General features: G+C 41.2%; 3 protein-coding genes across 3 annotated transcripts in view; 1 reads left to right on the forward strand and 2 right to left on the reverse strand.

Moving 5' to 3' along the window:
- The first annotated feature begins 8,308 nt into the window (after positions 1-8,308).
- On the forward strand, positions 8,309-38,290 carry FAM3C (FAM3 metabolism regulating signaling molecule C). The gene is made up of 10 exons (XM_042872925.1): positions 8,309-8,394; positions 22,381-22,446; positions 25,032-25,136; positions 26,186-26,215; positions 26,392-26,515; positions 31,567-31,625; positions 32,962-33,012; positions 33,408-33,492; positions 35,283-35,409; positions 36,393-38,290. The coding sequence occupies exons 2-10, from the start codon at positions 22,434-22,436 to the stop codon at positions 36,480-36,482; spliced, it is 684 nt and encodes a 227-aa protein (XP_042728859.1). The 5' UTR covers positions 8,309-8,394; positions 22,381-22,433; the 3' UTR covers positions 36,483-38,290.
- A 4,755-nt stretch (positions 38,291-43,045) lies between these two features.
- WNT16 (Wnt family member 16) lies at positions 43,046-54,908 on the reverse strand. The gene is made up of 3 exons (XM_042872744.1): positions 54,602-54,908; positions 52,658-52,944; positions 43,046-45,635 (listed from the first exon to the last, which is right to left on the reverse strand). Exons 1-3 carry the CDS (start codon positions 54,906-54,908, stop codon positions 45,171-45,173), a joined length of 1,059 nt encoding a protein of 352 aa, XP_042728678.1. The 3' UTR covers positions 43,046-45,170.
- Positions 54,909-70,447: 15,539 nt separating this feature from the next.
- The window catches only part of CPED1 (cadherin like and PC-esterase domain containing 1), a 144,513-nt gene continuing 143,381 nt past the window's right edge, over positions 70,448-71,579 (reverse strand). The window contains exon 24 of the mRNA XM_042872373.1: positions 70,448-71,579. This exon is cut by the window's right edge and continues 2,806 nt beyond it. The gene's annotated coding sequence lies outside the window, so the exon portion shown is untranslated.

The following is a 71,579-nucleotide window of genomic DNA, read 5'->3' on the forward strand; positions in this document are numbered from 1 at the left end:
AGAGAGCTGTGGCCAGGTTTGGGCACTGTGTTTCAGAGAAATTGAAAAAACAACAACAACAAAAAACAACCAGAGAATGAAAGTCTGAAAGACATGCCTACAAACAAGTGTTTAAGCTGAGACATGAATACAAGCCCAACAAATTGTTGAAGAGTTGGAAAACCCTTGACATCAAAGGGTAACTTTTCTCAGTTTCTCAGAAGCTGAATCTTCCTGCTTCTCATGAGTTCTTTCTTTCCTATGAACACTTCGAAACTGAGATAAGTATTCTCCCAATGTCATTATTTGAACTAAAATTATCTGCAGTTGCCATCATTTGGAAATATAAATTTTTACAAATTTACTGAAATGTATATTGTTGTTTTTTTGTGTGTGTGTGTCAGAAAATCAGTAGCATTGGGTTTTTTTGCAGCAGCATGAGAAACAATTAAAAGTTCTGATGTACGAAGAGTGAGTGCCCTGGTGCAAAAACAAGGTGTTGGTTCTGACAGGATACCTTGCTTAATGAGATGGTTGTTGAAATGGACTGCACCTCATACCGTATCACTTTGACTATTGAGGTAAGCCTCCTTCAAAAACATTTGAGTTTCATAGACTCACAGAATCCTTAGAGCTGGAAGAGACCTTTAAAGGCCATCTAGTCCAACTCCCCTGCAATGAACAAAGACACCACAGCTAGATCAGGTTGCCCAGGGCCTGATCCAGTCTCACCTTGAAAGTCTCCAGGGACAGGGCATCAACCACGTCTGCAGGCATGCTGATCTAGTGCCTCACCACCCTCACTGTAAAGGAGTTTTTCCTTATATCTAACCTAAATCTCCCCTGTATAAACTTGAAACCATTTTCCCTTGTTTTATCACAACAGATATTAGTAAAAGAGTCTGTCCCCTTCTTTCCTGTAGCTCCCCTTCAAATATTGGAAGGTTGCTACCAGGTCACCTCAGAGCCTTCTCTAGTCCATGCTGAACAGCCCAAGCTCTTTCAGCCTGTGTTTCAGCTCTCTAGTAGGAGGAAGTACTCAGTGAGACAAGTTTTTTTTTTTTTCCTTCAGAGCTCAGAAATCCCCAGTGATTATCACCAGATGAACAGAAACTCACTGCTACATTTGTTTTACTGTTTAGCAAGGCTAAACTTCTGCCCCAGCTGGACTCAGAAGAACTTCTGACGTAGGAGTTTTCTAGCTCCAGCAGAGCCAGAGCCTTATGGCTTTCACTGTTAATGTCGCTGTGCGACTTTGAGACTCTCAGCAGTTGCAGTGAGATTTGTAGAGGCATAATATGAGCAGGAAGATGACAAGTGAAGAGTATCAGAGGGCGTAGGGATTAACCGAGGAGGTGACAATCCAAGTAATCTCATAGCTTCTCACAGTTCTGGTTCTTTCTGATTCTAGGCTGAGAAATGTTTAATCTGGTCTCTGGATAAATCAGCCTGGCCTGAAGCCAGCTGCATTTGGATCTGCTTCAGTAAAAACAAACCATGTTTGCTACGCAAGTTGTATTTTTCACTTTCAAAGCCACTCAGATACCTCTGTTACTAGTTCAGTAACAATCTGTGGTTAGAGCTAGATTGTCAGGCCTTTTTCAGGGATATGCCTGTCAATATACAGTGAAGGATGCAATTTCTTTTCTGTGGTTTAGTGAAACACGACAGCAGGGTTGGAGTGATCACCAGTGTCTCCCCTTTTTTTCTTTTACTCATCATTTGAGGCTTAGAAAGATGGGATCCAGCCATTCCATGCTGGTGACATGTGTATGTGAGCTGGCAGAATCCATAATTATAGAGGCTGCTTTCTATTTCTGGATGAAGTGTAATGTTTTTTATTATAGTACCTCATGAGGGCCCAACACTGTACAAGCTCTACCCTGTAGGCTGAGCTTCCTTGTCTTTTTTTCCTATCACATGGAGGTTTCTTGACAAGATAGGATTCTCTTCTTTCCTCTAGAAATGCATACACATGACAATTAGTGATGGTTGCTCATGGCTGGTAACACAAGAAGAGCTGTTTTCTAGACTAAGCATTGAGGGGTGGGTGATGATGGACAAATTGTCCATCACAGTGCACATTTCTTGTGGAGTTTCACAAGTGGAGAAAAATAAAATGATAATGGAGGCTAGAGGCATGTGACCTTTGACAACCTGAAGACAGCTCATTTTCCACCTGCAAATCTGCATCTGTAAAGTAGATTTAGTGCCCCGGTGCACTTAGTGCCCTTAGTGCTGGGAGGCTGGGGGCTCCATCCAGCAAAGCAGAGCACCAACCAAGTCTGACCTCCCAGCACCACTTGGGGAAGAAGCAAGCCTTAGTAGGGGTAAACTTCCTGCAGTGGAGAAGGAGGTCTCAACTTGTGACTAGCTGGCTAAGGGAGGTTGTTTCTTGATGGGGCTTGAATCTGAGGTACTGGTGACTGTTAAGGCTTGTTGGACCCTTGGACTTTCATGCTCTGCTGCTCTTCCATATGACCAGCAATGATATTGGCTAGGGAAAGCATTGAGCATGTCAAGAATAATTACATTACTGGTTTTGATGGTCAAAGCCCTGAGACAGTTTCCTCCTTGATCCTGCTATGCAAGAGAAAGGGTTTGAGGGGATGCTGATAGATGCTGCAGATCATTGGCTGGATGAGCAACTGGCATCAACAGTTTGTTTTGTTTTGTTTTTGACTATGGGGCTCTCTGAGTGTCAGTAATAGCTAGGAAGAGACAGGATTCACCTGTCAAAGTAGGGCACAAGTCACACTGCCATCTGGCTGGGCAACCAGTGGTAAGTAGATCTTTAAAGTGGAAATGACAAGATGATGACCCACAATCAACCAAGGAAGTGGTGGACCACTTTGGCAAGCAAATTGCATAGGATAATGTGGACAAGATACTTTGTAATCAACAGAACAAGGTGAAAGGGCCCCAGTTAAGCAAATGCGCATAAATAAGCAAGTACTAATATCACAACATTATGGAGAAAGCTCTCATTTCTTTTCAGGAGAATCAGTGTGACTTGGTGCCCATCTGAAGTACTTGCACATCCATGCATGCAGCAGGGATAACCAACAGGGGGAATGAGAGATTGCAGGAGGAATTAGAAAAGTTGTGACAAGCAATAGAAGTTCATCTGGAGACCAGTATCCCAGACTTACTAGTGTACACTTGAGACTGATACTAAATCCAGCACTGTTCAACTTCTTTATTAGTGACCCAGATAGTGATACACAGTGCACCTTCAGCAAGTTTGCAGATGATACGAAATTGGGAGGAGTTGTTGACAGAATGAAATAGAGGAAATTTTATTTAAACATTAAAAAAAACACACACAAAAAAAAACATTTTTGCTATAAAACGGAACACACTGCCCTGGGACTGTGGAGTTTCCATCTCTGGAAATAATCAGAACTTGACTTGAGAAAGGTCTGAGCAGAGTGGCCTTTTCAACATTACGTGTTTTGTGATACTGTGCCAAAGCAGGTTAACTGAAGAATAGAAAAGTTACAATTAGCAGGGAATACTGTTATTAAACTTCAAATGGAGGTTTTAAAAGCTTTCAATTCTCTCACAATAGGAAACATGACAAAATAAGTGCTTGTGTCATTTACCAGCTTTTGGAATGCACCGGTAAAGCATATTATTAACTAAGCAGCACTCATTTTTATTAATGATTCCCATCAAATAAAAAACCATTGCTGTACAATTATCAAATTTCAATAAAGGAGCAGATATATTTAAATATAGTGCCTGCAAGGAAAAGAAATGAAACAGTATTTAAAAAAAAAATAAACGGAAATAACATCTTGCGGAAACAAAGCATTAATAAACATGAACACAAGCTGTATATGCTCCCTGTGAGAAAGTATGGTACTTGGACAAGTTTCATGGTGTGGAAAATCATGTTATTGCAGGACACTGAACATGAATGCTCACCTCTCAGAGTGTGATTTGTGAATACACACAGTACTGTATCTCTGTCAGTACAGCTACAGCTTCCACCTGGTGATGCTTGTTCTTGATCTGAATGAGTATGATCTCAGTCTTAAGTGTTGTTCAGAATCTACTCATCTAAAATTTTAAGATTTTAAGGACTTCTAAAGCTCTTCAGGAAACTGCCTAGATTCAGTGCTATTGTAGGAGCCACAAGATCTCCACATCTGCAGTCTGGAGGTGTTGCATGTGGTTGCCATTTTGCTCTTCATTACTGCAGGCATATTTCATATGGTTCTCCAGCTCACTGCAATTTCTTGTAAGCCCTCAAGCCACCAATATTTCACTGTGTCTGCACTAATAACTGTGTACCAGATGCTGAGACAAATATTCATTGGTCCAATGTGGTAAAAAGAAAAAAAAATTACTAACTTCCACTTCTGTCTAAATGGCAGAACGTCCTTTCTTCATTGACACCAAACACAAGAACATTACATTTCATAAAAAGTTAATGTCACCACATAAAAGGAATAGCTTTTCTAATGTTCAACTTTAACAAACAGCATAGGAGGTTCCCCCTGTCCTGCATTTACAGAGGACTTTGTTCTATACCATAGTCAAAATAGATGAATTAAATAAGAAACCTTGTAGTGTAAATGTGGCTTTAAATACTTGCAATTATATTAATGCCAGTGGAATTTTGCCCACTTGTATACATAACTCCTTTCATAATCAGATGCCTTGAGCTTGAAACAAAGATGGGTATAAATAAATAAAGGGAGGAGATTTGAAACTTTTGATATGATCGCACCTGGAGTTTATTTTGATTTACTTTAGAAATAATGGAGGATATGAAATATCAGTCATGATAAGTGCATCAATGGCAAAAGAAAAAAAAGCTTTTAGAGGTGTTCAAATCCATCCTTTGGACTCAGAGTTTCTACAGAAAACTTGATGATGCCAGGAAGAAAGCTTTGAAATTTCTAAGGAAGAATTTTCTATACATGTTCTTGCCTGTTTGAAAGAGAAGGAAAAGGGGAGAGGAGTGAGCTTCAAGTTGTGTTTATACATTTTCATTTATATTTATATTTAAGTGACTCGCAAGTCAGTGAAAATCAGAATTTTCAAGTGCTGCAATGTAAATTGCCTGGAGCATTTCTAAGTAATTTCTGCTTTGTTTACTATTATTATTATTATTATTCTTTATTGTATTTTCCCTTCTTCACTTTTTTTTCTTTTTTCTTTTTTAAAGGTCACCTAGGAGCTGTGTCTTACTCATTTAAGACAGCACGGTTGTACTGATCCTATCAGATGTCAAGATAAGTGTTTCCTATGACAGCGCTACTATGTTAAGAAAACTAACTCTCATAACACAGATCTTCCAAGCTTCAGAGAGTGAGGTCTCTGCCAGCACTCTGAGACTGGCTCATTCAAAACTGCACAGAAAGATCAGCTAAGGCACAAGCATCAGTTTACAGTGCATAAATGTAAAGTTTATGCTTACACTAAAACGTAGTTTTAAAAAGCCATCAGGAATTGCTTTCATGCCAAAACAGAGAATCAATACTGGTTACTGATTAGCAGAATTAAATATTGCCAGGAGCAATAATCAACAGCCTGAAGATAAAGTATCTGAAAAGGCTCATGGTCATACTTTATCTTGTTTCCATTTATACCCCTCAGCATTGGGGTGCTAAATAAGGCATGTGGAATTACATAATTCTGCATTACTTATCTTTTGTGCAATTACTTGAAGGAAATGCTTTCATTTTCTTAAAACAAGCATCACGCAGTGCTGTAATTTCATTCAGTAAAAATTAACAGCTATGAGAGATGCCAGAAAGTAAATTCAAGACATGCTATAGACACTAGCAAATAAACTCATCTGAGATGTGATTTTCAGATTAGGCCAACAAATTTATTTTTGTTCAGATTCTGCGTACCTGAATGCTTAAGACTCTTTGGAGTCCGACATTTGAAAATTAAATATCTACAATACTGGTAGTTTTTTGTTTGTTGTTGTTTTTGGTTTTTTTTGTTGTTTGTTTGTTTGTTTGTTTTCCTTAGAGGTTAACTGGTAAATTATATGAAGGTTGCTCCGAAAGTATTGCCTCCTATTAATCGACATGAAAACTACAACAAATTCTTTTGGGGGCATTACTTTCAGAGCAGCTCTTGTACAAGAGAGGCTTGCTTAGATGAGCAGTGTAATTAATACACATTAGCAAACTTCTGTCAGCTTGATTCATAAAAGAAAGTCACTATTGCTCAATGCTGTCTCAAGTTCTCTAATTTTCATGCAGGAGCTCTTCTGACATGTAGCAACAGCATCTTTGTGACAGTGGTGCTTATACATGCCCAGATCATTGCACACTGCAGTCAGTTCTTTGTCATGTGATATTTTAAAAACACCCCCTAATGCCAGTGTTTGTGATAACAACTGGAACATAGGAGCACTTCACTATGGGGCCACAAATGACAAAGAGCATTTGTGCAAAGGTTGCATTTGTAATGCCACTGTGTTCCGCTGATCATCTGATTTACCAAAGAGTGATTGTGATTCTTTGGTAATGAGTCGTTAATAGCAGCCTACCTTCAGTTCCTCACAGCACTGTGCATAGCAGACTCACACACAGGCACCTGGACTCAGGGCCTTCCTCAGCCACCTTGGGTCTGGAGTAATGCCTCTTCTTTGGGGTCCTGCCAGCTAGCTGCTGTATTTCCATGGAACACCAGAACCATGACTTGTCACACTGTGTGAATTATTAGTGCCTATTCAGTCACATAAATGATTGCTGTTATTTAATCACGGCCATTCTCAAGTCTTACTTACCTAACAACTCAGAGACAGATATATTCTGAGGTATTGGTTACTGCACAGATAATATTATTTCCTCTTTTAATAATTTGATACTTCTATTATCTTTTTAAAATGGTTATTCCAACTGCAAACATTTCCTTATCAAAGACCCAACCTCCTTATACCACACTGACCTTATGAGTCAGCTGTGCAGTGTCACCTGGTACGCAATCAGGAGAACACAGCAATAATGTCAAATAAAGATATACCCATAGCAAACATTTAGAATAAAGAGCTATGAAATCCTTCTTTTATATTTCTTTGCTCCTTACAACATTACTGTATGACTGAAACTTGAATGGATTTAGGAGCACTTGCTGAGGAAATTACTCGGCTGCCATTCAAACATCCTGCAGCCAGGAGCAGCTGGGATCAAAATGTGTTATTTTAAACCTGTCAAAAGATGTGTTGACCAGAGGTGGTTAAAGTAAGACATGGAAACTTCCTTTTGTCAGCCTGGCTTTGATGATGAGTGATATGCCCTATATTTTGGGTGTGACTCTGTTCCCTACAAAGAAGCGAAGCACCACACTGATTTTGCAAAAATGCTCTCTTTGTGGTTTGACAGCAACGTAATTGAGTCTGGCTGTCTGCTGCGTGAGCACTTTCTATGCACACCACAGCAACAGCCCAGCTGAGGGAGCTGCATCAACACAACCTTTATTCCACAAAGCACAACGGTGGGTGCCCTGCCAGTCTGCCTGCCTGCCTGCACCAACTCGTGGTGGAGTTAGATGGAAACCAGCACAGAAAAAGGAGAAGAGAATAAGAAAAATCAGCAGCCACAAAACAACACTAAGGGAAACGGATTACCTATTATTATTATTATTATTTTTAATAACTCAGATCAGCTCTGTCTGAAGAGTTTAAAAAAAAAAAAAAGAAGAAATAAAGATTTTTTTATTTTAAAGCAGAAATTTTTCTGGTCTATAGTGGAAAACAAATTTGGCTACATAATAATTTTCCAGAAAGATGTTTTTGAAGCCGACAGAATAGCAGAAGACTTTTAAGAAATCCTGTAGGGACAGGACATTGGTTTTAAACTGAAAGAGGGCAAATGGTTTAGAATGGCTGTAAGGAGAAAGTTCTTCGCTCAGAGAGCAGTGAGGTCCTGGCACAGCTGCCCAGAGAAGTTGTGGATGCCCCATCCCTGCAGGTACAGGAGACCAGGTTGGGTGGGGCCCTGGGCAGCCTGAGCTGGAGGGGTGACAACCTGCCCACAGCACGGGTTGGGAGTAGATGGGCATTGAAGTCCCTTCCAACCCGAACCATTCTGTTGTTCTATGATTGCCAGGTGCGCGCAGCCCCACGCTGTTATCTTTTGAACTCATCGTTACGGAAGTACAAACACAAGCAGAGCAGCCCCACGACGCACTGCCAGGACGACCCTCCCCGGCCCGCAAGGCCGCGCCTGTGGACGGGGTGCGGCTGTGGGCGGAGCCGCCGCCGCGGGCCCGGTCCGCCACCGGCAGAGGGCGGGCACGCCGTTGCGCGCCTTCCTCTGCCCGTGCAGCGGCGGCAGCGCTCCGCTTCCTTCTCGGTCGCCGGCGGGCGGGCCGGGGCAGGCTGCGCGGCAGTTGAGCGGAACGGAGGCGCTGCGCGACGTGGCCGTCGCCGCCCATCAGCAGGTAGGGGTCCGCGTCCTCTGCACGACGCCCGCGCTCCGCTCCTGGGGCGGGAATTCCTGCCTCGGTGGCAGCGCCTCGGCTCCCCTGCCCGGGCGGCCGGTCCGATGCTGGCCGCGTGCCCCCGCGCCCGACTTTCCCCGGAGATACAACTTTCCGCACTCCCTGCCCCCTTCCTCTCCGCCCTGCCGGCAGCCGCGGCCGGCTCTCCGTCCCTCCCTCCCGGATCCTCCCGTGGGCTCTCCGCCGTGGAACAGCCGCGGCGCTGCGCGGGGGCGGCTCTGGGAGCCCCCCCGACCGTAACGGGGCGACTCTCCGCCCTCTATAGGGACAGGGGGAGGCGGGGAGTTGAGTGTCCCGCTTCCCCCATAGACAGCGTTTTATTGCTGAAATAAGGCGGCTGGGCGCAAAGGTCTGCCTTTTCTGCGGTCTCTGCCTTCTCTTGAGCGGTGGGGTCGTGTTACGGCGTACCTGTCCGAGCCGCGTGTTTCCCTTTGCGTTTCTGAGGTTTTAAAGTAAGGGAAAGCACGGTTTTGTGATGCGTGCCTCCAGCTGTGCTGAACGCCTGAGCCGTTGGCAGGCTGTGTAACTTGGTCCTCTCTGTTTTCTCACTTTTAAAAGTGTGATTGTGTGGTTTAAGTGATAGTTGTGACTCCTGACCTCTGTAAAATATTTGCGTTTCGCTGTCTATCCGTGTATGTAATGGATATGGAGTAGCTTTATAATACTGCATGCCCTGTCATGCTGTGCACACCTGGAACCCACAGTGTTCTTCGCAGGTGCGCACAGCTGGCAGCTCCTTTCCATCTAACAAAGTATGTACTTGATCCTGGGATCCTGATAGGAGAATAGTACGGGAAGAAACCAAATCCGCAGCAGGAACAGCTGGTTAATGTGTGTACACAATTGTATTTTAAAGCCTGTGAGGTAGGCAAGGTGTGACTGGAGACCATCAGCAGCCCCCTCCGGCCCAGCCAGAGGGCAGTCCTGTTCAGCAGCACTTGCGGGTCTGTAGGTTGTCTCCGTGCAAAACAGGTTTTGTAACTTGCTTTGGGGCCGATGCAGGCTCTTCCCACGTTAACAGCTTGGTGTGTTGTGTGGTAATGTCTCATGGCCTAAGCATGGAGGAGGTGCCTGCTCTGTGGCAGGCCGTTCTTCTAACTGTGACCGTGTCACAGTGAGTGCGGAGTGAATAGCTAAATAGCAGAGTTGCCTCGCAGTGCCCACAAATTGCTGTCTAGCCTCTCTAGATGCAGTCCGAGTCAGTCTGGGGTGTGCAGGCTCTACTTACAAGGAGAATGCTTTCAGCACTGCTAGAAAAGAGTCGTAACGTAGAAAGAGTTTGAGAACTTAATGGAATTTTAGTGAGCTGTTGTTTAAAATGTGAGCTGGTCCTGCTGGATATTTTGTTTCTGGCTTTGGCCAGAGCATATAGGAGAGGGACTTTTTATGTAAGACCACAAGATGGATTGTACTGTGGAAGTTGCAAAAATACCACTTTGATTATAGGTTATTTTGTAGTGTAAAATTAGGTGTCTGTAAGATGAATGTCTGGCAGACATTGGGAATTTGCTGCTTAAGATTCAAATTATTCACAGAAGAAGTGATAATGTAAGTTCAGTTTTGAGGTTTTTCACAAAAGTCTGTTGAGGAGGTTGAAGATTTAAGGTATAATTACTGTAGACATGCATGTTTGCTCAGCCAGTGGCCTGCTGCGTAAGCCTGTGACAATCACTTTGCTATCAACAGCACTGGAATTACTGTGATTGTTTTATGGCTTAGAATGCTTTCCCTTTCCCTGGGCTGTTAATAAATCATTTTACTTCAAGACAAATGTCGTCAGCAATGGCGTCAGGAATCTTACCCTCTTACGTGAGGCTTCATGCAATGTCTGGGCAAATCTAACAACCTGCTCCTGCTGCGCTCTGCTCCCTGCCGCTCCAGAAGGTTGCCTGGTCACTGGCAGATGAATATTCATTAATTCCTTTTTGGTTAGCTTTCTTTATCAGGGAGCAAAATCCCGGGACATATGCTGGAAGACAGGTGGGCCCAGCCTAACTCATGAAGTTCACATTTTGTAGTTTTATCCAGGCCTGATGCCTGGTGATGTAATAGAGGTGAGGAGAAAACTCGCTGCTTGAACTTCTCTTTTTATACACCATAATTCTCAATTTGGACATTAAAACATTTATAAACAATATCTAGGGGATCTGGCTCCCAGCTTGATCTTCTGAAGGACCATGTCTAACTATGAATCTAAGTAGAGCCTTGTCTTGTTTTTCCTAATGGTCCCGAGAGGGCTTAGACTTCTTTTTCTTAAAAGAAAGAAATCTTTTTCTGTGTAAGTTATGTCTCTAATTCTGCCCTTTATTAGTTAAGGTGCCTTTTCAATAATTTGTATCTTCATTTGCAAACAGAGCAACTTAACTTTATCTAGTTCATGTTGGAGCTCAGTACCAAGAGCATACGGATGAGATTTTGTGGAAGAGGGAAGCAGCTTTGGAAGACTATTGGGGTAGAGAGAGCTGCTGGAGTGAACTGTCCCTTGTATTTCTTTGGCAGAGCTGTTGAATCAGTTTTAATGGCAAAAGTTTACATTGTGTTTATATGCGCAAAACAACAATAGTTCTCTGAGAATGTCTTGAGAGTCCAGTTAAAATAGCCATTAACATCAAAATAGGTGACATTTACAGGCTCCCTTCTCTTCAGGAAACTTGCCCCCTTGGTGTGGCTGATTGACTTTCCTACCTTCTCCTGCCTTTTCAACAACAGCAGGAGAGACCTTTTTCTTAATCTGCGGTGATATCACCAGATAGTTGAGTCAGCATTTCACAAACATTTAAGATGGTGAAAGCTTCTACTACTGCCAGCTTCTGACCTGCTCCTAGCCACTTATTTTGGCTCATAGATCACTGCTAGAGAAAGCACATGTACTTTGTCAACATATTAGTAACAGTTAGTATATGCAGAATAAAGATGCTTCATGATCTTACTTAAAAGCCAGTTTGTCACTGTAGGAGAAAATGTCTGTCTTCCTAAAAATAAGAGATATGCTTAAAAGTAATGTAGAAAGGGTGATGGTCATTCAGTCGAAGGCGCTGCAGCCCATAGATTTCTTTCAAGCCTTTATGTGAGGTCCAGAAAGGAACTTTAGTACTGGTTTCTGAAAGGGATGAATTTTCTCCTAATAAAAGCCCAAATAGCAAGTGAAGATCTCAGCTAGGTGAACTTGGGACAGAGGAGCATTGGTACCACCCTAATGGTGGTAAGCATCTCCAGTAGGGCTCCACCCAAAGGATGGTGATTTAGTGGGCATGGTGGCTGTGGGTTGATGTTTGGACTTGATTATCTTAGAGGTCTTTTCCAACTGTAATGATACTGTGGTTCTGTGGCTGATGTGCTCAGTGTTTGTAGCTGAAATGTTGTACCCAGTGAGGAGATGGTTATGGATTTTGGTTCTGGTACTTTTGTGCTCAGAAACCAGTCTAGAGATGCAGTATTTTTTGCTGTCTCTGTGCATCTTCCACAGAAAAAAAAGCGAGTCACTGCAGCTATAAAGGAGTTTTTCTCCATTTCTGAGTGTTGTCCGCTCCATCCCTCACAAAAGGTTGGCTGCTAATGTGGACCAGGAGCACAAACTCCCCTGTACCTCAGGAGTCTTGTGATTCTGAGCACGTCATGCAGACTGGTGGTTGTTAGTTACTGACAGCAGTCTGATACCTGCAACATGACCCTATAGTGCAGTGTCCTGTAGTCCTGCTGTGGCCCTGCTGCATGTTGGTTGTTCTGTGCTTAGTAACTGCCCCTTCTCCCTAGAGCTGAGGTGTGGTGCTGTCCCTGCAGCTGATGGCACACAGTGAAGTGCAGCTGAGCCTGACAGATGAGGATGGGTTCGGTGGTGTAGCGGGGGATCCTTTGCCCCTTGGAGGAAGAGGAAGGAGTGATATCAACAGCGCTGTGAGCAGCAGCTGTCACTGTGGAGTACTTTCCTCAGAGACGCATCCCTGCTTCCTAGTGAGATCAGCTTGCTGCTGAGCGAAGGTTAAAGCTCTTCTCCCACATATAGCTTCCTCAGTTCATGCTGACCTTTTGTTAAAGAAGCTTAAGCGATTAGTAGTATTTTTTTTTTGTTTTTTTTTCCTCTTGTCTGTGTTGGTGTCCCTTGCTGCTCTCAGTACCCATAATACTATCTGCCTTTCCAGATCCCTCAGAACTCTCTGCATGGCTGTGCAGTGTCAGTGTGCAGCTCTGTGGGGTGAGGTCAGTAAGGCATTCTGTGCAGTGTATGAATCTCAATCATGAGATGATGAAACCATTCTGACATCTTAGAGATGCTATGTAGAGTCTGGTTGTACTTCTGTGGATAATAATGTGGAGAGATAGCTCAATCATTCTGCAGTGAATTTGGACCTGTAGAGGAAGTGTTCGTAATGCTCTTTTTCTGTTCTGCTTTTGTGATGCCTCTATTCAAAACAGGCCTCAGGATGAAGTGGCATGCTCTAAGCGTGGCCTCAAATTTCTGTGGTGTCATACATGATTGTATCAAGTCACAGCATTTATGAGTACGTTAATTGTTTTTCAGATCTATAGCCTTTCTGTTTGGTAGTTCTGTTGAGAATTGCTGTAAAGAAGAGAGTAAGGTGCATGATAACAGTGTGTTCTGCTGTGTTTTTATTGAAGATGTGGAGGCTGTTGTACATTTGAAGCGCATGCTGTATTGTGGCAGCACATTGTCTCCACTGAGATCTGGCAGATGGATACATTGCACATTGATTTACTGCTGGTTTGGAAAGATTATACAGCTTTTGTTGCATGATGAAATCAAGGTGGACGTCTGTGGTTTTTTTTTGTTTGTTTGTTTTTAAGAAACATAGATCAGTTTGAAATCTTGAAATGGTAGGGGTTGCAGCAGTGTTTCAGTTATAGAATAGTTGGATCATCTTGTGAGAGGAAATAATGTTAAACCTCACCTCCTTTGCTACAACTGTTCTGGGACTTTCCTGCTGCTGTGGGACGAAGCTAGAAGTGAAGCGGGTGAATGAGGTTTGCAATTTGTCCTCAACAATTTTATCTCTTTGAATTTCTCTGTGTAATTTTATCCAATCCTGTGAAGTGCTAAGGGCTAAGATTCTCTGTAATGGGACCATCAGTAGCTATAGACAGTTGGCTTTGTCACATTTAAATGACTTGGATTTTCAGGAATCATAACTAAAAGTGAAATTTGTGTGATGTTATGGAAGAGTTTTCAAGGTATGGATTGAGAAGAGTTCATTGTTAGTGCTGTGGAAGCAGATTGTTCTGTAGCCCTTTTTGTTTAATTTAAGGGTATGTAGATGGAGTTTCATTCTTAGTGGGAAGGACACACCTTAGTGCTTTTATCTTGGGCTTCCAGGGATACAGGAAGATTTTCCTGTTTGTGAGGCTTGAAGTGTGTGTGTTGCCTAAGGTGGAAGTGCTGGGTTGATGACCAGCAAGCTCCTGCTGCTGGCAGTAACTTGTCACCTCCTTTGGGAAGCGTTTGTTTTGCACATCAGGTATCAAACCACTCTTGCAGAGTCATGTTTCTTCTCAGATGTATTTCTTTTCTTAGAAGTGAAACCACATACCAATACAAGCAAGGTAGCCAGTTCTACAGCTGCACATCCTGTTTTTAATTTTGAAGTAAGGTCTGGCTTCATCTGCTCAAGGAGGCGGAATTTAATTTGACAGAAGTAAATCTTGTTTGAATAACCAAAGATTTGAGGTCTAGGTTGAGTGTTGTCAGAATACCAAGCTGAAGTTCAGGTGGTGTCATTCTTGTAGGATCAGTTGCCCCAGAAATATTCTGTATTGAAGTTCTGCAATAGTCACAGGGAATTTGTATGGTTATAGGAGTAATTGTAGAATATAACTGCTGAGGTGAGAGGCTTATTGGAAGGCACAAATGGTGTACATTGACACAATAAAAATAAAAATACAGTAGTTACTTTTTTAAGGTAATTCTTCTGTATGTCTACCATTCAGTTCAGTTTCAAATTAAATACATTTTGTAATGGAGGGTGAAAATCTACTGCTAGTCTAGCAGAAGGATAAGCAGTTATCTTGGTAAGGAAATGCATCTTGTATTTAAATGGATCCTATTAGCAGTTTAGATTACTACTCTAGTTTGGAATGATTTCTGTAGTCTCGGCTGTCTGGTTCATGGGATACAGTAATTCAGGTTGGCACAACCACTGGCTTAAAACCAGAGCTCAGGTAAATATAGCTAAAGCTGACCTGAAATAAATGATTCACTTTGTAATCTCGGGTAGAAAACCACCGCTGCTCTGAATTGCTTGAAGACAACAGACCGGAATATCTATTATCAGCAACTGTGTTAAACAAAAGTTTGCATTGCTGGTTGAGCTTTACCAGGTATGAAAACATCAGATGGCATTTTTCTATGTTTTTTTTTTTTTTGTTCTGACAGGAGAAAAAAGCCCATCTGTGGATTGCTGAGGAAGGCAGTCTGTGCTGCCAAAAGCAAACACTATCCTAATCTAGTTGTGACTCAGAAATAAAAATAACAGCTTGTTGGTTTTTTTTGTACTAATCAATTTTGATTGTTCATCTAATTGTATTCCCGTGAACTTGGTAATGCTATAGATAGCATTGTATATGCCTGATAATGCTATGCATAATAACAGATACAGTAGATAAAAACAGGAGTAACAGTATTTGACCATTTTCAAAATAATTTGTTTAGGTGAGGGAAAAATTTAATTCATAGAATGGCCTGGGTTGAAAAGGACCACAATGATCATCCAGTTTCAACCCCCTGCTGTGTGCAGGGTCACCAACCAGCAGACCAGGCTGCCCAGAGCCACATCCAGCCTGGTCTTGAATGCCTCCAGGGATGGGGTATCCACAGCCTCCTTGGGCAATCTGTTCCAGTGTGTCACCACCTTCTGTGTGTAAAATTACTTCCTTACATCTAACCTAAACCTCCCCTGTCTCAGTTTAAAACCATTCCCTCTTGTCCTATCACTATCCACCCTCGTAAACAGCCGTTCCCCCTCCTGTTTATATGCTCCTTTCAAATACTAGAAGGTCACAATGAGGTCTCCCTGGAGCCTTCAACGCATTTCAGGCTGGTGCAGATTTAGTATTACTTACCTGATTACAGGTTTGCATGGAGTAGGATACAAATATGGGGTTACTACTGAAGGAGGTGCTGACTTGCACCTTGCGTACTGCTACCCAGGTTATCACAGAATCACAGAACTGTAGGGGTTGGAAGGGACCTCCAGAGATCATTGAGTCCAACCCCCCTGCCAAAGCAGGTTCCCTACAGCAGGTCGCACAGGTAGGCATCCAGGCAGGTCTTGAACATCTCCAGAGAAGGAGACTCCACCACCTCCCTGGGCAGCCTGTTCCAGTGCTCCGTCACCTCACTGTAAAGAAGTTCTTGCGCATGTTTGTGCGGAACTTCCTATGCTGCAGTTTCCAGCCGTTTCCCCTTGTCCTGTCTCCACTCACCACTAAAAAGAGTCCGGCCTTGCCATTCTGCCCCCCACGCCTTAGATATTTATAGACCTGGATCAGGTCCCCTCTCAGTCCTCTTTTCTCAAGCTAAACAGACCCAGTTCATTTAGCCTTTTTTAAAAGGGAGATGCTCCAGGCCCTTCACCATCTTCGTGGCCCTCCGCTGGACTCTTTCCAAGAGATCCCTGTCTTTTTTGTACCGGGGAGCCCAGAACTGGACGCAGTACTGCAGATGAGGCCTCACCAGGGCAGAGTAGAGGGGGAAGATCACCTCCCTTGACCTGCTGGCCACGCTCTTTTTAATGCACCCCAGGATGCCATTGGCCCTCTTGGCCACGAGGGCACACTGCTGGCTCATGGCCAACCTGTCATCCACCAGGACACCCAGGTCCCTCTCCACAGAGCTCCCCTCCAGCAGGTCATCCCCCAGCCTGTACTGGTGCATGGAATTATTCCTCCCCAGATGCAAGACTCTACACTTGCTTTTGTTAAACCTCATCTGGTTTTTTTCTGCCCAGCTCTCCAGCCTGTCCAGGTCTTGCTGAATGGCAGCACGGCCTTCAGGCGTGTCAGCCAATCCTCCCAACTTCGTATCATCAGCAAACTTGCTGAGGGTGGCCACTATCCCCTCATCAAGGTCATTGATGAAGATGTTGAACAAACATCTTATGAGGCCTGCCTCTTGTTTCTCCCAAGTTCTATGGTGATTTATATCATTCTGTTTCTTTCTTGTTTAACCTTGTGAATGGACTATTTAAAAAATGTTTATATTTCATTTTAAATGTTTAAGTTACAAATAGGTAAAAAAGCAGTCAGTAGATATTAAGAACAGTCCAGCTCAGAATCATTTAAAGCTGTTTTTGAATTACATCTTGGTGGTAAGGGTCCAGGGTGTCTGTTGCATGCTCTCTTCACCTCCATTCTGTCTTGCACAGCAAACCAGATTCTTTTACCCCTTTGGTTGTTAGGTTATGTAATTGTTATCTAGATTGTTCCATTGGGGATTATGCTTTAAGATAGATTTAGGAAAAAAAATACACACAGGATCTCAATTAAGAATATAGATGACTTGTGGGCACAGCACAATAATTGCTTTTTGCTTTGCGTGCAGCAGCCTCTTGATACGCTGCAGAGTACAGTTCATAATGAGCAGTTCCCTTTTTGCAGCAGTACTACATCATTGACCCTATCATTAGAGAGCTGATATATGCTCTCAGATCCTTTTCTGCATTACTGCCACTTGTTTGGCTGCACTTGATGTCCTTTTTGAAGTGTACTGCTTTCTGCTTTGTTAAATATCACTGCTTAATTTTTTTTTGCACCTTTTTGTATTCTGAGCTTCCTAGATTAGTAAATTATCTTGACCTTCTGAATTATTGCTTCTCATCTGTTTGTTTTTGTGCTCCTGTTTCATAAATACTATCTGAATGCATTATCAAATTGCTGATAGAAGTACTGTTATCCTGGGGAAATGGGAATGCAGTGTGCTAATTTACTTGTTTTCTATTATATAAAAACATTTATTGCAATTCTATTTGGGAAAAATAAAACTGAACAAAACTTAAATTTCTGGCCACTTGCAATTTATTGGTGGCTTTAAAACCAAGTAGGGCTGAGGCTGTGCCCAGATGAGTTGTGTCACAGAGCACTTTGTGCAGGAACATTGAACAAGGTTGATAGAGAGCTGAACACACTAGATGGAATTCCTCTCAGTGCAGAAAGCTGGGCTTCATTCAGTGTTGTAAGGGTGACAGTATTAACAGATCATTTGTGTGTCTGTATGTGTGCTTGTATTTTAATGGCTACTATACTTAAAACAATTTCCTCCTGCATTCTGAATCTAGGAAACAAATGGCTTGTTTGATGAGCGTCATATCAACTACTTCAATTCAGGAATACCCCAATCTTAGCATATTAGGTAATTCAGAACATCTAATAAAATCTGATGTTTTTTTTTTTTTTTTTTTATTTTTTTCTGGCAGGAGCACAGCCTTATTGTTTTCTAGATGAAGTTCAAGTGTAAGCTTCCTTTGTGAAGTTTCTGGCAGAGTTCCCACGAGAGTGACAGATCACTTCTGAAAGCTGATACTGTATAGATTGAAACTAGTATTACTATATAAAAGAATATATGCAGCAGCTTTATGGGTGTATATTATGAGTTTGTCAGGCTTTTGTTGTCATTCCCACACAAGCTTACCAAAAAGTGGAACAAACCAAAAGTCCACTGAGCACTGTAACTGACTGAATGGTAAAACATGAAGGTGGGGAAAGCACTTTACTCTTTTTTTCTTTCTTTTTTTTTAATCTCCTGTTTTTGATTTGTTTCTTCTACTTTCATGCTGTGTGTAGCATTTTGGATTGCTACTTGGAAAGGCTTTGACACTGGAAATGACAGCATCTAGAAATTGCCCCTGCCTCAGGACATAAGGCAGTGCACGAGGATGGGTGGAGGAGAAATAAGCAACCAGTAACTTCAGTTCCCAACTGTTTTCCATGTATCCATTCCCTAGTACTTCACAGACAGAGTAAATAGCCCTTTTCTACGTGGATGGGCGTGCAGCTTCATGTGGTGATCTGGGCAGTGGCAGGATGGTGTAATTTCTTGGTTTCTCCAGTTCAGTGAACTGTCTTTTGTTTTCTGTTCTGAAGGAGTTGTTACTCAACCTGTGCCATTGGCTGTAGTGACGGAAGAGTATCTAAACTCACTAATCTGGATTCCTACTTAGCTGCTGTTTTTCTGCTGCCTTTTTTTCAATGAGTAGATCAAATTCTGCCACTTTGGAGAGAACTTTCTGTGTTAGTTTAACTAACAAAGCAGTCTCCTCTTACCTTTCTGCTGTTCAGTGCTTTAGATTTAGGTACTGGAATTTTATAATATTAGTGAGTCAGCATGGCTAAATAGCTGGCTGCCTTGCCTGAAGGTTGATATCCTTTGGACCCTACTAGAAAAATATCAGCCAGCTACTGACCAGCTAGTCTGGTCTAACTGCCTGTAGGCCACAATCTTTTTATGTTTTTATGCTCTTTAAAGTATTCAGGGCGTGAATATGGCTTCCTGTAGTCGAGAGGTCACCGGTCTGAACTTTTTGTCACTGATTCTTCTATAAACGTTGGCTTGTGTAAATTGGCTCTTACAGATGATAGGAACCTCTCTTCAGCTGGTGCAGTTGTGACGAGAAGACCTGCCTGCACTGCTAGTGCTGAGTAGAATCAGAAGAAAAGGAAAGTGTGGTCCTCAGGCCTCATCAGAAATTGCACAAAACTTCTTGCGGCAAAGTAGGAATGTTGGAAGTTTAGTAGGCAATAGGAAATCTGCAGCGGTGCTCATCTTAAAGAAGAGAGCATCTGCCCACAACAGAGATTTGACTGTACTGTTAGTAGAATTTGTTCCAACTATTAGAATGCCTTGGCTCCTGTCCATGGTTGATGTAAACCTGCAATTCTTGCTCCTCCTTCTAGTATAGTATCCGGGAAACAATAAATTCCTTTTACTTCAAGTGGAAGAAAACCAGCTTCTGAAAACACCAGCTTTAGATTCTTCTATGTGGATAGGTTCTTTATTTCAAGGCACTTGAAGAGTTTGTTGGTGTCTTTTTATCATCCCAGTTGTATTCTTTAACTGTTGTACCTCTGAATACTGCATTGAGAAAACAATCTTGGTGGGGAAAAAAAAATAAATCCATGTTTTACAATCATGTACTGTAGTGCTTCCTCAGATCCACCTGATTTTGACTTAGAGCTGTTGCTTACTTCTGTTGTCTGTTTCACATGCTCTTCTCGGCCTGGTGTCTGTTATGGATTCTGCTTTACTCATCAGCAGTCTGCCTGTAGATCCTGTTAAAGGCTGCACTTCCTGCACTCTAGATATGGTAAATATGAGCTTTGTTGTACTACAGAGGTAAATTACATTAACATCATAATGAAGTGGTTACTTATATTATCAGGCATTTGTAAGTCAAGAAGATATTTGGGTTGTAATGCTCATGTCCCTGCTTGATTGGAGTGATATATCAAACAGGAGGAAGAAGTAGTGGGTTTTTTGCTTGCTGTTATTGTTGTTTTTGCCTTACCTAATTTTGAAAGCATTTGAAAGAATGTTGTTGCTGTTTTTATGCATGTGAGCCTGAGCTCAGTCTCATTCTTGTTTTTCACGTTTTTAAATTCACAAATTAAGCACTGTTAGAAATTCCTGATCCACTTATATATCATGTCTGAATTTCAATTATGAAATCTATTAATGTCGCAGAGTGACAGACAGTGAGTGTTCATAATGGCTAATGGGCTGTTCTTTAATTAATAATAATGTGGTAAAGTAGTATTGTATTGGGAAAAGACATGGTGTTCATAAGTTAACTTGCACTTGGAAAATTCTGTGCAGCATATGTCTGCTTGCAACAAATGATGGCTGGGGTCAGTGGGCACAAATGCTGGGATGAAGGTATTCTCATTGCAGCCTTTCAATACCTAAAGGGAGCCTACAGAGGAGAGGGGAATCAACTCTTTGAAAGGGTAGATAACTGCAGGACAAGGGGAAATGGTATTAAGTTGAGGGAGGGGAGATTGAGGTCGGACATTAGGGGGAAATTCTTTACCCAGAGAGTGGTGAGGTGCTGGAACAGGCTGCCCAGAGAGGTTGTGGATGCCCCATCCTTGGAGGTGTTCAAGGCCAGGTTGGATGGGGCCCTGGGCAGCCTGGTTTAGCATTAAACGTGGAGGTTGGTGGCCCTGCATGTGGCAGGGGGTTGCAGCTTCATGATTCTTGAGGTCCCTTCCAACCCTGGCCATTCTGTGATTCTGTGACATGGCATGAGATTTTCTTTTCAGTAAACTGTAAGCAGTGGATGGTAGTGATGGTGTTTGGCAAAGAGTATCTAGGCACGTAGACAATTGACCCTTACGGATACTGATTCAAGTGAGGGGAAAAAGTTGTCTATATTACATTTTCTCCCTGGCATGGACTCTGAGAACTACCAGGGTTTTGGCGATGCTATCAAATGATTTACATTTCCTGGATTGTGATAATAGCTTTTCAAATAATTTCTGAAGACAGGTTTTGGTTGGTTTGGTTTTTTTTTTTTTTGGTGGTTTTCAGAATCCTGGGATAGGACTGCAGCTTTTGATAGGTGGGTGTGGGACAGCTTCAATTACAATGATTCTTACACATGTTCACGTTCAACCTTAGCATAGCTAATCCAACAAAATCACTGAATGCCAATAGGATTTTTTGCATATTAAGTGCAAACATGAAATAAAATCCAAATTAAATTCAGAAACAGATTTTTTTTTTTTACTGTTCAGAAGGCCATACTGACTGCAGACTATTAGTTGTCTGAAGGCCTCATATTTTTGAAAGTAACTGAGAGTTCTTTTCTTATCATAAGAATAGAGGTAATAATGTGCTACCTTAACTGCTTTGTTTCCTAGCAAAATTTAACTTCAGTTAATTTAAATAAATTGTGTATTCAGCCTGCTGAAATGATCTGCTGTTTCTATTGGATTTATGGTACTTTGTCAGTGAAGGTGACTGTGTTTGATGTGTTTGCCAGACCTGATCTGTGGGACACCATGAGGTTGCCTAGGGTCCACTCATGGTCAGCTGCTTTGTGTCCCTTGAATGAGCAGTAAGGGGAGCCTTGGTGCCAGGCAACAGAAACAGAGCTAGTGTGCCTGGTGTGGCCAAGGGCCGTGCCACTGAACAGAGCCAGCAGCAGAAGTGAAGCACTGCGTGCAGCCCCAGAGCTGTGAGGAGTTGTGGTGCCTATGAGGAGAGTCTGTGGAGGTTGTGGCAACTTTTGGCTTCATGTAGCAGCAGGCCCTTCTAAAGAAGAACCTTTGGGATGTTTGTGTGGCTTGTGCTCATAGGCGGTGATTTTCAGTTTAGTCTGAAATAGTCCTAGGGTTGTTGCTTCTGCCACCGTTGGCCATAAAGTGAATCTTCTGGACGCAGCTGTGGGTGAGAGATGTGTTGGTGCTTTTCTGTAATACCTGGGTCTTTCAGTTCCACTGAATGTAGTTTGTGCAGTATCCCAAAGGACAAAATGCTTAAATCTTTTCTCTCCAGAGTTATGTTCTACTATATTAGATTACTGAACAACAACTTCATATCCAGATGTCACTGTGATTCTGGAGCGACATTGATGGAATTGCTTGCTTTTAACTTGCAGCTTTAAGAAATTAAAGGCTGCTTAGATGCAGCGCTGTTAAGTACTTGCCACAGGTTAATTAACATAATTTGTAGTAGATTTGATGAAATTAAAGTAATGGCATTTAAGATGGCTTGTTTCATAGAGTAACAAAGGAAAGTAATGCTATGGCAAGAGGTCCATCTTGCATCTTCTTCCCTTTATTGTGTTAGTAGTTAACTATTCAGGACAGTTGTCATTACTGTTACTGGCTGGGAAATCCATGATATTGCTACAGTTAACACATCATGAAGTTGCTTATTTGATTGCAGTTACAATTTTTCTTTCCTTTTTTTTCCTCTAGGTGACTTTCCTGTTTTTAATGCAGTAGTGTCATTACCTGGCTGAAAACTAAACATGAGAATAGCAGGTAAGCACACTCACTGAAATCAGACTTTTGTCCTTCGTGGAATAAGGTGTGGATAGCTTTAGCGAGTTGTGACAATAATAGAAGGTTTTAAAGTAAGCATAAATGGCACAGCGACTCCTGTTGTGCCAGTTAACTGAAACTTAATTGAGAATTTGGGATGGTCTAAGAGGAAGCAGCTGCTTGCAAATGCTTCAGCTTAACTGTGGTGGCAGCTTAAGGTGCTGTGACATGATCTTTGGCTGCTAATCATGCAAGACATTGAAAGAATAAGGAAATGGGAACGAATGGCTTCTTTTGTGCTCCACACCACAACCAAAATTGCTGTGCACTTGTTAAATACGGTGTCTGAAACTTCCTGAATGGTTACAGAGAGTTTTAAAGCTGCAAAGCCTTTCAGTAAAGGTAAGATACTTCAGTGTGTGTGAGAAGCTGATTTCATTTGGCAGAAGGTGTAACAGTTATAAAAATCTCATTGCCAGTATGGTACTGCAAGAAACTATTACTTTAGGCACTTCACTTCAGTGGAATAGCCTGTACATTTGTGAGCAGTCTTGATGTTCTGAAGTCTTGCACTTTAATCAAAAGTAAAAATTAATGTTGCAGAAGAAACAGCTGTTGACTTACCCTGGAGTCAGCAACACTTGCTTTTCCAGGAGGGTTGCACTTCTAGCCTTATTGATACATTAGTCCTGATGGTTTTTTTTTGTCACTACGGTTAAGGTGGTTGTTAGATGGTGTATTTACAGAGCCTCAGTGAGTGTAACCGGGAGCAACACATTAACACAAAACTGCTGAAGAACTGGGAAAATGCTGTAATTTTTAAAAGGCTGAAAAATCTCTTGAAAGATGACTTTTCCAAGCCTTACTTCTTCCCTATTCCAGCTAATTATTTTGTTACTAAGTCCTACAAACAAAAAGATGTGACAATTCATATGGAAGATTGAACCTGTAGCACACAGGCTTGCTTTTATTCAAATGCTGCAAGGATATTCAAGATTTCCTACCTCCTTTAAATAAAGGGAGCAGTTAAAATTCAGTTAAGAGGAAGAAGATGTAGGTGGGAGAGGTCAGCTTGTGTTTGTACTCATTGATCGTGCATGCTGTCTACAGAAACAAACTGCTCTCCATTTCCGCTTTCCAAATTCTGGTACCATCTTTAGCAGTAAAGTTACTTTGCAGTACTTTTTTCTGCTTCTTGTTGTACATTTGCATCATCTGTTTTCTCTAGTTCTTGCCTGTGGCATGCTTTCCTTCAAATGCAGTCATCTTTGGGATTCCATTGTAATATTTTTAAATCCAGTTTGCATCTGTGCTTTCTTACATAATATACATATACTTGCACATGCAGTGGGAGAGGAAGTCCAAACTGTAAGCAAACAAAAGTCATATCTTTTTGTTTCCTTTTTTAGCCTTTAGAAAGATTAACATATCTTGTTCTTATGAAGGCTGAGTAATCTGTCTATTTTAAGATTTGCTAAACTGCCTGATTTAAGATTTGAAGGAGTGAATAATCTTTTGTTCAGAAGGATTTATTTGGCTGGCCATCTGAGGAACAGAAGCATGCATAGCATTGCTTCTTCCAAACAGAGGTGAGAGAGGAAGATGGGATGTTCATTAGATCTTTCTCACTTAATTTCTGCTCTCAGACAGTCATTAATATACAATAATCTGGGAGCAAAATATTCTGTAAAAATATATTGCTGAAAATGGCAGTGTTCATGGTGGTACCACGTGTAGGTTTCCGTTTCAGATTTAAGTTGCTGCAGTTGTGGGCTTCTGCTTCTTTTTTTTTTTCCCCCTAGAAGGTGGCTGGACCACTTAGTGCTGTCTTAAATTAGGCTTGTTCAAACTTTAAGCTTCCTAAGTCTGTAGCATATTAAAAATGGTAAAGGTGAGATACTGCTTTTCATTACTTTTTAACTTAGAACTTTAATGTTTTCTTGCTCTTCTTGAAGACCAGAAGTTTGATATTTTTTTTTTTCTTTTTTTTTTTTTTTTTTTAAATGTAATGTTCAGACCTGACTGGCCAAAGCAGCCAAGCTACAGTATATCAACAGATTCATAATCACTCAGTCTAGTTACACATTAAAACAGAGCTGTGTTAATCTGAGGCTAAAGGCAGAAAGGGAATATTTATAAACAGTGAGAAATGTGGACACATGGCTAAGAACAGGGAAGTGAGATTGGAGAGAGCAGAACTTTCCACTTTGGACAAGAGCAAGTCAAGTCAGCTTAGTTTACCTTATTGATCTGGGTTTTCATACAAAAAAAGTCTGTGGTTTCTCTTGGTTGCTGAGGTTGGTAAATGATGTCAAGCAACATGGCATGAAACACGGAGAAAGAACAAGGGGAGATTTCATGTCTGAGAGTAGGGTGTGTGTCTCTGGTGTAGCAGTTTAGCAGAGTGGCTCAGTTGCATCCTACATTATAATTCTCATTTCTTGCAGATTACTTCTGTATGGCAAGTTTATGAATTCAACATCCTGACATCCTGTTGCTTTGTACACCTTTCTCATGTAGTTAATTTTAATAATCTTGCAGTTAACATTTACAGATAATTTATTTTTTTCTCTATTTCTGAATAGGTGCTGCAAAGTTGATAGTAGTCATAGCGATATTTTTATTGACATTTTATGTCATATCTCAAGTGTTTGAAATAAAAATGGAAGCAAACTTAGGACACATATTTGGTAAGTGGTAACTATTTTCTGCAGACACCTGTTTATTTGTTTGAGCCATAACCAAGAATACAATATTCTTTAGCTGTAAGCTTGGCTTAGGCTTTTAAGCTTAAGAAGAGTTGTGTTTATTTTAATGTATTTTAATGTTATTTTCCGTATTAGATATTTTACCTTTCTTAATTGGTTTAATCCTTTTGACTTCCAACTATATAAACTCTTACCTATGTTTTCTGCTTAGTCTGGCAGTTAAAAAAAGAATCATATTTCTGGTGGGATGTCTTGCTTGCATAGGTACAGTACCTTGTGCAATAAGTATAACATTTCGGATGGGATGAGTTCTGTGCAGGAAAAAAAATTACTGGCTTAAATGATTTGAAGTTCAGAGTAAATTTTTTTTTTTTTTTTTTTTTTTTGGCCACCTTAATCTTGAAAGGGGCTTTTAATTAGGAAAACCCGATTTTAGGTATGTATGTATGGTTCCTGATGCTGAACTCTGTATTACTACAGTGTGAGCACACATCTGAAACAGTCACCAGGGGCATCACAGATAATTATTGAAGAAAATTGATGTTAAGTATCATAATGCTTTCCTCATTCCATGAAAGGGAATAATGCATGATTGGCTACAGGTACACCCACATTGCAGAATTCTGGTGTTAGGTGTAAGGAATTGCACCCTGGTAAAGGTTCTGATTTGTAGTAGTTACTTCTGGCTGGATAAAATTGATTTGAAAGAAAGGAGCTGATTTCACTTCAGTGCCCAACCTCCACAGACTCCTGGCTGTTTTGAGTCTGGATCTCTGTGGTTCTTTATTTTAATCAGTGACTCATAAATTAGAGTAGTACTTTTAAATGTGGTCCCTGATGATACAGCTTTCATTTTTCTACTGCATGAAGGTTTTACAATGGAACATTGTGCTCATGTGTATTTGATACTCATTTCAAAAAAAAAATAATAAAATTATAGAGATACAGAAAGTTTTTAAATTTGTAGGGTATTTTATTGCAGATGACATTTCAATAGTAATGCCTTGTAAAATCTTTTTTTTGCATTTTAGCTAGATCAGCATTGGATGCAGCTGCACGCTGTGAGTATTCATATGCATGTGTTACTGCTGTCACTTGCTTTGACTAATAGCATGAAGAATTTTGGATTTTTCATAATTAAGAAAGTCTTAATCACACTGTAAATGTAGTCAAGCTAGTTTTCCCCCTTCCCTGATTTTCCTTAGCTCTAAAATCCAGTTTTATTTCCTTTTGAAAGCTACGAAACCTCCGAGATACAAATGTGGGATCTCTAAAGCTTGTCCTGAAAAGCATTTTGCATTCAAAATGGCAAGTGGAGCAGCAAATGTAGTTGGACCTAAAATTTGCGTAGAAGATAATGTGTAAGTATTTTTACCTGTTGTCAAAGTACATTTTTCAACTGTTGTCTTGAATTCCTTTGCACGCTAAATCAGAAACCTGAATGATTCTTTAAGTTTTCATTTGCTTACGGTGTGACACATGAAAAAATTATACTGCACTATAACTTAATCACCGATGAAGCAAGTAGTACTCTGCAGTAAGTGTTGAAATCTAGGCTATTTTAATATGCATAAGGTAACTTACACAGTTACAAGTTTTAGTTACTTATGAAATAGTCAGACTTCGTGAAGCTGGATTCAGTTTTACCACGAAGGTACTTGTGTCTTTAGTTGTAATTCATTGAACAAGTGTATTTTAAGTACTTGCTCTTGATACTCTTAATTGAATGTCATTAGTTAAAGCTATCTTGGAATTTTCTTTTGTAAGTCATCTTTTAAACTATCTGTTTCTACAGTACCAATAACAGAACATATTTTCCACTTTTCTTTAATAGGTGACTTCAGAAGGAAAAATATTTTAATGATCAGTAGTTCCTATTGGCATAATTAAATCAAGATAATTAAATCTGAATTTAACTATAAAATCACTTAAGATCTTCAAGGTCTTTTCCAGCTTCTAGTCCCATTACAAAACCACTCTTCCTAATGTCCCATCTTAGCCTCTCCTGGTGCAACTTGACTGTTTTCTTGCATCTTCTGAACAAAGAAACTAATACACTCCTCACTGCAACCTGCTTTCACAGCACTGAAATCTCCCCTCTTCATCTTTGGATTAAAGAACATCAGTTCTCTCAACTGTTCCTCAAAACTTTTGTTTTCTAGTTCTTTCATCAGCTTTGTTGCTCTCCTCTGCAAAGGCTCAAATCCATGCTTCTTGTAGTGAGGGGCCAGAACCTGAACACAGTACTTGAGGTATGGTCTCAGCAGTGCCACATACAAGGGGACAATCACTTCTCTAGTCCTGCTGGCTGTGCTCTTTCTGATTCAGACCAGTGTGCCATTGGCCTTCTTGGCCATCTAGGCGTGCTGCTGGCTCACATTCAACCAACTGCTGACCGGCAGCCCCAGGTCCTTTTCTGCCAGGCAGCTTTCCAGTCATTCTTTTCCAAGCCTTTGTACTGCTGCATGGGGTTGTCATGAACCAAGCTTGGGACCTGGCACTTAGCCTTCTTGAAGAAAAGAGCTTTGAAAAATGATTCAAGTCTTTTATTTCTGATGATGGTTCTCTTAACACAGCATGTCTAGAGTATTTAGCTGAATATCTGTCACTAATCTCCATCACGTCAATATTAATGTTTATTTTGAGACTTTCTTTGTTCTTAGGTTGCTACTGTTTGTTGTCTCCTGCATTTTATAGTACAATCTATATGCTTAACCTTGCATGTCCGTGGCAGAACAGACATGCTGTAAACATGGTCAGTAGTAATAGGCTTCTATTGTTTTACTGTCAGTTACACTAATTACCCATTGCTGTCCATTTGCATTTAAACTATTCCAGTTTCTGAGCCCCTGCTCTGTAGGTGATGTGGCTGAGGTCATTTGCACTTACCTACAGCAGTCAGTGCAAATTCTAGAGCAAATAATAGCTTTTCTGTGAACAGTGTAATCCCATGCAATATAGATCTAAATACTAATCCTATGTATTATAAGACCTTTAAGTATTGTTTTATATTCTTTGTTACTTTTTCTCTAATTAAAGTAAGATTAGTTGCACATGAGCTAAAACAAGATGACTGCTAGCATTGCCTCTAGCAATTAAGCTGTAGTAAAGTTGAAATGGGAACCTTTTTTCTTATAATGAAACCCATGCAGCATCTTCACTTTGCATTGCAGGTTAAAACTTGAGTACTATTCAGATGTCAAGGTGATTTTATGCAAAGCTGACTTAAACGAAGCTTTTCTGTTTGTGTAGAACTCCATTTCCAGTGGTGCATTACTGCTCAGTACACGTGCAAAATGAGCATGACTTCATGCTTAGTGCATACTAACTAAAAGCTGCTAGGTTCTGCTTCTCTTTGCATTGATTCCCTTTATGGCCTTGGACAGTCTTACCCAGTATCTCTGCAGAGAGATTTTTGTTCACGTTACAGAGCTTGTCAGCATCTCAGCCTGGTTGCTAGGAAGCTTCGTATCTAAAAACACTTGGGGTGATTCACTGATGAAAAGTTCTGAGTGCAAGTAATATTTTTAACTTCAGGATGGTAGGCTTTTTAAATGCCTTGCTTACTAAAGGGAGGTTGTGGTTCATGTCCAAAAAAAAAGCAAACAAAAACCCTAATAACTGCAAACTGATGGATATTTTGCTTAAGAAATGAAAGGAAAGAAGTAGCTGTCAAGAAATTCTCTGTTCTGTTAATATTATTGCACAGCTTAGTGTGCGACTATTGGAGTCCAAAGTTCTGTCTCAGTTGGAAAAAATCCTTTCTAATTACTTCTGGGGAATAAGATCTTAATGTCTATTAAAGTGTACATCAGAAAATTTGATTATTTTCAATCTTATACGATCTTCTGCTTTGTTCATACTATATTTGATTTCTCATTTGAAAGCTCACATCATCTCTTGAATGGGTTTTTTTGGTGGAATTCTAAAACTGATGAACTACTGCCCTCCTGTGATAAAACATTCACATTACGCCCAGTAGTATTTGTGGCAGCACACAAGCTATCTCAGGTGTGCAGAGTAGTATCTCAGAACTGTAAAGAAATCTATTTCCTGCTTGATAGATCTTTTTATAACAATGTTTCTTTTACCTCTCCTATACAAGATGTGCTTTTCTAGTTAATTTGCAATAGCTGAGTTTTATGTAAAATTCTTCTTTGTATTTCCAAGACATGGAAACAGGAAGATGGCTTCATAAATTGTCAGTAATATTTACAATGTAGGTTTTTCCTCTATGTTAAATGAGGTTGTTGTTTGATTTATGAGAGTACTAAAATGGAAATTCTGCTTTATGGAAGTTTGATTACAGTACGCAATCCAGATTTGACAATAACTGTAGTAAGTCTTCTAAATATGAACTACTGTGGTTGCTGCTTGAGAGGCTTAGAAGTAGTAGAGTTATACTTCTTTACCAGCACTTCTCCGTGCAGTTTTTCTTCTGTTAAGAAGCCAGTTCCATATTTGTGCTGCAGTAACCTTAGAGCAGAATGGCACTCTGCACTGCTATAATAACAGTTACTTCTGCCATTTGTACTCGCGGGATATTTTCTTACCTGAAGTCAGTTATAACTTTGTTTATATGTATGTGATATTTCAGCATCTAATCACCCCAGTATTGGATTCTTCTTTTTTTACTTGCATTTATTTATAGAGAATTTAGTAGTCAAAGTAAAAGGAAATTCTTATTCTTTTTGCTGAATTCAGATACACTAAATCTCACATGACCATTCAGAACATGATTGTTTTTCATATTTTTTTTTTCAATCTTTATTTGTCATATGATTCTATTGCTTAGAGTTGATGCTCAGCCATGGCCTGAAAATGATGTGGTCGGAGAAGTAATGTTCCCCCAAGTGCTGAATGGATTTAGAAAGAATTCCAGAAGCCCAGTTGGGAATTCCCTATTAAACAGAACTGAATTCTGTATTTTAGCAGAAAATTGCAAGTTGTCTGTCTTCAAAGTTATTGAATTAGTTTCATTTTTAATCAAGTAAGGCTTTTTTTGGTAGATGATATTAGAGGGTTAACGTAAAAATATGGAACACTTGTGATTATTACTTCTTTAAAATCCAGGTCACTATACTGTGAGTTGCTGTTAACTCGTAGTCTTTCATTGAAGTGCCAAAGATGGTATCTAAGAGGAAGGCTGTCATTTTTCTGGTAAAGCAATTCTTGTTTCTAGCCCATGACTATTATTGGAGAGCTGTTGCAGTTCTCTGTGCAAGGACATTTCCTTCTGAAACGTTGCTTAGGACAAAAGAAGTTACCTGAAAAAGTTCTGTAGATAACAGATTTGTAGAGGGTTGCAGCCCCTTAGAGTAAGCTAGGGAAGTTAAATTGACCTTGGTTGTAGTGGAATTAAAGCATCTGCTAAAGTATGCTTAGAAATGATGAGATGTGCATTTCTGCTTTTTCTTAAAGCTGAGCTGAAAACTTCTTCATTGTCTTCATACAACTTCAGACCTTCCTGTTTCTCCTTGTTTGTCTAATGCTTTGACTCTCAGCTTTGAAATAGTAGTGCTGGGAAATGCAGGGCCTGTGGGTAGAACAGAGCTCACTGTAAGGTGCCAGTGAAAAGGAATGAGCTGGTTTTGTAAGCTTCTTCACATTGGAGTGATGTACCTATCGTGGCCAGGGCAGCACAGCACTGTAGCTTGACATTCCCCTTAGCTCTACTTTACAGCTCTGAACAGCTTACATTTCACAGTGTATCAGCTCTTTCCAAGCTCCTTTGCTGCTTTGAGTTTGGCCAAGTAGTTGCTGTCATAGATTGTGGTGATTTTGTTGGGATGTTCAATTCTGCTTCAAAGTTGCATTCAATTTTCGTTTGAAGTCTTGTCATTGTATTTACTGTTTCTGGTTTACTTTTCTGCTGCTTGGAGGTTCATGATCCTTGAGGTCCCTTCCAACCCTGGCCATTCTGTGATTCACCAAACTAACTTGCCTTGACTTTCTAGTTTAGTACCATGGTCCACAATATTGCAACATCCATTTTAAATACTTTGATTCAGTTAGGCTTTAAACTCATTAACACATTTTTGCTTACAGAAAAGCTTAAAATGTTGGCTATGTGGCTGTACTAAGCCCTTCAAATAGTTCTTTGTTCAGTGCATCTTAACTGCAAGGGATTTTCTCAACTCCATTAATAGTGCTTTATTTTTGGTGGAATTTTTAATATAGGCATAATTTGAGCATTTAATCATCTTCTTTCCATAGAAAATGGATACAGTTAGGGACATTAGAGCTATTGTTCCCAAATCAGTGGTGCCATAAGGACACCTTTTGCTTTAAATATTCATGGAAATGTGGTGATCTTTTACAGCATGATTTTATTTTAAAAAATAATTTAAAATGAAATATTTTGCATCAGAAAATAGTTCTATTACAAATTAAATTGTTTGTTTTGTTTCAGATTAATGAGTGGAGTTAAAAATAATGTCGGCAGAGGAATAAATGTGGCCTTGGTCAATGGTGAGTGACTTCCTAAGTGAGCAGTGTCTTCATTTTCCAATTCTTCGTGAAGTTTAAGGTCTGCTAAGGTGGTGACAAGTAAACAAGAGGAGAAGAGGAGTACTCAATGTATTCGTACTGAGATAATGTCAGATTTTGCCATTTCTGTGTTTTAGTTGAATACTGTTGTATTCAGTTGTATGCTGTTTGAAAGCAGAAAAACTTGATGCCTTTTTTTTTTCCTACAAATGTGGATTTCCATGGTGGTTATCTGTTGATACATCAAGTAACTTCCTGATACACATGGGATGATAAAATTGCTCTCTTGATTTTGTGTATTGCCACTGTAAAATTCTCTACACCAAATTCTTCTGTTCTCAGAGAAATCCATTTAGCAATTTTATTACTACATGAAAGGAACTGTTCATTATTCACCAGTTTGAAATCACTAGATTGTATTAGTCTGCGTTTGTTGATCTTGTCCATGAATACATCCATGTAATATGTATTCAGGAATTTTAATTTCATTAAAAATAAACAGATTTACCTGTGTGTCAGCCTCAAGACTGAACATCAGTACTGGCATTTCTCCTTAATATGTAAGAAGCAATTCTTCGTAGTGCTGAGACAGCACTTTAATTTATATTGCAGCAAAATAATAATGTTATTTTTGGGTTGCGTTCAGGTTTGTGTAATGTAATGCATGACTTGAACAATACCTAATTCTGTTTTGCCTTCCTCTGTTGTCTTAGTCAAAAACCAAAACACCTTGTTCTGTCATGTAGTTCCCAGACTTTCTTGTCTTCTGAATTGTATATGAATGTATCTATTAAAAATGAAATTCTACCTTCCATCAAATACCGACTTTGTAGACAGGGAGAATACTGATGTATGTATACCAATCGCTTTCTTCTCTATTCGTTCCAGAAGTTTAAATCAACTAGTAATCTCTAATTTGTAGCAAAACTTGCTGAGTAGTTTTGATTTTTCCTGCTTCCTCTGCAGTACTAAAAGCAACCTATAACTGTGCTTTCTCTTTTTATCCTACAAAAAGCACCTAAAAAAAGTAAATTCGCCATGAATTTGTGAAGTGCGTTTTCTTTATTACTGTTTTTTGAGGGTGTTCTACTTGAATCTAAATCAGAAATTTGCATCTTTTATCATTTTTCCCCTCTTTTTCCGGCACCTTTTCACAAACTGTTGTGGTTAAGGAGTGGTCTTCATAAAAAATAAAACTTGATGATTTATATGTGTCTTCTGCAGCACTTTCTCTGGCAATAATTGAAAGGAGGTGGGGATGTTGTCTCTGGAGTAACTTTTGGCTTTTTCCTGACACCAAATATTTCTTTTTCTTCAGGTAAAACAGGAGAACCAGTAGACACTAAATTCTTTGACATGTGGGGAGGAGGTAGGTGCAGTTAATCTAGCTGGTTAAAGAAACAAACCATTTCTGTGCTAACGTGTTTGTTCTCTTAAGTTCTGTTTGCTGTGGTATTTTAAGCCTTACCTCTGCCTTTGTAATTGTGAGGAGGATACAAGTTTAGGTAAACACACATAGTTGGTGTGGGAGAGGAGAAGGGAACTGCTCAGGAGAATAAGCATGTACCAACTGGTAGTCAGCTTTATATAGACGAAAGCCTTTCTATAAAATGAGAGTTCATTCTTATGCGTTCTATTTGCCTCTTACTGAAGATCTGTGCATAAATTTGAGTATATTTATAAGTATTAAAGGGAGTCTAATGTCACAGGTGTTTAAATATGATTAATTGCTTATTACAAAGGTTTTGTTTTCTTTCTTTTCAGATGTGGCACCATTTATTGAATTTCTCAAATCCATACAGGATGGAACCATCGTGCTAATGGGGACGTACGATGATGGTGCAACCAAGTATGTCATTGATTTATGCAGTGAACATTGAATAAAATTTTAAATGTTGCTTTTAATTGCAGTCATTTCTGATAAAGTTTTGTCTTTCCACGACAAGGCATTAGAAACTATGCTTTCAGTTGATCAATTTAATAATGCTAATATTATTTGGAGGTAATGAGGATCAAATCTGTCTTATGCTGTTGAATTTAGGTCATATGTTTGTGAGAAGATACCCTCTGATTGAAATTGATCTGTTCCATCCCACGCTTTCTTCAGGACAACCTGAAGATGTAGTTTGGTAGTTAAATTGTGCAGAGATCGTTTCTGATAGGTCTTGCATGTACCCCTTCTTTTCTAAGGTCTGAGAGTTTTTATTAGTGTGAGCCTTAAACTTCTTTGAAGTGTTCCACTGTAAGCTGCTCAGCCTATCAGTATAAATATAGCTTAATTTAATTTTAATATTATTTTAATATTCTTTATGCAGTACTTTCCAACCTTCTCAACTTTGATAATCTTTAATAGGTACTGAAATCACTGTAGAAAATTGTATTGTCATTATTTACTTAAGTCATATTCTCAGAAGGAATTTTTTTAATAGAGAATTTTTTTTTAATTTTCCTCCGTTATTTTAACATTACTTACACTTATAATATGTACTTTTTTTTTCCCCTCTTCTGGTACAGTTTGTTGTCCGTGACCTGTCTGTAATTTGATGTAGAAATAGCTTTGCTATGTCAAAGTCCTGACTACACAACATGCAGTATTTTCAATAACTGGTTGAAAGTAACTTTACCTGCCTTAGGGAGATGAAAGCAATCTAATGTTTCCTTATCAGAAGGCTAGATCTCCTAACTGTTGTGCTTCAGCATTTAGATAAGTAGTTAAGTTTTTTTTTAATCATGTCTCTGCTGGTGTTTTCTAAAACTAAACAGAAAGGTGAGTTTGGCACATTTGTGCTGACAGCCAAGAACTACTCATTAGTGGTATTGCAAAATTAACCAGAAACTTGTGGTTGTGACTTTAGAGTAACCAAAAATGCCAAACTGCTAGAAAGCAACTTAAAAAGTGAAGAACCATCATGTTTAAAAGATAAAAATCTTACTGTGAGTGTTTTGGTGGTGGGTTTGGTTGTTTTTTTTTTTTCTTGCTTTTAATATAAGCTGTCTTCATGCTTTGGAAGCTTGGAGTGTGGGTGGTGCAGATAGCCTCCAAAGTAAATTATTTAATCATTTTTTTCATTTTGGTTAAGGTGAGTCATACAGCCATATCTCATTAAGTAGAAATAATGAGCTGTTGTACTGAGATCCTATCTCTTACAGAATCTTTTTCATTTCTGTATTTAAAATTATCCTGTATGGACCTATGGGCACTGAACCATGCTGTGGTGACAGCAATTCTCACTTCTGAATTAATTGAACAGAAAAGAACTTCTGTGTATTCAGGTCATTCTTTTAACCTAGAAGAACTATTTAGGCTTCAACTTCAGTGTGTAAATAATGGTTATGTTAAAGATTAACTTTTCTTACTTGCTTGGGGAATTGCTAAAATTGTTTGAATTGTGTATATAAATTCTCACAGGATAGGATTCTTTGCTTTTGTTAGTGGTTTTATATTATTTGCCTGATATAATATCAAAGAGTAGAGCTTATTACATCCGCTGATTACAGAACTGGCCTTATCTGATTTTGAAAGACAGATCTTTCCCAATATTGACTGACTTAGATTCAACCCGATTAAATATAATTTAAGTGGTGCATTGAACAATGAAAACTCTGAGAATGTGTATTTTTATTTTTCTTTTCCCCAAGGCTTAATGAAGAAGCACGGAAACTGATTGCTGAACTGGGAAGCACATCTATCGCTAACCTTGGCTTTAGAGACAATTGGGTCTTCTGTGGTGGAAAAGGAATTAAAACTAAAAGTCCTTTTGAGCAGGTCTGTGACTTCTTACGTTCTATAACTTATGCTATGTTCTGTAACTTCAGCAGCTTACATTAATAGAGACATGGCCTGTTTTATACCGTGAGTTTACTCAAGATGGGTATCTACTGCAATAGTGGCACACAGTGTTATTTTCAAACTTACTTCTTGTCTGTTTGCTTTCTTTTATGTGTGCAAACAGACTGTGGTGATAAATCTTACCTGGGTAGGTCTTAGTATCCCAGTAACTAGATGAATTTTATCTTAAGTGAATTCAGTGAAACTGGGTATTCAAAACTTAATGCCTAAGAGTCATATTTTAGGCCCACTAACCTCTGACAAATAGGTTATTAAGGTATTGGTTAAGCTGTTCACTTTGTTCTTCTTTCAGAAATTATTGCTGCCATAGAAGAACTTATGAAATTAAGTACGTTCCCAGACTTAAATAACTACAATTTAACATGTGTCATTGTTTCCTTTAATGACTGGTAAAGGTAGCTTTGTACTTGGTGAGTGCAAGTGTGCAGACTAGTGCAGCAGCAGTGGCAGACTCTTCAGTTAGTAATGTCTTATCTGACAGCAGATTATTGATTTGTGGGGGGATGAATAAGTTTAAAGAAAAAAAAATAAGCTGGGCATTCAACACTAAATAATTTTCTTAAAATCTGACTTTATTTTCAGTGTCTTGTAAGCGCAGTATCCTTATTTAATATTTCCTAATGGTTTCTGTTTTCATGTAGTTGATCTTCTCCTTACTTGTTTTGCTTCCTAAGTAAACTTTAAAAATGTTTTCTGTATTATGGCTCACTTGCTTTTAGCATACATTTACCTGAACAATTTGCTGTACTGAGGGTTTGTTATATTTGATGATAATTAGAAAAGCACAAGAGGCTACTACTGATGTCGTCTTGTCTTTACAAGAAGTGCCTTTGCAAGCTGTGACTTAAAGCAACATGGTAGAAGACTTCATATTAACAGTCAATATTTTCTATTTGCAGCATATAAAGAACAACAAGGACACAAACAAATATGAAGGCTGGCCAGAAGTTGTTGAGATGGAAGGTTGTATCCCTCAGAAGCAAGACTAAACCTACAGAAAAGGAAAGGAAGAAAATGCACTTTCTGCTGTTATTAGGGAGAGGGCTATGAAGGAGACTGTATTGTAAATAATATTTTTAAAGCATGCAGCCATCCTGTCAGTGTGTGCATGAGCACTGACATCTTGAATATTGGGATTATTTATTGCTAACACACATAAAATCCTTTTTGTAAATATGTTCAAAGTAAAAGGAACATCAAATAATTTCTAAACAGATTTCTTAAAAGCACAGTATTTAGTTTGCCTATGGTGAGTATCTTGTAGACCAACTGGCTAATAAATTGCATATGCCAATAATAAACAGATCCAGACAAATGTTGTACTGTCTTCTAACATTGCTGTGAGAACGTAACCTTTGTGGAAAATATAGATTTTAGAGATAAGTTAATAAAGAGCTTTAATTTTTTTTATCCTCTGCCTTTTTAATGGCAGCATCACTTTTTATTGAAGGTAATTGGTTATTCTAATACCAAGTGCTAAAAAAAAAAAATAAAAAATTTTGTAGTCTCCCACCAAAACTGAATAATCTGCAAAGGAAGAAAACATGGTAGAGAAATACAGATATACCATGAAAAGCACAAATAAGTTATTTTTACTAGGGAAGAGCAAGGGTAAATGCATAAATAGCAGATGTGGTACTTAAAAGCAGTTTGGAAGGATTGTTGATCAGTTTGAAAATAATACTTTCTATGTAGAAGAGACTGGGCACGTTAAAAAGCAGTACTTGTTCAAGTGACTTGTTCATTATTTTTGTAACAATTTTTGTACTGCTGCTTAACCACTGAGTCTACCTGTACAGCCCTGCTAGCTAGTCACATAGTAAATCTATGTAATGGGATTCCTTCCTGCTGTAGCTGTAAGCCTAGAAATAAATTTTCCATCGCAAAGAAGCCAGCAGAAGGCAGTCTCCCTTCTAGTGAGAGTTGTCCAGGCTACAGTATTATGTATCTTTACTGCTTGTGTTACATCTAATGTGGGGTCACTTGTGCTTACAGAGATGTTAGAGAAAGCGTTGCATCTTTGGTTATGCAATCTATGATATTCAAACTTCAGTGACGATGCATCTTCATTTTTTTTCCATGCAAAAAAAAAAAAAGGACCAAGTTGAAGTGGCCTTATTCTTCAGCTCATGCCAGAGCTATCGGAAAACATAGCTTCATTTTTAGGTAGGGCCGGCTTGAACTTTCACTGCAACTAAGTCTGTTATAAATTGAATTGTTGGTATACAAAAAATGGGGGATGTTACGGAATTGATTGTAATCTCTTGGAGTTTTACATCATGAGTTCTGGTTTAATCTTCAGAAACTTCCATCTAGTACCGTGGGAATAAAGCAACAAAGGATTTTTCAGGGACCCACAGTGTAAGTAGCACTCAAACGTTCCTATTGTTGGTATGTCTTCTGAGATGAACTCAATAGTGTGCACTAAAAAAAAGTCAAGCAATATTGGGCGTTGCTTTGCAAGTCAAATAACCTGTGATGTCAGAGTAAGACTGGACTCTGAGCTGTTCTGTACGTTTAAGTAGCTTGTTAAATAATGTGGCTTTCCCTCAAGTTTAATGTAGAGCAGCAATAAAAGCACCTTATGTGGTGAAATTGTTTTTTGTTAAATCTTTCAGATTCTCTTGTTTAGGAGGATGTGTCAAAATCATATGTATCTTTTACATCGAATGAAATAAAACACCTGATTTCTACCCATTAAAATAAATAAATTTTATTTAATAACATCAGGTTACTGTGGAAAACTAATTGCAAAGTCCTGGAATTTTCACATGAATAAATTTTTATTTGTAAGTAAGCTGGTATTGGTTATGCTGCTATCCAAAGTAATAACAGAAGAATTTGAAGATACTTAGCAGAGGCTTGAAGGTGGAAGTGGGTTTGGTGAAGGCTGGGTGGGGGGGTGCATCTAGGAAGCCTTTATTGTTTCCTTGCACGATTGTCTTCTACAAAATGTAACGGAAGACACAAAAGAAGCCTGGCTTTAGTTCTAGCTTTTGTCTTTAGATTTGTGCCTTCTTTTTTCCTGGCCATCAGAAGCAAGCATGCGTATTATGAATATTTAACCTGTTAAAGCTGGGTCTACCACAAAATATTTAACTACTGCTTTTAAAGCAATAAATGGTTTAATAATTGTTCTTAAATCATTTAGTTCTTGTGAAATCTGCCTCCTTTTCCCTCATTCTCTAACTCATCCTCGCAGCTGCATCCTTTAATATTTCAGTTATACAAATGAGCTCATTTTGGCCATGAAAAATGAGAAAAAACAGCAAGGATTCCATGGTCTTTTTTTTGACTTGCCACAAGATACAGTCATGCCATCTCATTCTCTACCTTGAGTGGGCTAGTTGCACCATTTCCTTCTGTTGCAGTAAGCTTTCTGATGCTTTCAGTAAACAAGACTTTGGTAATAATGCATGTTTCAAGTAAGTGATGAAGAAGAACTTTGTGTGGTTTCTCCTACATCTTGTGGTATGAACTTGCTGTTTTGTTCAAGGAGCTTCATGCAAAAGTACCTGTATGAGAAAGCTCCAGGATACGTCTCTTCCTACATGAAAGGATGAGAACATCTGCAGCGCCTTGAGGGCAGGGGAGCAAAGGAAGGAAAGGTGAAGATGGGGAGCGTGTCTGCCTCAACAAATGTATGTGTGAGTAAAGGGGCAGGACACAAGAAGGTTGTGGCTGTTCTCCCCAAGGAGCACTCAGCTGGGATCTGAGCCACCTGGAAACTGCTTCATTGTCAGCCACAGCTCTCAACTGCTGTGCTAGTCCTCTTTACGTGTATGAGTCTTAAAGAAGCTGAAGATGTCTGCCTTGGAATGCCATCTGCATCTCTCCTAGCATCGAACATACTTTTCTTCTTGAAAGAGGAAAGGCTTTGACAGCCTTACTTGCTCAAGTGCTGGTTCAGAAAAAGCTTTCTGTTGCTTGGCATGTTTTGTTTTATAGACATTAATGTGGCTTTTAGTTCCCTCAGATGTTGATGAGACTGGAAAACACTTGTGTTCATAATAGTTCCTAAACTGTTTGGATTATCTGCAGTTTAGAAGCCAAGTGGTAAATCATGAGGAGAAATACAGTGTTAGTGCTGGATATATTGACAGGGTTTTCTGTGCACAGATGGAAGGGCCATACCCCTCCATAAACTGGCTGGAGTGGAGCACAGGCTAGAAGCTGCTGGGAAGCTTTTCCAGCTTTCAGGTCATTACAGGTGGTTGTGTCCTGGACCTGATACCTTGTTTCTGATGCTGTACTGGGGATGTGAGGGATGCTGCTTCTTGCCTCCAGGGCCGTATACCAAAAGGATCCAGCACCTGGGTTTAGCCATTTCCTGCAGCAGCCTCTGTGAAAGAAGAGTTTCTTGTCTGCACAGGCAAAGATAAAAACATAAATAAATGATGGAGCAGAGAAAGAAGGACTGTGCTTTACTTGAGATATTTCATTACATTTCTGATTGTCCTATCTGTGGCCTACACAGATAAGGCAGCCTCAGGCTGGCTTAAAACCAACTGTAGTTTCTCATCTCTGCTCCTTTTGTCCTCTTTTATCCTTTCAGCCAAGATCTGATGTGTCCTTCATGGGCCTGTGTTCCTCAGGAGTCCCTTCCAATCCTTAAGTATCAATCTAGGATAAGTGTGATAATGTACAATCCAAATCTTTGCTGAAAATTAATGATTATTTTTTATGTCAATTAAAAATTGATCACTGGCCTCAGAGGTACTTAGTTGTATTTTTACTTACTTCCTGACCCTGTCATTTCCTCACTAGGAAATGTGTTTATCCTTTTAAAATCGCCATTGCAATAGCCTGTTGCAATAGCCACAGAATGGTCTGTTCCTTTCGTAGGGCGTTGGATGCAGCCCTGTTGATGTGAGAAAAGCACTCCCAACTGAGGGGAGGTCTCTTCTCTGAGCTTGGATAGTGGTGGAAGGGTGTACTGTTTTCCATGGAATACAGCCTGACTATTTCTATGATGCTTCAGTGATCACTTCTGGCTAATTATCTTACTTGGCCTTGAGTATCTTAACATTGTCTTTATCAGCACCACTTCATTTTCCCAAGTATCCTGACTCATCCTTTCCAACTGGAAAACTGGGTGGATAGTGTCTTTTATGGCTTTGATGTATGCACTCTCAAATTTTATTGAAAGCACTTAATATACATGTGACACAATGCAGAAAACTAAACACTGTGCTAATTTTTGTGGTATGTTAGTAAATGAAATAGTCTGTTTATTATTCTTTGAGGTGTGTAGAAAATAAAACTTTATATCAGGGCTGACTTGCATATATATGGAGAGGAGTAGGTATCAGTAGAGAGTACTAATCCAGCCAGATTGTGTAATAATGCACACAAATCACACAGTTCATCAAATTTCTGATCCCTAGGGATAGCCCGAAGCAGCTAGTTAGCTCTGTTCCTCTAACGCTACAAAGCAAGATGCTTGGATCAGATCCTTAGTGTTGTGATTATGGAAATTGGCAGCAAAGTCAGCTCAAGGAGTTACCACTCCTGGTCACCTCCCTAAGCCCTTACCAGTGTGTTACTGCTCAGTTTGAGGCTACAAATGCAGCCAGAGCTCTTGTTTGTGGTGTTTCTGTGACCCATATCACTGAACTGAACTGACCCAGGGGTCAGGGCAGGGCTAGCAGTGCGGACCATGCCGTGTAACCCCAGCCTGATGCCCCAGAGCCAGCTGAGATAAAACTGTTGGTGTTATCCCAGATGATATATACATCCTATAGAAACTGTGTGTTTAACATCAAAATACTGTTTTGGACGTGTTGAGATATGGTAACATCGATTTAATTTCTTAGATTATGGAGCAGATTAGACTGTAAAAGACTGGGATGCTGACTTAGCTGTCAGCTGGTTTTCTGCTGCTGACATGAGGCACAGTGCTCCTTTCAGCACAGACAATAAATGATCGTCTATGTAAATAATAGTGAGTTCTCTTTTTAACCTCTAGTGTGTTGGCAGGCTTTTGCTCTAGAAAGAAATGCTCGTTAAGTGTGTCTCATTCTTTTCCACATTCAAATGCACGCTTTTAGGTTTTTGTGGATAATACCTATAGAAATCTTACCAGTCAGAATTTTCAGTGTTTTAACTGGGGCAACCTGATACGTGTAGAGCTTGATATTTAAAAATATCAGAATAAGAAATGAGAATTTGATGATTCTTGAAGAATTAACAAGGAAAGCGTGGAGTTCATTTAAAACTACGCTGAGTAGTCATAAAAATAGCAGGACTGATGGGAAAATGCCATGGCCAAACCTTGAGCAAGGCTGTGATGTTTCAGCTCGTTTGCAAGCTCACCAACAGCAGAGCATTTCAGAAGGCCTTTGGCCCTTTTTGTTAATGAAAATTTGGTTCTTTCTTCCGTTGAATTAATCTAAACTCCATATGTGTGACAGCCTTAGCAGTCCTGACTTTGTTGCACCTCTTTGCTGCCCAAATGAGGTGCCATCCACCTGCTCTGCACCCAGCCATGGACTCCACTTCTTGCCTGTGCTGGACATCACCAGTCGCTGTGCTCCAGCGGCTCAAAATGAACTGCAGCCTCGTGCTCCTGCCTGCAGTGCACCTCCAGCCCCAGTGCTGACACAGTGACCAGACAGCATTTCATTCTCTGCTGTGATAGCCATTCATTACTTTACAGGACCATCCGTGGAATTACACAGCTGTCAATTCAGTATGACAGCAGACCCTGGCACAGTGTTAATTTCTTCAGGTAGTGTATTTCAGCATTAATACTTTGTATCCATCAGTGCTTTTGCATTAGTTAGCTCTAGCATTTATTTAATGTGGAGTTCACATCTGTCATTTGTGAAGGGGAAAAAAGCATATTTGATTTCCTGAAACGCAAACTGCAAGAGCAGTTTAGGGAAAGTAACTTCATGCAACTGACTGCTGTGGGCTTTGCCTGTCCGTGAGCTCTGCACTCAGCAGCACCTGCCCAGGTTTTGCATAGACCCGACTGGAAAGCCAAGACTTCTTGGGCAGGCAGACAGGTGATGTCTACAGTATGTTACAGGCTGAGACAGAGTGCCTCCTTTGGCATGGTCTGCTTCAGTGGTATGAAAAGATGGTGTTCCTCAGCCTCCAGCGCGTGCCCCGTGCTTCAGCCAGCACTACTACTCTGCTCTGAGAACACAGCCAGTCCACGGGCATTTCTATTCTCACAGCAGCTCTTAGTTTTTCATTTCACAAAGAGGACTCTTCAGAAAGTAAACCCGTGGCATTTTTCACAGGTTTGCTACTTTTCGCAAACTGCTGCTCATTGCACAAGGGGCTCGGAGATAAGGCCTTTCTCCCACTCAAATCCTCTTGCTCAGATGGGCAAACGCACCCAGTGACTTAAAGAGAAAGGATGGGTTGTAGCAAAGCTTCAGCTCCCTCATACGACATTTGTTCAGCCATCCCAGCTTTCACAAACCATTCTGTTGTTTTGTAAACCATGTCCCTACATCTCTTTGTTGTCTTTTGTCATGCTTTGAAAAAATAAACTCTTTCCCCTTTCAGCCAGAAAAAAAATCTTTTATTAATAACATTTATCAACAAAAAAACATTTTTATTTTGCCTTTTAGATCTAGGTGACTGCTCTGCAGCCTCCAATAGGAGCTACCCAAACAGGCACTGACACCCTGAATGTGTTGGCCCTCTCACAACTGCCCCACTCCTCAGTGAGATACTGATGTGCATGCCCCTCCTGCTCCAATCCACAGAAACAGCCCTTTGAGATCTTTTCTCCTTGGCAAATCCCTGAAGCTGACCTTGTGTCCAGGAGCCCTGCACTATTTCCTCCTCTTTATCTAGCTAGGTCAATGCAGTGAGATTGGCCGAAAGTGGAGGTCAGTCCCCGAAGAACCAGTACATAAAGTACTTCTCTTCCTGATACTCTACACAAGGCAACAATGTAACACAACACAGGTTTTGTTTCCTTCCTCCTGACCTACACATCCAATAGACAGTGATGGGGAACCTGGTCACTATCTTTCACGAGAAAATAAATGACAGCTTTGAAAGCCTCAACCAAAGTGTCTCAGCAGATATATTTCTAACAACTGCCTGCCCGTGTGGAATGAGTTAAGGGACTGCAGCCCCTCAGCAGTCCTCCTGTTGTCAGTGGGAGTCCCACCACTTATCACTGGAGCCCAATTTCACTGTATGCAAAATGGGTTGAAAAGAACAGAAAAACTCTACAGGATAGTAATTAATGGTCGTTTAGAACAGCCAAATAAGTGCTTCTCGTCTCTGTGTCACCAGTGTCACCACTGTGTCAGGTCAGTTATAACTGACCTGATTGTAAAAAAGAAGAACATCTCAGTAATCCTCTGAATAAGTTTCCCCTGCACATGCAAATAAAAATCAGTTACAGGCTGCTGCAATAGTAACAAACATCAGCAAATGCCAAAGGCTGCAATCTTAGCACATTCGTTTTGGAAACCTCTTACATAACTTGCATAATTTAAATATTTACAAAATATAAACTTTCTCATCTTATCAAAAATAGGTCTTTGCACATTTAAACAACAGAAATCCTTTCCCGTGATGCTTTTTTAAACCCAGGAATTGTACCACTGCATATAAATAAACAACCTTTTTCAGATGTAAAATAGAATTAAACTAACACGTGGAGGGGAGAAAACATTATTGATAACAGTTGAAATATTTTAGTGGTGTGAGCCAATCCTTCAGTGATATTGTGCACTGAACTGACTTGGGATACTAATGAAAAGTTCTATTTGTAGCTCCTGTAAGAGAATGTGATTGAAGTATTAAAATTCTCTCATTTTATGACAGATTTATTTGGGCTGAGTCTCACATGGCTGTGAAAATGTTGGTGAGCCCCAGCAGGATGGCTGAAGACAGCAGGTTGACACACAGTCCAACACTGGGGCGATAATGGGTTGCAAATTGTGCTCTTGGGTGCTGAGGAGGATACCAGTGAGGGACTGCACTTCCCTCAAATACCAAGCTGTATTTCTGTCCCTCCTCAGACCTGGCCTTTGTGCATTTGAAAGACAACTTGTACAAGACCCTGAGGTTGCTGTTTGGCACGCCATGCTCACCACATTCACTGAACTGTGCTCCAACCCACCCCAGCTGTGGGCACAGTTTGCTCCAGGCCAATGGGCCGTCCTCTCCTATCCCACATCTCCATAGGCACACACGTTTCTGGGTACCAGGAGCTCTTCTGCACATCACACAGAGAGCTTTTCAAAAGGTCACAAAGGAAATGCTTCAGGATGAGCAGAACATACAGCACTCCTGTATTTTTTTTTTGTAAGACTGGTAGAAATGAATCATACAGCAGATCCATCTGATGTGTCTTACAAGCCTCCTAGCCCTTCATCCTCTGGCTGATAAGATCTTGGGTTCTCTGCACTGTACCCACTGATCACATTTATCTTCAAGATGTTGTGGCTATTCAAGTGCCAAAGAGATTTTAACTCTAAAATGGAGATGGCTCAAATGTGCCACTGGGAGTCTGTTGCTGTGGCTGTCCCTGTGTGCAGGCTGCTCTCCACTCGTGACTTTTGTACACCAACTGTTTGGAGTATGCCCTGTTTGGCGATGCCCTGGAGGTGAATCCCCCATAGTCCCTGTTCCAGTAACTGCTGTCTGCATGGCGCACAGCCCGCTGTGGGGCGGTTTGGCTGTTTCTGTGCTGAGCCCTACTTGCAGGTGTGTACGTCAGTCATGGTCTCGCACCGCCGGCAGCGCACGTAGCAGCACCAGATAAACTTGCACTCACACCTCTCCACGTGCCTGACCACATGCGTGTTGTACCCGCGCCCGCAGCACAGCAGGTTGCAGCCATCGGGTCCATCCGACGTGCGATTGCATTCCCTGCCCTGAGTCCCAGGGATGCCCAGTTTCTGATCTTCGACGCAGTAATTGGGCGATTTGTTCACATACAGCAGGTCTTCTTTCTGGATTGGTATTTTTCTCTGGCTCTTCTCTTTCCTGCGTAACTTTCTTTTCAGCTTGTCTGATATCTGTATGCTGTTTTCATACTTATCCTTTAAAAACCGGCCAATCTTTTCAAAGGAGGACATGGTTTTCCAGCAAGTTTTCACAGCGCATGACCCAGAAACACCGTGACAACGGCAGTCCACTGACATCAGCTTTGCTACAGCCTGAAAGCAAAGGGAGAAGACATTTGGATGTAGTCTTTCATCCATTGGGAATACGGCCCGATACCAGTAACCCAGACATCTCTAAGTATTTAATACTGCTACCGCCAGCCAGACCACAGGAAGGTGCATTTTATGAACCATGTTTCTACCTCCAGACTTCCAGCAACCCAGTGGCAGAATGATTGAGGTTGGCAGGGAGACCTGGCACAACCTCTGCTCCAGCAGGGATGCCCAGAGCAGCGTGCCCAGGTCCACATCCAAGTGGCCATTGAAGATCTCTGAAGAGGAAACTGCACAGCCTCTGGGCAGCCCATGCTGGTGCTCAAAAGATCTCCAGAAATGGCCTATATATGCACCTTGCAATGGCAATAACTAAGTAGTATCAAAATGCCAATATTAGAACTTTGTATTTCTCAGCAGCTTTTCTTTCTGAAGAGCAAATGGCCCTTGTGGGGAACAGCAGGAGGGGAAGCAGCAAAAGAACAGCTAACAGCACCATTCCTGAGATGAAAAAGAATTTTAGCATCTGTGACATCTTCTAAGGATGCCTTGAGGCTGGTGACCATCCAGATCACCAGTCACAACGCAGTCTGTGACCAGTGACGGGAATGGCTTGAGGTGCTTTATGAGGGTCTGTGTGACCGGTGTGGCCCAGCAGCTGAACCCACAGATTGCTGGAGTGCCCTGGAGCACAGTAAGTGGGTACTCACATCGCTGAGTTGCAGGGAAAAGCCCTGGAAAGAGACACTGGGGCTCTGCAGAGAGACCTTCAGCTCAATCTTCTGTTGTAAATCTGAGGTGTTTCTTACAGTGATAAACCCTGATCTTGAAATGTAGGCATACACATACTACAATGGATTTCCACTGTTTCCAGTGCCCTTAAATGTGCACACATCTATGCTCAGATGGATGCAAGCAGTGGCCTGCACTACAGCTATCCAACCAACAGTGGAAATCTGCAGCCTGTGTTTAACTTTTGCAATATGCAAGAATTTTGGCACATTTTATATGAAAGCAAGCAAGAACTTGAAACTGTAAACAACCAACAACTTCCTTTATCTGGGACTGTAATTCAGACAACCAGCAGACAACAATTAGCAGACAACCAGCATAGCACTTCCTTCTAGAACAGCTAATAGTCATGGTATAAAATTATACAGTTAGTCTTGTGACACATTACAGTTAGGATAAAAATAAGGAAAAAAATAATCACATATAAGATATAGCAGAAGGATAAGGTATTGTAATTTGTGCTTCATTTTACCTTTTCATTTTTTTGTATTCTTTGTAGCCATCTGTGGGCTCACATGGGTTGGTGGTTAATAGCATGTAAAGCCATGCTACACTATTCCTTTTTATTGACCTTCTGTCTCACATTTCTTTTCCAGAATAAAGGTAGTTAGAAAACGTAATGGAAAGAGAGAATTTTAGTTTTTCTTAAAACTTCTCATACAGCAAAGCCAATACAGATTCAAAATATTTTTCTATGGAGGAAACATTAAAGAGGAGGAAAGATAAAAAAATATATATATCTTCATGCTGCTTATTAAAGCTCACCTGAAATCTTCAGCTCCTTCACAGCACCCACAGATAGAAACCACTGACAATCTATGTTTTCCTCAAAATATCTTAGAAAGAAAAAAGAGAAAACAAGCCCATCTAACACCCTTAGTTTTCCTAGGGGAAATAAGTTTAATTTGTGCCTGTTCTCAAGTCCAGATCCCGTGGTGAGAGCAGAGGCTGGGAGCCTTGATACTGATACATAAATATTATAGGCAATTTACAAACAGAAGGGGTTTAACAGTATTTTCCAATTTCAAATGATCATTTATTTGCACCACAGCAAGTAACTGAAGTGCTGAAGTAGTTTGAAACCACATTGTGCTGTAAGCCTTGTAGTTACAGATGCAATGTTAGTCTTCACTACAGCATGACAAGGTGCTAACTAGGGAAGAAATAACGGAAGGAAAACACAGGGTTTGGTTTGAAGAAAAAAAAATATACTTCCAAGTCTGCTATGACAAGACACAGTAAAACCTGGATATGGGAGAATGATTCAGATGTTGTCTGGGGAAGTCCTGAACATGTCTGCTGGGTGCTAATGGAGAGTGAGCTCCATGTGGGCAGCAGTTCCATGTAGCCCAGCAGTGACACTCAAGAGTCTTTCTCTGAGGATAAATTAATGAAAACAGGAGTGGAAAATGATTCTAAACAGGAGTGGAAAATGATATTGGAGTCACAGGTTAATGTCAAAGTATGAAAAAACAGCATACATTAGCTGTATATGAAACATCAGATCAATGTGAATGCTACCAATATACATCTGTGTGGAGTCATTGAGAATATACACTGCAATCACAAACATTTGTGTTCTTGTTCAGCATGGCTTTAGCTTCTTCCATAAAGTTTTCATGCAATCTGCTTTCAAATGATCAACGGTGTCATCACAGTTGTGCTTGACCCCAGGTTACTGCTTCCCAGCTGCTAGAATGGGCAGGTTTTCTGGTTGGACGCCAACACATTTTGGGCCAACTCTGCTGACAGCACTGGGAGCTGACATCTTGCTTTGTCTGATTACAAAACACAAGCCTGGACCTCAGGCTGTCATGTGAACTCCATTAACAAACTCCAAAAGTTGAACATCTGGCAAAATTTAGAGACTGGGAATCTTCTTTTGCTTTTTTTCTTAGAAACAAATCTAATCCAGTGCCTACAGAGCTGACACAGCTTTCTGTGGGGACGTGGCTACAACACACTGTAGAGCCCAAAGAAGCAAAATTTCCAGCTTCACTCCCCAGTCGGTGCTTGGTGTCACATCTCTAGGTTCACATGGGGAATATTTTCAGTTACTCATGAAATACTGGGACAGAAGTCTCCCTAAATAGCAAAACTTCATACAGATGTTAGGATGCACACTGCTGATCACACAAACACAGTGGACACGTGTCCACCAGTACAGGCTGGGACAGTTTTTTGGTTTCCTTAGGTTGGTCATGAAACCAAGAAGGCTGTTTGCTTGTGAGAAATGACCAGCGTTGAACCAAGACAGGTCTATGATGGTCATATTCAACCACAAGCCCACACGCTTGCCTTTTGCTGACCCTAAGTTGTGTGGGTGCTGGCAGAAGAGTTAAAGTGTTAAACTGGGCACAGTGATCAACACTGATCTGTGTTAAAAAATAACCTAAAAGAAGGCTATTTTTAGGTGACTTCCTTTCACTGATCTGATGTAATTAAGAGAGGGAGTGACATGGGGAAGGAAAGTGTGGCTGTAACAGGCAGATGGGCAGAAAGCAGAGATTTGGCTGCAGCAGAGTGTCAGTGGAATTGTATGTAGTCTGTGTACCCCTTACTGCCAATCACTGCTGAATAACTCCAGGTCAAGCCCTCTGTTTGCAGTCCTCATTCTCAGCTGTGAGGCTGGGACTGTGACCACCTGCTCTGTGGTGAAAACCAGCAACTGCAATCAAATATCTTAATTTAAGGCACAAACAGATGAGGAGTACTCATGAAGATGAGCACATATTCTAACGGAGGTACAACACTCAAGAGCAGTTGCAGATTGCTATCAATCCTCAAGTACCAATAAAAATTAACCCTCTAAGGAGCTAATCTACTTGCATGTGAGAAGATAAGTCCTCCGGGTCAACACACTTCACTGGTGTGTAATTGAACAGGAATTCTTCCATCAGTGGAAAAATATTACTACAGTAGTACCTATAATTTTTCTAAAGCAGCTCACATATGCATATCTAAGTACACTGAACATTACAATGCCAAAAGATGAAGAATAACTATCTTATAGCAAAATAAGGAATGAAATATGGACCTTTTGAGGTTCAGGTTAGTACTATAAACAAAGCACAACTCAGTCAAATTATCATTATTCTTTCAGAATTGATATACCTTGGACTTAACTATGAAATGTAGAGATATAAAATGGGAATGGGAAAGGAACAAGAGAATTCCCAGCATACCATTTCCATGAGTTACTCCAAACAAACAGTATTGTCCCTGGAAGATTGCTCTTGCAAGACACACAACCAGGAACACGATAGTATTTATTACAAAAGGTCATAAGGTACCAAAATGTATTGCAAAACATCCTTCCTGTAAGCCCCAAAACATGAGGGTCAACATTTTCCAACATCTAGTCAGGGATTTTGAAATTAGAAAAATGAAGAGTTCTGCTAAACTTCACTTCAGTTAATATCACTATTAAAGATCCCAAGGACCAACAATAAATGTTCTCTTTCATTCTGGATGATGGTCAAAATATTTACTTCAGCCTACAGCTTGCTATTAAGTTACAAAATATTTATGCATGGAAGCTAACTGAATACTCTGCATATTTTCATCCAAGATAACAAACAGTAAATAGACCATTGCTAGAAAACCATCAAAGCTAAGGATCTTCAGGCTTGCAGTGGATGATGGGTTTTTCTTTTAAGTGAAGTTAGCTTGAAAAAAATGGTCACATGCATCATATGCACCACAATTTACGAGAAGTCTGAAACCCTACTATGTCTTCAGGACCTGATGGACACTGATGGGTCACTGTAGATGAGCTGATCCAACTTAAAAGACATTAGCTTCAAAAGAGAAGCTTCTTTTCTAGTTTAGGGAGATGGCAGCGTTCTCCCTTTAAAGCTAACATGACCCCAAACAACAGGGCTGGCCCACCTGCAGTAAGCAGCTGTAACCCAGCGTGGGCATGAGTGAGCTCTGAGTACAAGGGTGGTGCAGGAAGAATACATGCTGCCACTGAAGGCAAGAGGACAGCAAATCGCTGCTGCTGCTGAGCTAAGTAAGAATAGAAGAGAGAACGGGGCTTCAAGGAAACATTCTGTGTCACTGCCACCTAAACTCGGAAATAACATCTCTTTTCTTCCAGAGTTCATCAAGTGTCTTGCACTTTGTTTCCAACATCTCCACTGTCACACTGATCTAAGAAAATGTCACTCTTTCACAGTCTTGTTTTACTGATCTCCATGAATTGAGTTCTTTTCTTAATTCTCTGCAATGGGAGATACAACAGAAGTCTCAGTGTACGTGAAATGCAGGTTGGCAGGAGTGAACCAAAATGTCACTGTGGATTGTTGTTCTCTTCCTAATGACAAATATGACCATTAAAATAAAAATCTATATCTGTATTACACACTAAATAACGTGAGAGATAAAGAGATTTAAAGAGAGATTATTTTCTGGAGATTATTACCTCCTCTCTTAATTATTTCTCTCTACAAATGTGACTAATAACTTTTTGCTCTTTCTCTAAAGAATAACCACTTAATCTCCTCCCCTTTTGTTAATATCCCCCACTACACAACACCAACCACCACTCCTTGGAGATGATTTTAGCTGCCTGGCATCTAATTGAACTTAAAGTAACCGTTCTCAGCATCTTCTTCATTTTCAAGTTTATTTCATAGAATTGGAGAATGGTTTGAGTTGGAAGGGCCTTAAAGCCCACCCAGTCCAACCACGTGCCACAGGCAGGCTGCCACCCACCAGCTCAGGCTGCCTAGGATCTCATCCAACCTGGCCTTCAGTGCCTCCAGGGATGGGGCATCCACAGCTTCTCTGGGCAGACTGTGCCAGGGCCTCACCACCCTCTGAGTAAAGAATTTTCTCCTAACATGTAATCTAAATTGCCTCTCCTTTACTTTAAAGCCATTCCCCTTTCTCCCATCACTACACTCCTTGGTATTGAGTATCTCCCCATCTTTCCTGTAGGCTCCCTTCAGGTGCTGGAAAGCTGCTACAAGGTCTCTCCAAAGCCTTCTCTTTTCCATGCTGAACAATTCCAAATCTCTTAGTCTGTTTTGATAGGAGGTCTTCAGACCTAAAAAGGGTGTACGTCTCTCAAAGATTTGCTATTTTTCCTACAATATAACTTAATTAAATAAAATATATTACCTCATAACATATAAAAGTAAGTTTACTTTAAAACAGCTTGCAGTGGTACCACCGTGGTTCTTTTTTGAGATGTTGGCTTACTGTGGCTATTCCCAAACCATATCTGATAGGAAAGTTATTTTCTATAAAACCCAGCCATGCTTTTTCTGAAATTTCAGAGTTACAATGTCGGCCAGCAAGTGTGAACAATATGTTGTCCAAAACCAGAGAGTTACCATTTCTTTTCTTCAGTTACAGCAGTGCCTCTGAGCAGAATAGATTTAAAGAATTATGGGGCCAGAGAGAGCCATCAAGCGCTTATGAAGTCAACAACTGCCATGTAAAGCAGGGAAACTAATTTTATAGCAAGAACCAGAATGCTCTGTCATTGCAGATGTAAACCTCAGCCACCTGATTTTGGACTCACATCACCTGTACTGGCTAGTTCTGCCTCATTTATTGGGGTTCTCTGCAGACCAGCACAGAGGAACCAGTGTTCCACACTCATACACTGTACGAGGGCAGGAACACTTTGTTACCAGGGCTTTGAATTCTCTTGGGAGAAGATCTATTTGAAGCCAACCTTCTCTCTTTGCTTTGGCTGCTTCACAGTAGGACTGTCATTTCCAACCCATCTTTCAAAAGAAAAGGTTACATCTCCTTTTCCTCATTGATCCTAGATTATTGCCCACAGATAAGGACCCCAGACTGTGGATCCCAAATGAGTGATGGTCTCCAGTGAGTCTGTTCATTCATCATTAGAAAGAATTAAAACCCCAAGCAATAACAGAATATTACAGAAAATAAGGGAAAAAAATCTTCAAGTAGTATTCTGATAATGAGACTAGTTAAACTTTGCTATGCAATAGAGTATCAATTACCTATTTGTGAGCACTTTGATCAGCACTCCAGAATCAACGTGTATTTTGTGAATTTTATTTGAACCCATAACATTTACTTAGTTAAGAACAACTTGATTCTGGGTTTGTAAGTGTTGACTTTGGAGGTGTCAGCCCAGTTCTTGCCACTTGTACCTGCAGTCAAGGACCAGCCTCACTTGACTGATGCCCTTTGCGAACAGAACGAAGCTAACCATGGCTTCCAAGCTCAGCAGCAACACGTACCTGCCTCCCAGCCTCGTTGTTGTGCAGGTTCATCGCCAGAAGCCCGTTGCCACTTTTTCCTGACGCATTCCTGATGGGCGCATCCAGGAAGCTCCTGCTGAAGGACATCCCGTAGTGGATGTCGTCGGAGCAGCCGCCCCAGTGCCAGCCCTCGCTGGCCGAGCCCCCGCCCTGCAGCTTGGTGTCACAGGAGCACTCAGTCACGTTTCCTGCGCTGCAGGAGCGGGTCACGGCATGCACCAGCCCTGCTGCCGTCACTGCATACACAAACGCGGACTCCTTCGTGCCTGCAAGGCAATGCAGGGCTGTTAGCTCACGGCTCCCTAGCTCTGCATGCTGGCGGAGCTGAGGGAACCGATTTTACAAGCCAGAGCATTATTAAAAGGGAACAGTTCTGAAGTTAAAGTTGTCACACCTTGGTCTCCGGAGTTAACTTGTTTAAAGAAGCCATCAATATTCACATCCAGAAAAAGACTTCAGTGCCTATTCATATGGCTATGCTATTAATTCTGCTGTTTCTGGCTGCTAGATTCTTGGTAACTGCTTTCTAAATCTGGTTGGGAACTTTATTGGTCAATGAAACTTTTGAGCCAATTAAGCTTTAATCAAAACAAAGCACAACAAAAAATCCTCACCCAGCTTAACCACCCTGACTCTTCGCCCACTCTGATTTTCACTATTTGTATCAATTGGATGAAGAAGTCAGTTCAGATCTTGGAGGATGAACTTCAAGATGTCAAGATCCCGGGGTAATTTGGTACGAAGCCGAAATGTACTTCATTTTCAAATGAGCAAACACTGAAGTTGCCATAACACACAAAACATATGGCCCCCTGATTCTTAAACCAGGCAGTAGTTGGGATGGCACAAGAATATGTTGGCCAAGTGCTCCTCCAAGGGTAACCTGGCCATGGCAAGGACAGCAGCTCACAAAGCCCTTATCTGCTCCTGCTATATCTGCTGTACCCAAAGAATCATGGACGCACTTGCTTGGGCCTCTCCAGTGATCCTGGCACAATGTGGCACACAGCACCACACACTCTCTAAGCAAACCTAAAGTCAATCCCCAGCACCTAACGGCAGATAACATTTCCTTGTACTAATTTCCACTTGTAAAAACAGCCTGCTATTCCCACTCTCAGTACTCCTGCTCATCAACTGGAATGTTCTTGCTCCTTTTTCCTTTCCATGTCAGTCTCTGGTGCCAGTTCCATCACAAAACCTTTCCCTGGAACACAACACTGGCTCAGCAGTCACACAGCTGTGGGGCTTTAGTGACAGCTCTTCCCATTGGCCAGAAGGACAAACAAGGAGTGCAACCAGGCTGCACAGAGAAGAGTGAAAATCTTGCTCCCCTCCCCATTTTGGGTCATGCATCTCTTTTTATTGCTTATTTTATGATTCTTTTTCCCCCACTCCTGTAGTATAAAGTGACGATTGCACAAAACTGGGACGAAGTGCTGCAATACTTAATGGAGCTCACGTCGGTGGCTGTGTGAAATCAGCAAGCAGGCCTCAAAGGGAACCTGTAGGAGTAAAGCCCTTGGACTGCCATTCCATACAAACGCAAACTCCCTGTTTGTGTGCTAATCTCAGCAGTTCCATCATCAGTTCATGCAGTGGGAGCAGCGCTGCTCTGGCTGTGCTGAGCGCTACCTCTGACCGAGTGCATGTGCTACGTTTTAAAGTAATTCCTGTTCGGTTTGGGGTGTGAGCAGATTTCTACCTGCAAGCAAGCACCTTTTTGAAACCGTGTCTCACCCATTTAGCAATCGCGACACAAGTAAGGGCACAGCAACCTCAGCCTAAGAATAACATTTCAACACAGTTTAGATCTACTTCAAGGTGCCGTCATCCCCGGGAGCGTGAAGCAGAGGATGACAACAGGTAGCAGCAGCAGCAGCTCAGCCAGACAACGCGGGCAGCTCCCGGGGCGACACTCACCGCTGTTCAGCTGCTGCCCGAAGGCGGCGGGCGGGCGGCGCGGGGCGGCGGGCGGCGGGCGGCAGTCCCAGCGCTCGTGTCGGAACTGGCTGCGGCACTCCTGGAGGCCGAGACGCGCTCCCTCCCGGATGGCGGGCACCAGCTCCGGCTTCTGCCTGCACAGCTCCTGCTGCCCGGGGCTCAGCGGAGGGCTGGCGCAGCCCGGCTTCTCCGGCCCGCCGGCGGCCGCGATGCCCAACCACCTGCGGAACAGCCCCGTCAGCGCCGGGACCGGCGGACCCGCGCCGCGCTGCCCCGATCCCCGCATCCCCGCGCCCGGCTACTCACATCCATGTGCCGCCCGCGGCGCCGGGGCAGAGGGCGAGCAGCATCGCCGCCCGCAGGAGGCTCCGACCGAGGGCGGCCCCGCGCCCCATGGCCGCGCATCGAGCCCCTACTCGGCTCCGTCCTCCGCGGGGACAGCTCGGGCCGGCGAGGAGGGCGGCGGGTGGGGAAGCATCGGGAGAGCTTTATTCCCTTCAAGGTGAGAAAGTTGGGCTTGATGCTTTCCCCCGGGCCGCTCCCGGCTCTGCCTCCCCCGGCCGCGCATTGGCCGCCCGGGGAGCGGGGCGGGCCGGGGCGGGGAGCGGGGAACTGCGCACCGATCCGCACCACTCCGCACCGCCGCCCGCCCCTCGGCGCTGTCCTTCTCTTCCTCCGGGACTGAAGCTCCTGGGGGGATGCTGGGGAAGTGCAGGCGCCGCGGGGTGTGCTGCAGGCATTGGGCCGCAGCGACTTCGTGCACAGAAAAGAGGCGTAAGGAGGGCTGGTCATAAGTGAGAATTTTTCCCACACGTTTTATTTAAATTTCCCTGTGCTTTCGTAGTGCTAGATAACTGGCCGTGGAGCCAGCATCACTGCTCATTTGCCCAGTCCTGTTAACTTCATTCTAAGCCTTATCAGCTATTAATTTAGTATTTGTTAATCACTTGTGCAAAGTCTTGGACAGAAAGGCACCCTCAGCCCATGCTGGCAGCCCGATGCATGATGCAGAGCATCACCAGCACCCGGGGCTTCCAGGTCTGATTTACTCCAGTGTATGCACACTGCACACAGCCCAGGTAACAGGGCAGCTCCGGGCAGGCTCTGGTATGACACAGCTGTAAAAGTGACATAGCTCCTGCTGACTGACAATAGCGCTAAGCAAAGAGCAAAACAAATCATCTTGACAGATAGTTTTTAAGAGCACAGCATGTAGAGAAATAATTGCACGAATGTGGCGTTCACCCTGCCTGTTTACCAGTGGATATACTGAGATATTTCAAGAGCATTGGCTAGGGTACAATCAGAGCCATAAAACTGTCTCCTTCCTACTTCATTTGCCTACTCTTAAAGGGTCTCCATGGCACCACCGATGCTGGGCAGATTCCACATGACCCAACAAGTCATTCAAAGCTTCCAGTGCAGCTCATTTCTCTGCTCTGAATTCCAGCCTGGTGAACATCTGCTTGCGGTTGCAGAGGAACTTTGTTCAGAGTGAGGGAAGGGACACAGGACCACGCTGGGACACAGGGAAAGGCCTGAGCCAGCCAAACTGCATGGGCTGTGTCAGGGAACTACTGTTACCCTCACTGCTGCTTCCTGGCTCCACCTATTGAAGTAATTCAAAGCCCTGACCTGGCAATGCTGTGTTTCTCATTCCCTTCTTAATCTACTTGTTGCATTAATCAGCTATTCTGTCTACTTTTTTTCCTGCCTGTTGTTTTAACTGGGTTCTTCTCTTGCATTCTCTCTCTCTTTAATTAGTCTGGAGCCTTTGATTTTAAATTCCTATGTTTGAGATTTTGTCTAGAAGCTGCAGAATTTTATGTTTTAGTAACAATTTACATAAAATTTTAATTAAAAAAGCACTGATTTGAAAAATTCCAAACCTATTTGTAAGACCTTATCCAGGATAACTTAAAAATTCTCTTCTGGGATCCCCTGAGCTGGGATCTGATTTTGCCTACATTCTATGCTATCGGAGCCATTAGGTAGTTAAGAAAATGTTTTGATCATATACACTGGTGTAGAGTGAAACTGCAATTTGAAGGGCTGATACTAAAGAGTACATATTGTGAGGGACCTCTGGATATCTTTTAGTTCATTCTGTGTAGGATTGGAAGCAGGACAAGTTTTTCCATGAACATCTGATTTAAAGAAGTTTGGATTACTGTGTTTGTTTGTCCCAGCCCTCCATCTGCCTCTCTTCCTGTTTCCAACCACTGCCCCTCCTGCCTACAGCCCTGCACCTCCTTTCTGGCTACAGTGGTGTGGTCACCCACCAGAACCCCGTCCTCTTCCCTGCTCCTTTCCTCACTTTCCTTTCTGCCATTTGCATCATCTCTCTGCTTCGTTCCCTGGGCATAAGCAGCACAGCCAGGAGTGGCTGGTGCTCCAGAGCACCTTGTGCAGGAAGAGCATTCCCTCCATCACAGACAGTGACGAGAATGTAGAGAGACTATGGACAGGGGTCTGACAGAGAGGTCAGCTACTGAGCTTGAGTCATCAAAAATTGATATCAATGAAGGAAGATAAATCTGGTTGATTGCTTATTTAAAATTCATTGTCCAGTGTGGGGCTTTCTTTGCCTATTCATACTAAAATGCCCACAGTTTTCTATTTTAAAAAGAAGACAATAAATTGTTGTTCAAGAAAAATCAAGAAGAAAAAAGAAGGGAAAGTGTCCCAGTGGAGTGGTGTTTCCTGACTTGGCATTTATAAATGTGCTATTTAATTATGATTAATATCATCTTGACAGAGTTGGTTGCAGATATGTAATTATTTTTTATTTCATTTTATTCTTCATTAGTTAAAGAAAAGTACTCCACTGTATGGAATCTGTATACATAAGTGGATCACTCAGTAGATAATATACCTGGAAGATGGACTAAATATCTCTTAATGCAGTTAATGGATACTGTTGTCAGTATAACCAAGGCCTGCTGTCCCATTCACTAGGCACAAGAACCTCTAAAGTTAAACACTCTCAAGTTTCCCTATACAAGTCACCACTTTTGGAAGTTGTTTGGAAATCATTTAGTTCAAGTAATTCTCCTTATTCCGGCACTTGTGATGCCCAGGCAGAGGCACCTGAATATCAGCACCACCTGGCATTCTGCATTATCCCTCCCACACACATGGCCCTACTGCCCAGTGGGGACAGCATCCCCTTATCTTTATGAACTGAGCACAAATCCCACCTTCCAAACAGAAGTATCTCCCACATTCTCTAGATTAGGTTATTCCTTCGGGTATGAAATTAATTGTGTGCGGTGGTACAAATTACAGTCTTCTCACTCATCAAATGTGCTTTCAGTCCACCTCTAGTCCACCGTGATGGCATCTGCCAGCACCAGGAGCCTGGAAGGTGCTGAGATCAGGCACTGAAGGAGCTGGAACCATTCCAGCACGAGGTGTTGTACTCAGAGCCCAAGTCTGTTGGCAGCAACAGGCTCATCTGAGGAAAACTCCCAGACTGTTTCCAAGTATGGTGTACCAGTAGAACCAGGGTGAAGGATGCAGTGCTGCTCAGCTTTGAGCATCCTCAGTTGGAAGGGACCAAAAGGACTGTTGAGTTGGTGGTTTTAAATAGCTGTGAACTCACCTGCCAGTGAATCATTCGTTGCAGGACTGTACCCTGATGGCACAGTGTGCTCAGATCCCAACACACAGATCTGCACACTGGGCACCTGTAAAACCTGATAGGCCTGGCCCATCCCAGCCTCCCCTTGCCCTTGTCCCTGCCTCCATCCTCTTCCTCCTTGACTGCAGAAGGAAGCAGAGGTGTGCGGGGAGACCTGACACCTCAGGACAGGGCTCCCAACACCCCCAGTGCAATATCTGTGAGGTGATGCCTCAGCAAACAAGTTTTAGGCCTTCAGTCATGCCACGCTGGCAGCAGAAGGGCAGAGAGAGATATCCTTCTCCCATTCAGAGCCCCCCAAGATCTTCTCTGTCCAGAGGTTTAAAATTGTTCTCGCTTTCACTCTTTCTTTCTTTCCTTTTTAGCATATGTAGCATGAAAGTATTTGCATCTGTGGCTATTGTAGATCTGACACACTGAGTTTGCAGGTGCCCAAAACAGCAATTGAAGTGCCTCTGGTTCATGGTGGCAGACAGAGATCTCACAAATACATGTAATGATTTCAAAGCCATCCCTTAATATTGTCGTTATAATCACTGCACAGCACCATATACAGACTCACATTTTCTACATGCATTGTAAAAAAGGGAAAAACAGGACTGGAAAGGCAAGGAGAAAGCAGACCTCTCAACATCTTTTCTATTCCCTATTAATGTTCATGAGATCTCTAAGGAAGTCTGCTGGAGCCAGTAACTTCAGTGCCCATTGCCGAAGCAGTTGCAGAGCAGCTCTTCTGGCAATCTGCTGCTGCTGCTGGTGATGCACTGCCAGAGGGCTGGGCCTGGGGCAGGGGAGGCTCAGGCTGGCTTTGGAGTCCAGATGGTTCTTTCCAGCATGCACGTGAGAAGTTGAGATCTGCTTGCATTCTGGGAGCAGATCCAGATTCTTACAGAATCCTTTGAGTTGGAAGGGACCCTTAAGGGTCATCTAGTCCAATGCCCCTGCAACGAACAGGGGCACCTACAGCTTGATCAGGGCACTCAGAGCCTGGTCTAGCCTGAAGTGCTGCTGGCAAATTCTGTTCTCTGACATAGGCAGTCCAAATGTTGGCAATGTCTAGAGTTACTCCACAGAGATTTTTTGGCATGCCTGTATCAAGCAAAATGTGTCAAGGGAATGCTGATAAAGCTTCAAAGCATTACTAAGAGGGGTGTGAAAGATGCAAAAAAAAAAAAAAAAAAAAACGACCACAGGTTTTAATTCTGACTCCACCCACATCCCACTTACTACTGAAAACCAAAATTAGTCATAACATCATAGTTAATAGCAGTGCACCTTTATTCCACTTATCAGTTTATCTTGTCTCAAGAATGGGAAATACTCTGGGAGGTGTGAGAATCGAGAAAATTTGCCTCAAGTTTTTCATGATACTTCATTATTATTATTATTATTTTTAACATGAAGTGTGTGAGATTGGAAGATTGCTCCTGGTTAGTGCTGCAGAACCTCTCAGAGTTTATGGTGGACACAGCTCCACTCTATGAAAGAACCTGAGTGATATTAGAAGGGAGAGCTGGTCCTTAAGCAGTTTTAAATCAGTGTCAGACTCTTCCTAGGGTGTAGCACAACTACTCTGTTACTGTATGTGAAAGTCTGCTGTGGGTTTCTGAGTGAACAGATAAGATGTCCTGTATGTGTGCACGCTTGTGTGAGTGATACTGTATGTTAGGTACAGAGCAGGTAAAGGTACTGCTCCTTGGAAGCGATGCTGTCCAGAGTATTTGTATTCCTACCCCAGCTGCTATTCTGCATTGACACTTTCCACAAAACATTTTTATAGTGTTAGTTTTTTGCCACGTGAGTGGCATACACAGAACTATTGCCATTCTGCAATGAAAGAACTGAGATTCAGAGAGATATTTGACTTGTAGATGTCAAACAGTACATCATCATCAAAACCACAGCTGGGACCTCAGCTCTTCATTGCTAGTTCTGTGTCTAATGAGTCACTTATCCTTTGAGAGAATATGATGATTGAATTGAAATTATCCACTTTGTAGCTCTTACAGTGTAAAGCAGACACTCAATCTATTATATCCTCATTCATCTAGGTAATGATGTGCACCTAAATCAAAAGCATTGGATAGAGTAATCAGCCTCCTTGCACTCTGGGTGTGAATTTACCTATGAGGCCAGTTTCAGAAACAGGAAACTTAAGAAGAAGCAGAAGGGAACAGCGTTGTGCTGACGACCACAGAATGCTTGTCATCACTTGCTAGCTGCAGTGTGGTGGTGGTAAGAGGGAAAGAACAAATGACATCACATTTCCAGTTCACAGTTTTCCAAGTTACATGAAAACAGTTAAAACATCCCAAGCATGGGATTCAAATAATTTGCTACCCACCTTTTGTCCCAGTTTCAGTGATCTTGCCTGTTTCACTGCATGTAACTAGAGATTGGACTAGAAGGAATGCCCTCAAGTTGCACTGGGGGAGACTCAAGCAGGACATTAGGAAATATTTCTTCTCCAAAAGAGTGATCAGGCACTGGAATGTGCTGCTCAGGGAGGTTGTGGAGTCACTGACCCTGGAGGTGTTCAAGAAACATTTAGATGTTGTATTGAGGGACATGGTTCAGTGAGAACTGTTGGGGATACATGGGTGGTTGGACTGGCTAATCTTGTAGCTCTTTTCCAACCCTGGTGATTCTGTGATTCTATGATTAATTTAATCTTGTCTGCCTCAGCACTTCTCCTGTAGTCCATCAATAATCCTGGGCTTGTTGCCACTTACCACTTTTTGATGGATTAAAAAAAAAAAATCATACAGCTGTGGTCTATGTAACCCAAGGCCCACATAAAAATGTCTCTCTCACCAAGGGTGAACATAGCAGTTGTTAAAAACGAATGTGCCAGAAGCTTCTCAGTAAGAAGGTAATCTATCCCTTCATAAAGGTTCATTTTATTATTGGATAGTTACAGGTCACCTCAAAAAAGCAGGTTTTAAGTCACTTCCTATTTTTTTCCTTGATTTAGCTATGGAAAGTCTGAATGTTTTCACTGTCTGTAGAAACATAAGCTCTTCCTCCAAACTTTACTAAATCTCTAGCTTCAGTGATACCTTGGAAAATCTAACTTGTGAAAACAAAACAAAACAAAACTTGTTTTGTGTGTATGCCCAAGAGACACAATTTTCTGAGTTTTGAACTTTCTATTTCATCATTCTCACCCTGAAACATATGCACATACCCATGACTTTCAGGATCTTGAGCATCTCTACTGTGCCGCTTCCCAGTTACATTTTCTCTTCCTGTGGACATTTCTGGGAACCCTCATGTCAGACCCTGGGCTGTGCAATCCTTTTTTTCATCCATTCTTCTTTATGTTCATCACATCTTTTTCCAGACATCACATGGCACATGCTCTTCAGGCACACAACTGTTTTATGAAACGTGAGCAGAGCATCCTGAGGTATTGTATCATGGTAATATAACATCTCTGTGCATTCTGTGTCCTCCTCCAAAACATGTCATGTTAACTGTTTCCCGAGCCACCTTTTTACTTCGTCTTGTCAGCAATCCACTCTGTCTCGCTTTTTTTGTTTTGTTTTGTTTCCAGAAAGTGCACAGGAATATTTGAACCCCCTTAAACCTTTAGCACCATTGTCACAGAGCATCTTTCAGCTTTGGAAACCTCATGCTTATTCTATCACCGCTGATGTGGTACTTATACACTGTTGCATAGGGCACGGCGGTTGTGGTTTAAGCTGTGTGTAGCCACAGGCAGAATGCCCAAGTCTACAGGGTTTAGCCTGCCCTCGGCTTATTGAACTTTCCTGAACTGGCAAGTTATCAAAGAGTTGAGGTCTGACATCTCAGCAACCTTGTAATAGCACAGACATAGACCTTCAAAATGGCTGGCGGGGATAAAAGGGAATAGGTTGGGTTCTTTGGGGATGTTTTGTGCCTTTACCCCTTTTCCTCTGGTACTTCCTGATTGTGTTAATAATTATTTGAAAACTTTAAATCTCACCTTTTGAGACACTGAATGGTTGAAGAGCTGCAACATGCCTTGGGAGTCATCTCGAGCAGCAGAGCAAGGTGCTTGCCACCCAGCCCCATTCAGGACTTTGGTGAATGTCCTCCCCAGCAGAGGCAAATGCCAGGAAGGTGTCCCCATGTTGCCCTGTAGGGTGCAGGTGATCCCAGGACCCACAAACACCAAATGACCTGACAGAGGAGCCTCAGCTCTAGCCGTGTGTGGGTCAGTTCTGGCCCCTGGCAACCTCTGCCCTCGCTCTCCCATCTGCAGAGACTGGGCTTCAGCCAGAGGGCTGGGAACTCTCATCCCCTGCAGTTGCTGTGGTATAGAAAAGATTCCCCAGATGAAGCATAAAGGAACTCACAAACACAGCTGTAAGATGAAGTGCTGCGGTGTCATAAAGATCTGTTTTTAATACTGCACACAGTATTGAGTTTCCCTCTTAAATGTACAATTTATTTACAACTTCAACAGCAAGTTAATGACTTCTGTCTAGAAATTAGACATATTTTTATAGTTTCAATATGCTCACAGCAAATGCTTTCAACTCTTATTAATACTAAAAAAATTCAGTTATCTCATGGTTCAGAACTGCCTTCTTTTTAGCTAGTGAAAGACAATAGGCAAGACCATCAAGCCCTTTAACTTACACTTTGTGTAAATATTAATCTACTTTATCCTTAGCAGTCACAGTAGAATTTAGTCCCTCATCAATCTTCCCCAGCTGTGCTTTTACTTTGGTGCTTGAGAGCACAGTTGTTATATTTTTTTTATATCTATGGTTGCATCTACAGAAGCAAACTGGAACTATTTTTGAATGATGAAGTTTGAATGTAAGCTATGTATAATCACTGAGAATTTCTCCCTAATGTCAGATTTCCTATTATCCATGGTTCAATAGAGCATAGACCTTCTTTAGCTGATGCAGTCTGCACAGTTTCATCTGCAAGGGTAGCAAGAGGGTCCATTTGTTCACGGACAAATATAAAGATGACATGGTCCAGCCAGCAAAAAAAGGAGGAAAATAATGAGCTCTAGAAGGTGTCCTCAAAGTCTTTACATCATCTTGAGTTTTCCAGTGCTTTTTACACATTTTTGACTTACACTGGTGTAAAGAGCAAAGATATATGCACTTCTGTATCTACCATCAGGCTGCCCAGGATATCATCACATGCCAGCCAAAAATATAGCTAATTCTGTAGCAAAAATGCAGAGTGACTCAGTCTGTGTTTTGAAGTACAACTAAATGAACGTGTAATTAAAAGCTTTCAGTTATGTATAGGAAGCTTGAGTGTGTGATTCAGGTGCAAATGTATATGAAGGAGAACTTTATGTTTTGTTTTATTGTAGCTGTCAAAACCATTATGCCATTATTTGGTTTTGGAGTACAGAAGCATTATTTTTATTTTCATATTTGAGATTGAAAATGCTGTCATTGGCAGTGACAGTAATGTCTTTATTAATTTTTTCCTGGCAAATGTAGAAACTGAGAGGGAAAAAATATACTGAAAAAAAAAAAAAAACTAAAATAAAAACATAAACTGAATTTAAAGGACAAAAAAAAATATATTTTTCAGATGTTTTTACCATAAAAGATGACCTGCAAAATTACAGAAACTGGCAATACTGAAATCTAGTTCAGTTGGGATATCTAAATATGAAGGGTTAATTTAATCAAATATATTCAGAGTTATGAGGAACGCATTTGCAGGTCTGGTTATAAAATGCAGAGCTTGCAAATATTTCTTGAAGTCTCTATTTGATATCTATGACTACTTTCAAGGAACTAAATGGCACTGAACGTGTAGGACAAATAAAGCAGAAAAATAAGTGTCTGCTGAATCAAACTATATCAGACTATATATACTTCATATAAACATAACAGAGAAGTAGGTGCCTACTGGGTCAGACCCCTGCAGCAATTTTGGAGGACAAAGTTTCATTGTATCATTTCTGGCTATAGAGGGACTGTATATTAACTTTAAATTTACCTGCCTTACAAAAATAAGCAAACTGGTTTCGAAAAAAGGATCAGATGTAATACTACTCCCTAGCTACGGAATCTGCGAGTTTCAGAAAGTGGCCAGGAGCTGTGGAAATGACTTTTTTTTATAGAAGTAAGCTTTAAGAGACTTTAAGCTGTATGCTGAGGTGATGTGTTACAAGGGAGACTGCTTTACAGTAACACTCCTGAGACCACTTAGGCATGTGTGAGTGTGAGAGTCGGTGCAATTTGTGCACCAGAATCCTGAAATCTATGTTGCAGGAATACAACTCTGCCTATTTAAAACTGAGGTCTCCACTTCACCAACATGAAATTTCCCCTCATTTAAGTACATACTCACTTTATTAGGACCAACTAAAGAGAAGGATATGACTATGTAAATGCTTTATGTATTTTTCCCTCTATAGGCACAAGGAATATTAAAAAGGTAGGTGGGACACATTTTAGCTTTTTCAGTTTCTCCAGTCTTTGGTTTTTGATACCAACTGGCCATTCTGCAATGAAAAAGGGTGCACCCAAGAGAGATTTGATGGAATTCGTGCACTGATGAACAAAAGAAGGGAAGCGAGAGAAGAAATGGTTTTCGTAAAAGGGCATGGAAAGCTGAAATGCATTCCCACCTCTCTTTAATGTTCACCTTCTCACAGCTTTTCCTTTATAGAATTATAGAATCTCTAAGATTGAAAAAGACCATTAACATCATCTAGTCCAACCACCAACCCATCACCACCATTGCCACTCAACCATGTCCTTCAGAGCTGATGGAGATGACTACATTACCAGCTAAGATGTGCACATCAGACAGCACTATCTGCACTCTGGAATAGGTGGAATAGACAGCTATAAAAGTTTGTGGATCCAGGAAACAGGCTCATTAACAGAAGTTGAATGTGTGACCATGATGGATACTTGCTTAGGTGCCTCTGTAGTGGTAGTATAAGATATCAAAATAATGCGGAAAGGTACCCAGCACTTGTGCTCAGTGTCTTCATTTCCTTCAGAAGTAATAAAATATTACACATGAACAAGGGAGATCATCAGATTTCTAGCTATTCAGAATAGCTTGCACTATCATTAATATTGTTCTGCAGTGAGCAAAAACCTGCCAATATTCCAGAGTCTGAAATGGAAATAAAATGAGGCTTGGTCCATCTATACTATTTTGTGAAAGGATTTGTAGCACAGAAAGGGAAAAATCTACCAGTGTTTTGTCATTGTATTTGTACTATAGCCTTTGTAAATCAAGCTTTGATTTTTCCTACAGTCTATACAGAAGTGAACTGCTTCTTGGACATAAGCCACGGTTTTCACTTCAGTGACTTGTTTGAGGCTGAATTAATGTCACAGACTTAAATGTGCCGGAAGATTTTTCTCCCCATTTTCTTTACCCAAATCTTCTGTACTCTGTCCAGAAAGCCCTTGTCCAGTACAGCCAACAGCACCATTTTGGTTTTGTAGAACGAAACAACAAATACTTAGCAAGGTGTTTTCATTTACACACATCCCAGAAAATGTGTGGCCAGGAAAGGGGCAGGATCATTGTAGCTTCCCCAGACCCCAGAAAGTGGCAGAGACCTGGTATGGGGGAGATGGTGGGAGAGACCAAGGTTAGGTCTTCCACTTCAAAGTGGAAGAAATCACATCAAACTTGCACCTCTTCAGGACACAAATATTTCCTGTTGGATGTGTAGGTACCATCTTGGCTGGCTTATGGTTCTCAGTCTTGCTGAGAACTTGCTTCTGGAACATTGGCATCTGCTACATTACTGACTGTCTCCCAGCAGGTATAGGAGTTCTGGTACCTTCTAAACAGGTCAGTGCACTTGAGTAGAACAAGAAGGCACCTGAGTGTGCTCAGGGGAATGGGGGCTGGTTTTCCATCAGGGATGAAGATTTACATGCCCATGTCCCTGCCTTTGTCCCAGCTATGATAGTGAGCAAGGCATAGGCAAGCCCTAGCATTACTGAAGTGACCATTGCTCTGTCAAAATGCAATTTTTTTTTCAGAGGACATTAGTTTAAACTAGGAACAGCTGTGAACCTGGGGGACAAATAAAAACGGAACAGTTGATACTCTGCCCCTCAGAAAAGCCCCAGGTAAAAGCTCAATTGCCCAAGCCAGAGCAGAATCAAAGATGACATACCCTATAGGAAGTAAAATAATTGCCTTGCACAAGCTGTGCTGTGTTGTTGAGACAGCCTCTGCTCCAGACTGGCTCCTGTGGAGCCACAGATCACTCGTTAAAATGACTCGCATCTCTCCTGAATCTTAATTAAAAAAAAGTGTGAGGAGCAGGTGTTAACTTGTTTTATAGAGTAATTATGGTCCCTAGGGACTCCCTAGGCACAGCGAGATACAGTAACAGAACATTCAGAAGTTCCTGATTTTGACACTTTTTGTCTCATTTAGTCTTCTATTTCTAGCAAGTATTTATTCATGTTCATTTAAAGATAATACTTTGAAGCCAGGCACTGTAACCCCCAGAGCTGCAGGATAAGGCCACCAACAAGACTTCAGGAGGAAGATGCTGCTTCTGTCTGCAGCTAACTTGAGAGACTGTCAGCTCTGTCCTGCCTCCAGCTCATCACTTTCCCTCTGTGCCTTCAGAGGTACTACCATTCACCTACTGGCATAGCTGGTATCTAATAGCTGTCCAGACCAAATGATCTGACATTGCTCAGGTTAGTTTACACACTTAAATCTGTAGAGCTATATCCTGGCTTATACTGTTTTGAATGGCTGGGTTAGAGAGCAATTACATGAATAGCTATAGCCACAAAGTAATTGGGCAGCAATGTCTGGAGTGTGTTTTTGTGTGTAAGGTGTGGAGAAATGCTCAGAAAAGTAAGCTCTTCACAGAGACAAAAGAGGATATATGTGACCAAGGTGTTTGGTTCACGCTTTTAATACTTATTAGATGCTTTTACTGCATAGTAAAGCCAGCAGTACCTAAATTACTTTAGGGTCTACATACACTTCCATGACAGGAATCAGTGCTGGTATCTGGAGCTCTTGGATGCAGACCAGGTACTTTTATCTAATCTGGTGTCTAAAGCAAAAAACAAAACAAAACAAAACAACAAACAAACAAATGAACAAAAACAACAACAACAACAAAAAACAAAAAACAAAAAAAACAAACCTCTTTTCTTTTCTGGAATTGAATTCCTGCCACCTTAACTTGACCCTGTGAAGGGAGAACCATCCATCCTGCAATCTGGTAAAGCTGTAAAAGAGATCTGTTCTTCATTTTTGCAAATAAAGGGTCTTTATCCTGCATAACCCAACTTACCACTTAATGTTCTGCTCTCCAGGTTACATGCAGGGCTGGTTTCCTCCAGATCAAGTGCATAGATAAATGACTGACCAGCCCAACGAGCAGACGCAGAGAATGCACAAATCTGGGCCGTTCTGGAAAGCATGTCTTGCTAGTGGTGGTAGTGTTGGTACATGATCAAGCACTGGGTCTAAATGAGCAGAATGGGGATGTGAAAATATCATCTATGTTCCAGCTCCTTGAATCCCACAGCTGCTTCTCTGTCGAGCTGACGTTCATCTCTCAAAAGGTATCTATTAAAGGCTTCTAAATGTTGCTCTAAGCTTTCTGTACAATAAGCAATATTATGGTATAAATATCTTTAGAGAACAATTCAAGTATTGGTCTTTCTGTGATGAGTACAAATTGCGACTACACTTACAATTAAAATGCCTCAGTTAAACATCTGGAGCCAAGTAGGAGAAATACAGGCTCTGATGCCTGAAAACAGATGGATGGTCTCTAGAATTTGTCATCCTTGACTTCCAAGCTGAACCTGCTTTGAGGCTGAACATGTTTTGAATATATGTTTGGGCTCTGCTTTCATAGCTGAAGGTATGCTATTTTAATAGCTCCACCAGGACTTCAGTGCTGAACTGTTCTATAGACTCAGGAGCCACACAGACAGGCAGCATTATGAGGTTACCAGACCCTGCCTCCTTGTTACTGCAGGGAAATGATGCAGCGTGGTATACTGGGACAGATAATGGGTCAAGCAGTAAGACCTGTTATGATTTAACCTTTTAACTTCAGCAGTAAATCTACTTTTCTGTCTTTATTTTGTAATAACTGGGGAAGACAGTGCACAAAGGATATTGAAATAGGATTTTACAGTAGCCAATAGATACCACTGCTGTAAAGAGAACTCAACAAAGGCCTTGAGATGAAAAAAAAAATATCAGTCCATACAAATCATGTTCAAATTGTAATCACTCCAGTAAAAACCTCAGTAGGAGACAGCATTGTAATATTAGTTATAAAGATGTGAGTGATTGTTTATTTTTGAAGGAAATCAGTTGTGGGCTATATTGTGCTGGGTGGTGCATTGCCTAATGACTTGCAAGGTCAAGCTTTCGGGGTTTAAAGTGTTTTTTCCATCCTATTAGGATAAATAAGGGCCATGTAGGTTTCTTCAAATATATCTGAGACACTAAAAACTTTTTATCTAAAGCCACAGAGGATTAACTGTAAATATATACAATCTTTGGATCTGGCATGTGAAAGTAAAGGAAATAAACCCCACAGAAATAGTAAAACTTGTCTGATCTAGAGAATACAAGACATTTTTATTATCTGGGGAGGCTGTACAGTCATTATCAGGTAAAGCAGAATTATTACTTTAAGCTCCTAAATCCTAGTGAATCATAAAGGAAATATGGAATTTGATCATAATAGGTACAAAAGAAAAGTTAAAAGATGTTTTCAGAATGTTGCATGTGATAAACTCTGCCAAATACAGATCTGGTTTTCAAATTCTGACAATATCCCTCAGAATTTACTGACCTTAAGGGGCTCTTGATAACTTTCATTTCACCCACTTTATCTGCAGCGAGCTCTTTGTAACTGCCCTGGCTTTGCCAAAAGGCATCTGAGGCATACTGATTCCTCATTCAAGGTTTTTAGTTCTGCAGTGTCATCTTCATGTAGCTTAGAATCATAGAGTGGCTTGGGTTGGAAAACACCTTGAAGACCACTCAGTTTCAATACCCAGCCATGGGCAGGGCTGCCAACCCCTACCTTAGGCAGCCCAGAACCCCATCCAAATGGTCTTGAGCACCTCCAGGGATGGGGCATCCACAGCTTCTCTGGGCAGCCTGTGCCAGTGACTCACCATTCTGAGTAAAGAAGTTCTTCCTGACATCGAATCCCTTTTAGTTTAAAGCATTATGCCTTGTCCTATCACTGCGTATCCTGATAAAGAATCTCTCCTCATCTTCCTTGAAGATCTAAAAATCACACTATTGAATACACCGTCTGCTATGGGAATTTTGTCCCCAGAGAGCCTGATGCACTCTCACTCTGTTAGGAATAAGATTGTAGAGACGAGTCCTCCCTTTATTTCATGCAAACAAGCAATGGGAAAATTGACTGTCAAAAGATGCAAAAAGATATCTGAGATTCAGGTGAAGGGAACTGAATTCTACCTCCTTTAAAAGCAGTTTGACTTTAGAGGAAATCAAGAAGCTGAGCAGGTGCTGTGTTTCACAAAGACCTCAGTTCAGATTTCATTTAAACATACACTTTAACTTCAGACCCAGGCTATTTAACATGGTGTACTTTGCCAAAGCTGTTGAAATGGTTGAGGGATTGCAGGTAGGGCTGCCTGCAGCTGCCTGAACCAGCCAAGCTGCCAGGTGAGTTAACCTAGAAAAGGGAAAGGTCCACTGTAGCACAAAATGGTGCTGCACAAGCCCCTGTTGTGGCCCTATGGGCTCATCCTGCCCTTTCAACTTGATAACTCGAGTATTTTTTAAGGCACAGTTCTCTAGGCACATGACACTGTCTTTACTATCACTAGTAAGGGTAAAATGCAGAGCCTCTTTCCAGTATGCAGTCAGAGCTTTTCAGCTCAATGGATAGTGTGACGAACCAGTGAATACTGCAGGATCTGTACCTGCACTGATACATAAATGTGCCTGCACTTTACACCGACTGTTCTTAAGATCTGTCCTTCCACAAATTAAGATAGCAGTGGAACATGGCTTGAGAAAGGCAAGTTCTGTGAAGAGCTCAGTGCTTGCACTTTAAGTACTGAGCACAGCTGTTCTAATTCCTCAGAGAAAATGACTGCCTTCCAGAAGAGGTGTGCCCATCTCTGCTGCACGCAGTAGATTTTTTGCTGCTGGAAATGACAAAAACATTAAGACAATAACAATTGATATTTTGAAGAATCGCCCTGTATTTGCAACAATCTTCTCTCAGGTTTCCAAAAGCTGAGCTCTCTAAAGTGAAAGAGGAACTTCTCGTGTCATCAGAAAGAAAGGATGAAGTGGAATACAGCAGGTACATACAGTCAAAACAATGAGGTAAGACAAGCCAGATGCAGAGCTAACAGGCAAACTATATTTTTCGTCTGAGACTACAGGGGCTTGTTTAGGAGCTTGATTCTATGCCAAATAGCTCACTGCACCTCTAAAAAAATTGCTTTATTCCAAAAAAAGTAATCTGAAAGATCCCTGGACTGCAGTCAACTTAATATCATACATATCTGCTTCTTCAAAGCATTCTCTTTGGCTCAGCATAGCAACAGAAGCATAACTATTAGTGGTTATTTCAACCTTGAGGTAATTGGATGCCCCACCACTCCACCCGCTAAGCAAATAAATTGTCTTTGATGTGCCTTTAATATGTCACGGAGAAGTAAAGTAGAAGGCCTACATTTAATGTTGTGAAAAAGATTATTCTAAAGAATAACATTGTCAAATGAATATTAAGTGTAAAAACAGTATTTGTAGATCATTCTTTCAGCTCCTTGTCAAATAAAGCTAGTTGAAATACAACATCTCAATGGCAGAGCTGACTTGCCAAGGCATTTCCCTACAAATAGGGAAATCTTTTTTTATTACAGACAGCTATTCCAAAGATACTCATTGAGATGAACTTGGTTTTGGTGGCTCTCTACCCTAGAAGGATAAAACTCAAATAACTGCAAAATTTGTACTCATGTGAAAGACAGTGAGTAACTCTGAATGATGATACATCATTTTTCAACTTAAGTTCAAAGGAATGCAATTATGACTGAAATTATTGCATTGTATTCAGGGCATTTATTTTTTTTACAGCACAGTTTTAGTGCCCTCACCTGTAGTTTAAAGTATATCCTGATTCCACTCTGTGCTCGACGTGTTGCTGGTCAGAAGTTGAGCAGGAAACACCACTTCTCAGTGCACTTTTTCCCCAGGTTGATTAGGTTGATTGTGCCAATCTTTCCATCAGTTTTAGGACTATTCATGTCTGTACTAAGAGGAACTCACCTTAAAATGATTTTTTTTTTTTTTTTTTTTTTTTTTTTT

Source organism: Lagopus leucura, unplaced genomic scaffold (genome assembly GCF_019238085.1).
Source record: "Lagopus leucura isolate 7727_CA_CO unplaced genomic scaffold, USGS_WTPT01 Super-Scaffold_100008, whole genome shotgun sequence".
NCBI classification, from domain to species: domain Eukaryota; kingdom Metazoa; phylum Chordata; class Aves; order Galliformes; family Phasianidae; genus Lagopus; species Lagopus leucura.

Excerpts from the sequence above, each read along its gene's own strand:
- WNT16 (XM_042872744.1), bottom strand. The coding sequence starts at position 54,908 with ATGCGGGGATCGGGGCAGCGCGGCGCGGGTCCGCCGGTCCCGGCGCTG. Across the intron at positions 52,945-54,601 it reads CGGGCAGCAGCTGAACAGCG|GCACGAAGGAGTCCGCGTTT; the intron begins GTGAGTGTCGCC and ends ATTGCCTTGCAG. Across the intron at positions 45,636-52,657 it reads ACAACGAGGCTGGGAGGCAG|GCTGTAGCAAAGCTGATGTC; the intron begins GTACGTGTTGCT and ends CTTTGCTTTCAG.
- FAM3C (XM_042872925.1), top strand. Across the intron at positions 26,516-31,566 it reads ATTTGCGTAGAAGATAATGT|ATTAATGAGTGGAGTTAAAA; the intron begins GTAAGTATTTTT and ends GTTTTGTTTCAG. Across the intron at positions 31,626-32,961 it reads AAATGTGGCCTTGGTCAATG|GTAAAACAGGAGAACCAGTA; the intron begins GTGAGTGACTTC and ends CTTTTTCTTCAG.